Source organism: Rhinoderma darwinii, chromosome 4 (genome assembly GCF_050947455.1).
Source record: "Rhinoderma darwinii isolate aRhiDar2 chromosome 4, aRhiDar2.hap1, whole genome shotgun sequence".
In the NCBI taxonomy this organism is placed as follows: Eukaryota; Metazoa; Chordata; class Amphibia; order Anura; family Rhinodermatidae; genus Rhinoderma; species Rhinoderma darwinii.
Window position 1 is genome coordinate 140,653,752 of NC_134690.1, and position 72,089 is coordinate 140,725,840.

The 72,089-nt window shown below is 43.2% G+C and overlaps 1 long non-coding RNA gene across 3 annotated transcripts; it reads right to left on the reverse strand.

The window, feature by feature from the left end:
- Positions 1 to 25,141: 25,141 nt before the first annotated feature.
- LOC142760873 (uncharacterized) lies at positions 25,142 to 40,378 on the reverse strand. Of its 3 annotated transcripts, none has more exons than XR_012883437.1 (4): positions 40,272 to 40,378; positions 38,104 to 38,175; positions 34,264 to 34,343; positions 25,142 to 25,537 (listed from the first exon to the last, which is right to left on the reverse strand). It is a non-coding gene; the product is annotated as an uncharacterized LOC142760873 (long non-coding RNA). The 3 variants fall into 3 exon arrangements; XR_012883435.1 differs by having other exon boundaries at positions 34,264 to 34,364; XR_012883436.1 differs by lacking the exon at positions 25,142 to 25,537 and adding an exon at positions 30,897 to 31,014 and having other exon boundaries at positions 34,264 to 34,364.
- Between the last annotated feature and the right edge of the window lie 31,711 nt (positions 40,379 to 72,089).

The window sequence follows — 72,089 nt, forward strand, 5'->3', positions numbered from 1 at the left end:
CACAGGGTAATATCAACATAAAGGCCCTAGACCAAGTACCAACCCGTGTTATGCATGTTGTGCCCAAACAAAGAGTCACCACACTAAGAGCCCCGACTCGCATTTTACCGTCTGCTTTTTCAAGGGGTCACGTACCCCTTGAAAAAACTGACGGCGAAACGTGAGTTGGGGCTCTTAGTGTGGTGACTGTTTGTGCACAACATGCAGCATACCGGTTGGTACTTGGTCTTGGGCCTTTATGGTGGTTATTACCCTGTGTTTATGAAATTGTACTCTTGTTTCATAATTGACTATATAGGCATGTAATCTGTCTTTCCGTGTAGTCTACTTTTGCTGTATCACGTCTTATTCTGTTTGCATGACTATTGTATGTCATTGCTGTGGTCCCTACTTACCACCACACTATTGTATTTTAATTGTATGTTCATTTTAGGCCTAGATCTCCAACTTGTTTTTATGATAATTCCAATAAAGTATTTGAATTTTGCATGGTACACATTCTTTCTTTGTATTATTATTTTTCTTGGATATTGATACTGTATGTCCACACATATACTTATAGATATTGATTTTCTATATTTTGATATGTGCGTATGTTTATTGAGACATTTGTCTGTGGTCTAGATCATTATAGGTATTGATACCGCCACACTATTTTATTTTACTTGTATGTTCATTTTAGGTCTTGATGGCCAACTTGTATTTATGATAATTCCAATAAAGTATTTGAATTTTGCATGGTACACATTTTGTACTTTGTATTATTATTTTTCTTGGATACTGATATGTCCACATATATACTTATATTGATTTTGTATGTTTTGATAGGTGTATACGTTTATTGAGACGTTTGTCTGTGGTCTAGATCATTATAGGTATTGATCCTTCAGTGTTTGTCCCTGAAGAGCCAATGCGGGAGGACAGACTGTCAGACAAGGAGCTGCAGCACAGACGTTCAGCAGGATTATGTTTGTACTATGGCCATACGGGTAATTTTGTGAGTTAATGCCCCGAGAGGTCGGGAAACTCCAGCACCTAGGGTTAATAGGAGAGACTGCACTAGGTGGATCGATGCCTGCTGCAAAATTCTCTCCCAAATTATCGATTCCTGTGACAATCTCCTCTGGCGAAAAACCGCACTCGGCTTCTTACTTATAGGTATTGAAATATTGAAGGATGTAGCAGAGGTCTCTGGAACCTAGGCGCCAGTCTGTAGGATCTTTTTTCCCTACGAACTTCCTGGGCACGTTCTGAACCTCATGTCGATCCATGTAGCCAGAAGAATTAGGGCATCCAAGGAAGATGGAAGATCTCTGGCCGCCAGCTCATCTTTTATTTGAGGAGCTAATCCATGCCAGAAGTTTGCCACCAAGGCCTCATTATTTCAGACGAGCTCTGCTGCCAAAGTACGGAACTGGATAGCGTGCTCTCCAATCGTCGACGCCCCTTGGCGGAGAGTTAGAAGTGAAGGAGCTGCAGAAGATGTTCGGCCCGGTTCTTCAAACACTATGCGAAAATTTTCCAGGAATAGCTGTAAATTGGAAGTTTCCGGCCGTGCGAGCAACTGGAAGTGGATCTTGCACAGGTTGAGAAAGCCCCTACAGGTTGCTACATCTTCATTGTAACGAGGTGGAAGTGGCAACAAAATTCTGAACCCAGAACTGAGTGGAGTGCTGGCGGGCAGTGGAGTAGGTGGGACAGCAACTGAAGCGAGATCCAAGCATGTGGCAATGGCATTGACTGCTAGCAGAAGCTGATCCTGCCATGCTCGAGATCTAACATATCTGCTTGCATTGCTTGGAATGGAATCTTGGATTGACCAGCGGGGTCTATGACCTGAGCAAACTGTCACGACTGTGGGGAATGTGGACCCACTGTGCCACTCTGCCGTCAACAGAGCACCAGCTGGTCAAGCAAAATGTCAATGACAGTCACTAGGGTGAGAGTACCTGGGTAGCTGGCTTGTGACGGACTATCGGTAGCAGGAGTGTGCCGGACTATCGGAAGCAGGCTTGTGCCGTACTATTGGAAGTTGGCTTGCACCAAACTATCGGAAGCAGGCTTGTGCTGGAGAACCGAACTTGAACACTGAAGTTGTCTCAGACACTTTTCTTGACACTTTTCCAACTGAAATCTTACTCTTTGCTGTAGGTTTGGAACAACCTATGTCCCTTCAAAACCTTTTCCTGCCCACTCCTAAGTTTATTGAATGCATGTAAACTCAGTTTGACATATTATATCATGTTATTTATAATTTTTTAACTTTTATATTCCTATTATTTCTACGCACTTATGTTATGGTACAATATTATTTGCACTTGTTTCTAAGCAATTATATTAAAGGGACTCTGGGCAGAGCAGCGATCACAAGTGCCACGGAGATTTTTCTGTCTTCTTGTTCAATCCATTCCTACATGCCAATACAGTCAGAAAAGTGTGCTGATGTGCTTCTATGTCTAGTCTGTCAACCAGTAGATGAAGTCAGCAACCATGGAAATCCTAATGAAGAAGACAGAATTCCCAAATTAACACATCTATTTTGTTTCACAAGCTGGATGTCTTGCTTTGTTAAAGGGAAGGTGTCACGAAAAAAATATTTTTATATATAATATTGCTTTTAGTATGATATTAAAATAGATTTTATTTATTTGTGTTCTTGTGTTGTACTTTTTACTTTTTTCTTACTTTTACTTCTCTATGGGGGCTGCTATTTTTTTTTCATCTCTGTATGACGCAGAGATGGAATATGGCACATACATCCCCATAGAGAATGCGAACGGGAGCCGTTCCATTTGCTATAGCGTACGCCGCCTGTGTGGGAACGGCGTATGCGCCGCTCCCACACAGACCAAAAGGAAAGTCTTTGGCAGAGCGAAATCCGGCACCATTTTCATGTGGACCGGAAGCCGCGGCCGGACAGTAAGATGACGACTTCTGGTCGCCGCATCCGGCCATATGTTCAAGGCAGCGAAGACGAAAGGTATAGGAGCGGAGGCGGCAGCAGCGGCACGAGCAGGTAAGTTATGTTTGTGTATGTGATGTGTGTATTATGTTCGTGTTATACTGTCTGATTACCACTGTATCTAAACCTCCAACACTGTGCATTCGCTCAGAAAATGGCAGCACACAGTGTAGGAAGTTTGAATATTCAACCCCCTCCTTCTCCTGGCACTAGCCAGAATAAGGGAGGGGGGATTGTGTGAGGACACTAGAGCGAGTGTGTCTACCCCAAATTTGCAGCATAAAGCAATGAGGTTGCTTTACCACATTGCCAATGCTGCAATTTTGGGAATTGCTCCCTCTAGTGACCAGCACATGGAAATGTTATAAATTAGAATGTAATTTAAAATATTTCCTGACTTGTGAAAAAATTTAAAAAATTAAAACAATGTGTAATCACTTATATACTAACTGTTTAACTGAAAAAAAAATTGCTAGTGACACATTCCCTTTAAAGAGCAGTCCCTCTTGGTATTGCCCTTTAATTCTGCATAATCTGGACCATTAGTGGGTAAACATAATACCGTATTCAACCTTACAGACACAACCGTATTGTCCTACAGTGTTAAAATAATATAACTATATAGTTCTCAAATTATACTACTATACAGTTCCCAGATAAATATTGCCATACAGTGCCCATAGACTGCTATACAGTGCCCAGTTTGTTATATACGGAACCAAGATACATATTGCCATACAGTGCCCAGATCCTTCTGAAAAATGTATCAATTTATCCGCAAAGTAGTCCACTGTACGTAAGTTTTAGAGAACCGTTGGATAATACCTGGACCATCACTGTGTTAAGCAATAAACATCCTCAAAGTGGAGCAAAACACATGGTCAGATGTAAAACATTATGCACTAGCAAATAAAAACAAGCAAACAGTTTATGGGATAAGTGCATATGTGCACCAGGGGTATACTAGGTGGTTAACCAAATCATTGCTGGCCAGAGGACATTAGGCTGATAGCCATACCACATACATAGGGGCTCACAGAGTGGTAAGGAGTTTACATCTCAATGATAGCTAAATGGTCAGTTAAAACAATTACAAGTTGAGGACAATTACAAGGTGCTGATAACAGAAGTCATGCCCTCATGAGCTTTGACAATTATCATCTTTTCACCTGCTGTTTTGTGCATATTATCAAGAATTTCAGACTAGAAATAAATCTCTTCTGGATTTTTCACACATGCCTCTTCAGCTAAATTGGCATTGTCTGACAACGTTTATTGGTGTGAGTACTGGTTCAATACAGACAAACACAGAGACTTTTTGGGAACCCCCACACCTACAGCCTAGATACTGAGTCAGAATATCTGCACGAGTTAAAACTTGGCATGAGCATATACAATCATTTTTATCTCCTGAATAAACATTGTGCTCCAACTGAACAGAAACATCTTGCTAATATTTACTCTACTTTCTTGTTCCATTGTTACCTTTAATGAACCAAGGGCAATATGTTTTGCTTTAATACTTGGACTATTGCAAATAATAGATACATCATATTTATGGCATATTATTTATGTCCTCTGTGGCCGCATTTTTGGAAACATTGCAAATGGTAGTGGAATAATATAATGCTATCCAGTTTGATAGAAGCTTACAGTTTGTGACTTCCCTTACAATGGCATATTAACCACTGAGTAAATATATGTATTATTCTCACAAAATTAACAACAACCATTTGCTTTCTTTGGCTGTTTATCTAACGTTGTTTCTCTGATTCTCTTCTCAGGAATAAAAATTCCAATTCTAAAAGGATAACACTATTTTTTAATTGTTAGCGTAGCCAGTTTTAATGTAGTATTTTCTACTTTGTTATGGGCATCAAATAATATTCACTATGTCACAGCAGTGTACTAGTGGCAAGGTGACCAATGTATGTATGAATAATTGAATGCACTTTTCCAGTCTATGTTCCCTGTTTGTGAGTTTACATGTAATAAAAAAGTTACATCCATTTTAAAAGTTTAGTTGAGAGTCTTTTGCAAACTGTCACATTCAAACAGATCCTAGTCTCAGCAGACGTCCAACCAGCTGGGATTGCTACTTGTGCTTAGATTTTTATATGGAGGAAGCTAAATGACAACTCTCTTAGGAGCCACAAAAAGGGGTAAATAAGGGTTGTCCCTTTTTATCCTTAAAGAGGCTCTGTCACCAGATTTTGCAACCCCTATCTGCTATTGCAGCAGATAGGCGCTGCAATGTAGATTACAGTAACGTTTTTATTTTTAAAAAACGAGCATTTTTGGCCAAGTTATGACCATTTTTGTAGTTATGCAAATGAGGCTTGCAAAAGTCCAAGTGGGTGTGTTTAAAAGTAAAAGTCCAAGTGGGTGTGTATTATGTGCGTACATCGGGGCGTTTTTAATACTTTCACTAGCTGGGCGCTCTGAAGAGAAGTAACATCCTCTTCTCTTCAGAACGCCCAGCTTCTGACAGTGCAGATCTGTGACGTCACTCACAGGTCCTGCATCGTGACGGCCACATCGGCACCAGAGGCTACAGTTGATTCTGCAGCAGCATCAGCGTTTGCAGGTAAGATCGACTTACCTGCAAACGCTGATGCTGCTGCAGAATCAACTGTAGCCTCTGGTGCCGATGTGGCCGTCACGATGCAGGACCTGTGAGTGACGTCACAGATCTGCACTGTCAGAAGCTGGGCGTTCTGAAGAGAAGAGGATGTTACTTCTCTTCAGAGCGCCCAGCTAGTGAAAGTATTAAAAACGCCCCGATGTACGCACATAATACACACCCACTTGGACTTTTACTTTTAAACACACCCACTTGGACTTTTGCAAGCCTCATTTGCATAACTACAAAAATGGTCATAACTTGGCCAAAAATGCTCGTTTTTTTAAAAATAAAAACGTTACTGTAATCTACATTGCAGCGCCTATCTGCTGCAATAGCAGATAGGGGTTGCAAAATCTGGTGACAGAGCCTCTTTAAGGTAAGGGACAGAGTCTTCCGATGCAAATAAAATTATCTGGGCATTATACGCGAGGTGTTTATTATAGAGCACTTCCCCCATAGCTCTCCAGAAAATTACTCTCCCTAAGGCCTCATGCACACGACCGTATTTTTTCCCACCCGTAAATACTGGCGTAAATACGGGTCCGGTGTCACACGTATTCGACCCGTTTTGCACCAGTATTTACGTACCCGTGCCCGTAAATATGGGTCCGGTGTCACCCGTATTCCACCCGTATTTACGGGCACGTTTTTGGCGGCAAAATAGCACTGCACTAATCGGCAGCCCCTTCTCTCTATCAGTGCAGGATAGAGAGAAGGGACAGCCCTTTCTGTAATAAAAGTTAAAGAAATTCATACTTACCCGGCCGTTGTCTTGGTGACGCGTCCCTCTCTTCACATCCAGCCCGACATCCCTGGATGACGCGGCAGTCCATGTGACCGCTGCAGCCTGTGATTGACCTGTGATTGGCTGCAGCGGTCACATGGCCTGAAACGTCATCCAGGACGTCGGGCCGGATGTCGAGAGGGACGCGTCACCAAGGCAACGGGCGGGAGACCGGACTGGAGGAAGCAGGAAGTTCTCGGTAAGTATGAACGTCTTTTATTTTTATTTTTTACAGGTTTATTCTGATCGGTAGTCACTGTCCAGGGTGCTGAAAGAGTTACTGCCGATCAGTTAACTCTTTCAGCTCCCTGGACAGTGACTATTTACTGACGTCGCTTAGCAACGCTGCCGTAATGACGGGTGCACACATGTAGCCACCCGTCATTACGAGAGCTCCATAGACTTCTATGGACTGTCCGTGCCGTTATTACGGCCTGAAATAGGACATGTTCTATCTTTTTCAACGGCACGGGCACCTTCCCGTGAGAAAACGGGAAGGCTCCCGTCGCCAATAGAAGTCTATGAGCCCGTTATTACGGGTCGTAATTACGACCCGTAATAACGGGAGTTTTTACGGTCGTGTGCATGAGGCCTAAGGACTCATGCACATGGCCAAACTATGTGTATGGGGCCTGTTAGGCAGAGCACAGAGGTCATATTGTTGCATAGTACAAAGCTGCATGGCATCCGTATACTGCTGCACAGGGTCTGCCGGGGGTCGTAAGAACTGAGAAATTCTCTGTAGTGGCATCAGATGGAGCATGCCACAATTTTTGCTTTGATCAGCTTTGTATGGAATCCAAAATAAAGTGGCATTGTATGGATCCAATTGAAATTGAAGGCATAAAAAAAAAAATATATATATTGTATTGAGCCGTAATACGGCCGTGTATATGGGGCCTAAGTGTGAGCCATTGGCGTCATAAGTGAAGTAAATTTAAGAGTGGTAGTGAGTTCTCTTACCTACAGGGCTGTGCATATGATAATATGATATATGTCTGACCCTGCTATGAGATCCAAGGGAAACCCATGCTATAGTAAATAACTGAACTAGGCAAGAATAGCACTAAACAAATAGCATATTTTAGATGTACAAACTATGCCGTGTTAAAGTGTAAGTATGCAGGGCAAGTTTAGACTTTTAGAATATGCTGGGTCAGCCTATAAACCTAAAAGAAATTTAGAGCATCTACAGTAAAACATACCTTTTATGAAATTTTCATGTGGAACAATCATGTATAACAGAAGCAATTGACTAATTTCACTTCATATTCTTCAAGTGACTATGAAAACCTTCAGGAAGCTGACAAAATCAAAAAGCTAACTTTAGGAGCATTGTAATATTTATAATAGTGTATTATCTCTCTGTGTAAAGACCAATCATGCAAAACAAAACGTCTTTTAGATATTCTTTAGAGCCAGTAAAAGCTGACTCATTTGCTTGTTGTGATGCTAAACTATTTAGTTAGCAGAGGACTTGAAATACTTCTTACAGCGCATTTAGGGTATGTTCACACAGCAAGGATGTACACTAGACAAGTCTTCTGGGGATTTTGGAGTTATTCCGGGGCAAAAATCTGCAGATGAAACTCAGATATATGTCGCGTATTGGCATGCAGATCTGCACGTGGGTTAGCTCTAGTGCTAGTACTGGCAGGGCAAGGAACATTAGTCATTGCGCCACTTACGTCGTTCAGCTGCAGCAGACCTGTTCAGAAGAGACCGGGCCTCCGTTGCTAGATGAAGGCGTGAGAACAGGATAAGGTGAGTATGTAAAGTTTTCTTTTTTTACAGTGAGTGGCTCTATCTACAGTGGACTCGATAGAGCCAGTATCTACAGGAGGCTCTATGAGGGGCCCAATGTTGGGGGCTACTATATACAGGGGGCTGTTTGTGGAGTAACATCTACAGGTGGCTATATGTGGGGCAATAACTACAGGGGGGAATTTATGGGGGCCACTATGTACAGGGAGATCTATGCTTTTTTACTTATTAGTGTTACTAATGTGTTGTTGTTTTTTGTGTTTTTTTACAGATTTGGTCATTGGACTATGTCGGATTTGAGGACTACTTTGTTTACAGCGTTTTTATTTTCAATAAAATGATTAACGAGGGTTGTGTGGGGGGGGGCTTTTATAGCAATAAAATATTTTTTCTGGGTTGGGTGTTTTTTTTTTAACTTCATTACTACTGCCTTAGTAATGGTGGCAGTCTGTTAGGCCGTGTCCATTACTAAGGTGGGGCTTAGTGTTAGCCGTTGAAGAGACTAACACTAACCCCCATTATTAGCACGGTACCCACCGCCACAGGGGTTCCGGGAAGAGCCGGGTAACGTCCATGGCCGCGGGCCGTCGGGTTTACTCACCCCCCGACGCCCGCAGCCATGGATCCGTGAGCGCTGGTCCCTGTCTCCTTCCCTGGAGACGCCAGCGCTCACTTCCGCTCCGTCCTGCTGTGTCCCGTAGGGTGCGCGCAATCGCTCACGCATGGCCTTAAAGGGCCAGCGCGCGCCCAAATTATTCGTCATCATCAACTGCCCTGATTTCCTGGTCTATAAGAAGGCCCCAGGCCTTCTGATCCTTGCCTGAGCGTTTTTAGTCTATCCCAGTCTGTCTCGTAAATGGTCCCTTAGGGTTTCCCGTTCCAGCTGTTACCCGTGCCCTGTTACCCGTTCCTGTATTCCGTATTGTTCTAGTTCCTCTGCCTACCTGCGTTGGAGTAGTGTCTTCTGCCACGTCCAGTGTCGTCTGCCACGTCCAGTGTCTTCTGCCACATCCAGTGTCTTCTGCCACATCCAATGTCTTCTGCCACGTCCAGTGTCTTCTGCCACGTCCAGTGTCTTCTGCTTCATCTGATACTGCACGCCACGTCTGGCGCGACCTGCCGCACCAGCCTCCATCCGTGCTGAAGCCGCAGCCACCGTCCGGACTATTTCAGGTACCCAAGCGTTACTGTCTGCCATTGACTTTCGTATAGACTGTGACCTGGTCAGCTGCCTCCCCGCTACGGCGGAGCATCCTAGTGGGTCCAAATACCCTGTGTCCGTGACACTAGGTCAGCTGCAGGCTAGTAGTATTAGCCTGGGAAAGGCCAAAAAAGTGCCTCTTCCCACCCTGATAATGCTAGCCTGCTGCTGTGTTGTATCTGGCTGGTTATGAAAAATGAGGGGACCCCATGTTGTTTTTTTCAATTATTTATTTAAAAAAACAACGTGGCGTCCCCCCCATTTTTTATAACCAGCCAGATACAATAAAGGAGTAGCAGCCTAGCAGATACAATAAAGGAGCAGCAGCCTTGCATTACCAGGGTGTGAATTCCCATTGTTTTTGGGCTTTCCCAGCCTAATAATACCAGCCTGCAGCCGCCCCAGTACCCGGCCATCGCTTCAGATGGTCGGGTACTGAATCGTACCCGGCTCTTCCTGGCACCCTTGATAGGGTTGGTGGGTTCTGGGGTAATAATGGAGGGGTTAGTGTTAGCCTCTTCACTGGCACCAGACAGGCACCATTGCTAAGGCAGTAGTAATGAAGTTAAAAAAACAAACTGATTTTGACTACACTAAATTTGAAATTAATTTATATAGATCAGTACGTAAAATGAATTTGCATCATATTTTTTCTAATCAGATTCAGGATCGAGGGCCCTCAATAGGTGAGGAAAGAGTTAGAGTTGGGAAGCTGGGTTTTAGTCTCAGTGAGAACTTCACTCAGGATGACATTAATATGTTGCATACACTTATGGATAACCCTCTGGATAATTCATGTTGTGAAAAAACAGCTTGTAATAGTGAAAGTTTCACGGGTGGAGCTCCATCCACCTTTAACCCTCCCTTGCCTGCCGGTTCTCCTCTGAACATGTTCTTTAAAGGGGTTATTAGAGAAGTGAAGGAATATCCCACTGTCACTTCTAACTTGTCGATTGATGAACGAAAAGAGCTCAAGTGGCTAAGTTCTACCAAGAGCATTGTCCTGAAGCCGGCAGACAAGGGAGGTAATATTGTACTTTTGTCTAAAGATTATTATATAGAGGAGAACCACCGCCAATTGAATGATCGTACACTTTACGAATTATTAAACGAGGATCCAACCATGACATACATGGGAACATTACGATTATTATTAAGAATAGGAGTTGAAGGAGGATTTTTCTCTGATCGATTTGCAGAGAAATTAATTATATCCCTCCCTAAAAAACCATACGGGTAAATTATTCCAAAAATACACAAATCTATGATCAGTCCACCAGGTCGCCCTATTGTGGCAGTAATAGGTTCTGTTACTGAGCGTCTTTCCCGCTACTTAGATTGGTTGTTACATCTTCTACTGATGAATAGAGATGAGCGAACTTATGAAAAGTTCGGTTCGGCTGGTTCGCCGAATTTCATGAAAAAGTTTGATTCGGACCGAACTAGTTCTGACTGAACCTGTAATACAAGAAAGCCCCTAAAAATCGTGTATAACACTGTTTAACCCCTTAATGACCGGGCCTGAAAAGACCTTAATGACCAGCTCAATTTTTCTGTTTTTGCCTCTATGCGTTTCAGCAGCCATAACTTTTTTATTTTTTCATTGACGTGGCTGTATGAGGTCTTGTTTTATGCGAGAGAAATAGTATTTTTTTTTCCCCACAGTTTGGGGTTAAAAAAATTATTTTTTCACGCCGTGAATATAGGATAGAGCGATTCTCGGAATAGTTTTTTTTTGTTTATTTTTATCCCGTTCACGTTTCACGCTAAATAACCCATTCGATTAATTCTTCAGGTTATTACGGTCGTGTAGATAGCTAATATGTGTAGGTTTTTTGTTTTTATTTAGTGTAGGGGCAATAAAATGTATTTAATGCAAAATAAAGACTCTTTTTGGGACTTTTTTAAATTTATTTATTTGTTTTGTTACTACTTTTTATTTTAATCCCATCAAGGGATAACTTTATTTTTACCTGTAATGTATTAGCATACTTCTGTACGCTAATACATTACACTGTGTCACTATGACACAGGCTGCTGATCGGGCAGCACATAGTGTGCCCGAATAGCAGGCAAACGGAACAGACAGCCCTGGGGTCCTTTGTAGGTCCCCAGTGCTGACTGCAGAGGGATTCCCCATTGTTTGATCGCATCACTGGAATCCCGGAGATGCGATCAAAGAGAGGAATTCCCTTTGATCATGCCGCGGTCACGGACCGCGGTAATCAAAGGGTTAAACAGCTGGGGTCAGAATGTTTGCCGACCCCAGCTGTGTTCAGGAGGCTGCTCTAAGATCAGGAGCTGTTACAGCTCCTGCTTAGAGGACGAGCGCTCATCAGCCTGATCTACAGCGACGCCAAAAGACTTCTCTGTAGACTAAGCACCTGCACTGCCTGATGTCAAAAGACAGTGGGCGGTCGGGAAGGAGTTAAAAGCCCTAGAAGCCCTGTATAACACTCTTAGGTCACCCATGAGTGTATCCAAGTACTTTTGAGCTGTCTTTTAGGCAAAGTTAGTGTCAAAGTTACGCCAACATGTATGGCTAGAGGAAAACGGATGGGACACGGTAATAACTAACAGAAACCACTGCACTTGTGCATGTTGTATGCTTAATGCATTGTTAAAAAAGGTACAAAAATTAACCATTTTTGGCGGCAGATGCCTGCCAGGGTTCAGACATATAAGGTGGTAAAAGAAGAAGCAATGGCTTTTGACAAGCCCTCCAAAAATGTACCCTTTTTATTGGCAGATGCCTGCCGGGGTTCATGCATGTATGGATGTAAAAGCAACAAGCAATGGCTTTTCACAAGCCCTCCAAAAATTTACCCTTTTTATTGGCAGATGCCTGCCAGGGTTCATCCATACATGGATGTAAAAGCAACAAGCAATGGCTTTTCACAAGCCCTCCAGGCCTGCTTGTAGCAGACGGCAGTGGAGGTGTATTGGTGGTAGTAGAGGTAGCCAACGGACAGCAAGGGTGGTGGTAGTAGTAGTAGCAGCACATTAAAAGACACTGGACAGTCACAGGACAAAGCCCTGTGGTGGGGCAAGCCTCAGGCCTGCTTGTAGCAGACGGCAGTGGAGGTGTATTGGTGGTAGTAGAGGTAGCCAACGGACAGAAAGGGTGGTGGTAGTAGTAGTAGTAGTAGTAGCAGCACATTAAAAGACACTGGACAGTCACAGGACAAAGCCCTGTGGTGGGGCAGGCCTCAGGCCTGCTTGTAGCAGACGGCAGTGGAGGTGTATTGGTGGTAGTAGAGGTAGCCAACAGACAGCAAGGGTGGTAGTAGTAGCAGCACATTAAAAGACACTGGACAGTCACAGGACAAAGCCCTGTGGTGGGGCAAGCCTCAGGCCTGCTTGTAGCAGACGGCAGTAGAGGTGTATTGGTGGTAGTAGAGGTAGCCAACAGACAGCAAGGGTGGTAGTAGTAGCAGCACATTAAAAGACACTGGACAGTCACAGGACAAAGCCCTGTGGTGGGGCAAGCCTCAGGCCTGCTTGTAGCAGACGGCAGTGGAGGTGTATTGGTGGTAGTAGAGGTAGCCAACACAGACAGAAAGGGTGGTAGTAGTAGTAGTAGCAGTACATTAAAAGACACTGTACAGTCACAGGACAAAGCCCTGTGGTGGGGCAAGCCTCAGGCCTGCTTGTAGCAGACGGCAGTGGAGGTGTATTGGTGGTAGTGGAGGTAGCCAACGGACAGCAAGGGTGGTGGTAGTAGTAGTAGTAGTAGTAGCAGCATATTAAAAGAGACTGGACAGTCACAGGACAAAGCCCTGTGGTGGGGCAGGCCTCAGGCCTGCTTGTAGCAGACGGCAGTGGAGGTGTATTGGTGGTAGTAGAGGTAAAAGTGAAAAAGATTATACCATAAGTTTTGCTCACCTCATAACCAAGTTGCGTTTTTCCAATGCGTTTTGTGTAAAGCTTGATTGATACCTAAATAGGCATAAAAATCCAAGAAGCTGTGGGTGCTCGTAGATCCTCCTGAGCTTAGTCCTGTGTCGACAGCAGGTTGTAGTAACAAAAATAGTGTGTAGGAAAGGCAGATCCAGCACTCAAATGATAAAAAATTCAATTTTATTAGGTCAGCACATTAAAAGAGACTGGACAGTCACAGGACAAAGCCCTGTGGTGGGGCAGGCCTCAGGCCTGCTTGTAGCAGACGGCAGTGGAGGTGTATTGGTGGTAGTAGAGGTAGCCAACAGACAGCAAGGGTGGTAGTAGTAGTAGTAGCAGCACATTAAAAGAGACTGGACAGTCACAGAACAAAGCCCTGTGGTGGGGCAGGCCTGCTTGAAGCAGACGGCACTGGGGGTGGATTGGTGGTAAAAGTAGTAGCAGCACCAACAGCGGCACATTAAAAAAAGAGTGGACAGGACAGAATCCCGTAGTAGCAGGCGGCAGTAGCAGGCGGCAGCAGCAGCAGCAGAAGCAATGTCAGATCTAATCAGTGGCATCAGGCACAGGGGTTTTAAAATCCTCACCGATCCACGCTTGATTCATTTTCAGAAACGTGAGATTTTCCAAGCTGTTGGCGGACAATCTTGTTCGCTTAGGGGTGACGAAGCCCCCTGCCGCGCTGAATACCCTCTCTGACGCTACACTGGAGGGTGGACAAGACAGTACACCCATGGCAAACTGGGCCAGTTCTTGCCAATGATCCAATCTGCTGACCCAGAAGTCCATGGGGTCTGGGATCAGCATTTCTGACGGAGAAAGGGCACAGTCCAGGTAGGAGTGAACCTGGTTGTTTAGGTGCTGCACCTGGTGATGGTGAACATCCCTTTGATGACTACGATGTGTGTCAGGTCGGGGTATTGGATGTAAAAATGTTGTCATCATATTTTCCAAACTGAATTGGCTGCTGCTGCTGCTGCCGCCTATTGCAGAGGTAGCTCTGCCAGAGGCGGTGGAACAATGAGACAGTGGGGAGCGGAGAGTGGCCCCCCGGTCAGACATGCTTGCAGCAGGTGTTTGCCGTTTGAAAGCCGTAACAAGCTGGCTGCATAGCTTCTCTCGATAATAAGCCAATTTTGCCTCCCTCTCGGAAGGCGCAAAAAACTCCCCCATTCTGGCTTTATACAGAGGGTCTAAAAGTGTGGCTATCCAGTACTCATCTCTTTGCTTCATGCTAACAATACGACAATTCTGCGCGCAAGTAACGAAGCATACAGCTCGCCATCCTGGCCAGCGTTTCAGAGGGCCCGGTTGGTTCCATCTCCGCCCCATACTGCCATGGTTGTCCATCATCAAGGTCGTCATCAGACTCGTCATCACCATCACTGTCATGTTGTGCGGCTGCCTCGTCCCCTATCCCTTCCTGTGATTCCATCTCCAAATCCAGCTCCTCTTCAGGTCCTGATTCCTCATCCTCATCCTCCTCCTCCTCCTCAACATCCATAGCCAGATGTGATCCTTCCTCCATCCTTTGCTGAATCATCGCTGTGAGCGTTTGCTCCATAATGAATATCAGCGGCATAACATCGTTCATTCCGCTAGCGTCACGGCTCACAAATCGTGTGACCTCTTCAAAGGGCCTCAAAACGCGACATGCGTCTCTAACCAGCTGCCAGTACCTGAGCTCGAAATTAAACTGGCTCCAAACGCTGCCCGTCTGCTGCATCAGGAAATCATTCACGGCTTTCCGCTGTTCGTACAGACGGTCCAACATGTGCAGGGTGGAATTCCAGCGTGTTAGAACGTCGCAAATCAGGCTGATTTTGGGAGATTGTTTTGACGCTGCAAGTCCAGGAGGTCGTGATTAAATGCATACGAACGTCTAAAGCGAACGCAAACCCTCCTGGACATGGCCAGCACACCCTTCAAACCAACATATGACTTTAAGAAGCGTGTTATGACCAGATTGATCACATGTGCCATGCAAGGAGCGTGTGTCAGGTGACCTAGACGCAGTGCAGCCACAACGTTCTTCCCGTTATCAGAGACAACATTGCCCAGTGTGAGTTTCAGAGGAGACAGCCAGCGTGCGATTTCCTCCTTGATGCACAGCAGCAGCTCCTGCCCTGTGTGGCTTTTGTCGCCCAGGCTCAGCAGGTGTAAGACAGCGTTCTGGCGCTTCACCTTGCACCTATGAAAAGAGGAGGAGTGGAAGATACGCTGTGTCCTGTCGGGGATGGGAAGACCTCCATTGAGAAGGGCAAGGAGGAGGAGTAGGAGGAGGAGGATGGTAGGCGCCTGGTGTCCGGAGTTGAACCAGAAAGATACAAGCGTGGAGGTGGTAATTCCTGGCATTGCTGCGGTGGTGCATCGGACTGCAAAATATTGACCCAGTGGGCCGTGAAAGACATGTATTGTCCCTGCCCATAGTTGCTGCTCCACGTGTCGACGGTGGCATGTACCCTGCTGCACACGGATAATTGCAAGGACTGGCAAACCTTTTTTTCCATGTGCTTGTGCAAGGCAGGGACAGCTGTTTTGGAGAAGTAATGTCGGCTAGGTATTCACCACCTAGGCTGAGCGCACGCCATCAATTGCTTGAAGCCGGCGGAGTCGACCAGGTGGTACGGCAGCGACTGCACCACCAACAACTTAGCCAGGTGTGAATTAAGCCGCATGACAAGTGGATGACTGGGTATATATTGTTGCTTATTGGACAACGATTCCGTAATGGATAGCTGATGGGACGTAGGAGGAGCACTAGATGACAGTGATGATAATGATGATGACAACGACATGGTGGATAAGGCCTGGCTACTACTTAGATGACAGGGACTCGGAGCAGCGGCAGAGGGGTCTTCATTAGATGTACATGATGATGGTGGGGCATGTCGCTTGTCCCACATGGCCTTGTGATGCCGCTCCATGTGTTTACGTAGAGCGGTAGTTCCTACATTGCTGCCCTGCCCACGCCTTACTTTCTGCTTGCAGATACGGCACTGTGCCATGTTTTCATCCTCCGGGAAGGTACATAAAAATTGCCACACGGCAGAGTACCGTAAAGAGGTAGTACCACGTCCACCACCACCACCCGATCTTGCCCCTTGTCTGGCAGGCTTTTTTCAAGAGCCTACACCAGCACCAGTGTCGCCGTCACCGGCTCCTGAGCTGATCCTACCGCTGCAACGTTTTGCAGATTGACTTCTGCCCCTACCTCGGCTTGGCTGTTTATCACTGCCAGTGCCGCCACTACTACCCTCCTCCTCTGACGCCGTCATCAACTCGTCACCTGGTTCCCACGTCCTGTCTAAAACAACATCATCATCATCATAGCCCTCCTCATCATCCCCGCCACTTCTGTCACTGTGTTGTGAATGTGATGTGACATCATGGCGGGCTCCATGCCCCCCCTCATTACTGCGTCTGCCACCACGGCTACCACCACTAACACCCCCACTACCACAGCTATGCGTCTTGGACACCGCTTCCACCTCCACCACCGCTGCAACACACTCCATTGGCTGTCTCGCGGAAAACAAATCATCATCACTATGTTGTTCAGTATCTTCCTTCGCACCCGAGGAGATGTCTCTTAGGACTCTCAGGAAAGATGGCTTCCCGCTAGGAAGGGGGAGTGAAGACATAGATGATGGAATGGAAACGCTAGAAATACCCATATTACTACTGTCACTGTGCCAAGGAACTGTAGAGGATCTGGAATCCAACGAAACCTGGATTGAAGCCAGATCGTCAGAGTCTTCCTGCTGAGATGACCGCGAGACAGCCAACCAGTCCACAATGGCCGTATTGTCTAAAGTAACCCGCCCATCGAAGGAGATGGACAAGTCTGGCTTGCTCATACTGCTACTACTACCAGCAGGCACATGGCTGCTGCTACTAGTGGTACTGGGAACATGTCTTGTGCCACAAATGCTGGTACTGGGTCTGGCACCAACAGATCCAACATTTGGACTGGAAGAGGACACGGCATGGGTGTTTCTTCCTCTACCCCGTCCTTTCACAACCTTTTTTTTACCAGACATTTCACTGCTGGAGTGCAGCAAGTTGAATCAAAACCCGGTGGATGAGCCCCTTCTAAAAGCATATTCACACACTGGCTTGGCAAATGGCAATGAATGAGAATTTCTATCAGCCACGCCGCGGTGCACTCAGGGAATGCTGGGCGTTGTAGTACTACTACAAAGGCTGCCTGTATTGCAAGTTGGATTGTTATTTCGTTATGTTAATGGCCGTGGATGAGCCCCTTCTAAAAGCGTATTCACACACTGGCTTGGCAAATGGTAATGAATGAGAATTTCTATCAGGCACGCTGCGGTGCACTCAGGGAATGCTGGGCGTTGTAGTACTACTACTACTACTACTACTACTACTACAAAGGCTGACTGTATTGCAAGTTGGATTGTTATTTCGTTATGTTAACGGCCGGGGATGAGCCCCTTCTAAAAGCGTATTCACAAACTGGCTTGGCAAATGGCAATGAATGAGAATTTCTATCAGCCACGCCACGGTGCACTCAGGGAATGCTGGGCGTTGTAGTACTACTACTACTACAAAGGCTGCCTGTATTGCAAGTTGGATTGTTATTTCGTTATGTTAACGGCCGGGGATGAGCCCCTTCTAAAAGCGTATTCACACACTGGCTTGGCAAATGGCAATGAATGAGAATTTCTATCAGCCATGCCGTGGTGCACTCAGGGAATGCTGGGCGTTGTAGTACTACTACAAAGGCTGCCTGTATTGCAAGTTGGATGCAACGGGGATGAGCCCCTTATAAAAGCGTATTCACACACTGGCTGAGTAGTGAGTAGTGGATAAGCCCCTTCGATTGCTGGATTCCTGGCTTTTAGATTCCTAAAGCTTTCCCTTACTGCACAGAGATGCTATCCCTACAGCTCCTGTCTGTAAAATGGCCGCTGAGCTCCGTGCATAGACTTTTATTGCAGGCTTGAGCCCGCCCCTATGCTGCCTCCTAATTGGCTGGGAGAGCCGTTTGCAAGGCATTATGGGGTAGCCTGATGTCAGGTCATATTGTGAAATCCTCCATTTTACATCTAACATGTGGCAGGCGCCAAAATGTAGCCGGGTTCGGTCAAAACGGGTTCGGCCGAACCCGGTGAAGTTCGGATTCGCTGCGAACCGAACTTTTCCAGATGTTCGGACCGAAACCGGGTTCGGTTGTCCCGGTTCGCTCATCTCTACTGATGAACATACTATCATATTTACAGGACACCAAAGACTTTTTCTCCATTATAATGTATTTTGGTTGGCAACCACATTTCAAGTTGGCTACCATTGATGTAGAAAGCCTGTACATGCGCATCCCACAGGATGCGGGTGTGCAGGCTTTTGGTCGTCAGTTGGAGCATACGAAGGAAGACACCCTCTTCTCTAAGTACATTTGTGAGGCACTACAATTTGTTCTCAATCATAACTCTTTCCAGTTTGATGGACAATAGTATCGCCACATAGCCGGTATGGCTATGGGGACCCCGGTGGCCCCCACTTTTACTAACCTAATCCTTGCTGAATTGGAATGGGTGGTCATTTATAATAAATCTAACCCCTTTCGTCAAATATTTACAAATGTTCTTGCGCTATATAGACAATATATTTATAGTGTGGTATGGAACTCATGAAGAGTTCTTACGATTTATCGAGTATCTTAATAAAAACAACATGAACATGGACTTCACTCATAAATTTGGAAACCAGGAGATTGAGTTCTTAGATGTGCATGTAAGTGTAAATGAGGGACATTTGCAAACAAGGGGGTATCGGAAAACAACTGCAACGAATACACTACTAAGGTTTGACAGTTATCTCCCCTGTCACATTATGCGGTCCCTCCCATACGCTCAATTTCTGAGATTGAGAAGAATAAACAACCATGATGACATGTTCTTTAAACAATCTGAAGAACTTAGTCAAAGACTACTTAGACGAGATTACCCATCGCACCTCGTTGCAAGAGCATTTGCAAGAGTAAATAGCAAGAGTTAACAGTCTTAATTAAAATCAAAACGTAAAAATCAAAACATTAATAAGGATTGCAATCGATTTGTGCTATCTTTCAGTTTTAGTGATGCCATACGTTCCAGTATCCATAATAATTGGCATCTGGTTGAGAACGATCCTTTGCTTGCGGAGGTCGCAACCAGATGTCCAATTATTTCTTTCCGTAGGTGTCAGAACCTGAGGGTCATACTAGTTGAGGGGAGCTTCACATCAAGCACTGAGACAGGAGACTGGCTATTAACAGCAATGCCGAACGGCAACCATAAATGTGGTCAGTGCAGATTTAGCAATTTACTTCTACGTACAAGGTACCTTAAGATAGGGGGCTGTACGTTTTGTATAGATGATATTTTAACTTGCAAAACACAATATGTAGTCTATGTAATTTTTTGCCCATGTCAGAAATTTTATATAGGTAAAACCATCCGCCAAATGCAAAAACGATTTGGTGAACATGTTCGTTCTCTAGACACAGGTAAGAGCTGTCCGAGACTAATGCAACATATGAACGAGTGCCACGGCAATGATTTGCAGGTATTGTTCAGATTAAACCAGCCTCATCGGGGGGGGGGGGGATAGACATTGTACCTTATTACAAAAGGAGGCTGAGATTATTTTAAAAACTGAGGCACTGGGACCGCTGGGCCTTAATGACCGCAACGATCTCAGTTCCTTTTTAATATAAATGTTGTTACATTTTCTTATATTTAACGTGCAGAGTATGTTTCTGTAACATTGTATAACTCTACTGCTAATTGTTGTGTACTTTTTGCTACCTTTTCGGACAAAAGTATTATGTAAGCTCATGAAGAGCATGATATAAAAGGAGCAAAGAGGAAGTGACACAAGGGCCTTGAAAAAGCGCTTGTAGCGCGAAACGGTCATAGGCTTTTGCACACCAAACAGACCGAGATCATTCTCAATAAATCCCTTTATTGCCACAAATGGTGAGTGCCTCGTGTTTCTACCTTCTACCCGCGAGCCGCCCGCAAAACGCAGGCCATGCACATGGCCACGTCCATTATTTCCTATGAGCCTGGACCGCAGAACACGGCCGTAATAAGACATGTCCGTTCTTTCTGCGGTTCAGGCTCCTGGGCTATGCACGGACCGTGGAAACCACGGTCGTGTGCATGGGCCCATAGATATGAATGGGGCCGCAAATCTCCCATGGATTTTCGGGGGAATTGCGGCCGCAAAAGCATGTTCGTGTGCATGGGGCCTTACTCTTAAACAGATACTCTGGGCAAAACTGATGCAATCCTCAAAAACTATTCAGAACAAAAACTGGCCTTGTTGCCCATACAAACCAATCAGAAAAATGGAAAAATTAAAGATGTGCTGCGATTGGTTGCTGTAGAAAACAAGGCCAGTTTTTCTCTCAGATGGTTTTGATAAATAAGGCCAACTAGTGTTTTACCTAGTACAGGGTTGAGGAGGTGCATGACACAATCCCTGTACTAGGTGTAACCTTGTATCAGTTATTGTATATCTGGAGAGTTCTTCTAATGGAGGAATGGTGAAGATGCAGAAGACTCCATATTTATTTGGCTGCCATGTGCCAGAGTGATAATACTTCCCTATTGGTCAGACAGTGTCTTATAAGGCGATTTCTTTTTTGTTTTATATGGCAAAAATACCATCTCTTTATAATTCAAGCGTGCGTTATATCTACCCCTACTTCTCCTTATTATCACTGGTGAGCTGACAACTATACAATTTTCATTAGGAGACATCCCTGTTATTTATGAAGATACTATGATCTTGAGTACCTTTTTTACGACTTACTGATTTATTCTATTGACTTCAATCAAAAATATTGCTATGGGTTTTGTTAACATTCTATAACAATATTTGCACAACGTTGGTCATTGATATGTATAAACGCTTGTCACTCAATCTATTATTTCATTGATTTCAAGAATTATATCCCGGCAATGTTCCTCTCAGTTCTTTTGTCGTGAAATTTTTAAATGTAAATTATGTAATTGAGTAGTGAAGGTTTGATGGCTGGATGCATCCTGATGGAGTTTTCAAGCTCTGATTTTTGAAAGAATTCCCTTTTTTAACATTTAGTGAAAATTTTAGATAGTGGGAACAATGGATGTTTTATGACAGATAAAGAAGAAATGGAATGGTAAAGTTACTTAGTGGGCAAACGGGTGTCAGGCAAAGGATCCGATGGAGGATAAAAATAGAACAATAACAGATATATTAGTTAAAAAGGAGTCAACGTGGTAAATGCAAGAATTTAGGTAATGAGTAATGCCGATATGATATATCCGAGGATTAGTTAGGATTTGCTAGTGAGAATATCAAAGTTAAAATCGTCTATTGACATTTAGCATTATAATATGCCTTTTGTGTTTATACTGATCATGTGAGATGAGTGTGCCAAACCTTTATGAACTTGTGTTTGGAAGGCTGATAAACCAGAGCAACACTAAATATTATGGAAGAGGGAATTAAGAAAAAGGGTTTACTCTGTAGAAATGGTCTGCATGACCTAAGCCAATCAATCCAAGGTCCACTTTCGGCTGAGCTTTAACCCTCTGACAGATAGATTCAAATTATTCTCAAGCTATCTTTAGTACTATGAAGAATTCATAGAGGATTATATGAGAGTGAGCTGCCCAAACCCTGATGCAGCAAAGCAGTCCCCATTAGGTCCTTTGATTACCCAGAGACTTCTTTCAGCATCTTGTGTTCTGCTCTCGAGCTGGACTTTGCAGGATGGTCTGGCCTGGGTAAGTTGGCATATTTTTTTTTAAATGTTTTCCATTTATAGATGACTTACGACATAGTGAAATGGTTGATATCCAATTGTTTGGCAATGTTTTTAAACCCCTTTGCAGACGTTTATACCTTCTTCCAGAAGGCCTCAGGCTGCTCTTTGGATATAGGCATGGTGATACCATACATTTCTACAACAAAGAACAAACCAATGCAAATATCTGAGGTACATATAAGACAGGTTCCTCCAAGATCCTCTCTAACTATGTTTTAATCATCTGCAACTGATATGATTCTAATGTTAGGTTTTTAAGGTACAGTAATGATAAATGTAATTACTTTTTCCACAGAAGAAAATGGCATATCTGTGAATTTTTTATTTAACTTGTTGCCGATGCTGTGTCCCCATCTTGATGATCACACAATGACAAGCATTTAATACACAGTCACAGCCCCGCTTAATCAGAGAAACATCTGATCGCCATTTGTATGCTGAGATCAAGGGAATTCCGTGATGCAATCTGAGCCCAAATCTTGTATTCGCAGACAGCCCCATGTCTATTGAATGAACCAAGGGCTTTCTGGCCATTTCTATTGTTAGGGCACACTTAAGTACACTTACCATGTCTATTTTTTAGCTCCCTCTCTTCTTTACTTATCAAATTTATCTGGTCCCGCAAACCATCTCGCATTGCTCGCACGACTCTGACCCGCCCAAGGTTTGATGGAGGTTTTGGCTTGTCTGATATTCATCGGTACTACCAGGTGGCACATTTGGTTCGCATTGTGGGCTGGTGCAGACATGGCATTCTGAAGCCTTGGGTCGAGTAGGAACAATTTTTTCTATCACAGCCTCTGTTTGCGACCCCATGGATGCTAGACCAAATCCCGACACCTGTAAGATCCCATCCACTCATTGGATCCACACTTCGGGTAGCATCGCTAGTATTTAAACATTACCCCATCTCATGCTCCCCATCACCACTATACCCCATACTGGACAATCCCACCTTCAGCCGGGATGCGAGCCAGGTCCCTTTAGCCAACTACGCATCGCCCACGAGACCCAAGCCCGCCAATACATCATAAACGACAGTTGGAAGACGTTACCTAAACTTACTGACAGTTCAGACCCGGGGCACCTTCTGTTCTGGCAGGCCTTCCAACTACGTCACTTTCTATTATCCCTCCCCCGTCTCCCCATTTTTCAACCTGTAACAGCTTTCGAAACCATATACACTACGTCGGGACTTCTTTACCACACCCTTTCTTTAACATATAAACTGTTGAAATTTCCAATGGAAGACTCTGATCCGACTTACTTGGTCAAATGGGCGACAGACCTCAACTTAACTTTCACAGCAGACCTTCGTAACCGGCTGTAAAACATGACTCATCAATCTTCTATATCAAGTAGAATACAGGAAGCGGGCTTTAAGATAATGACGAGATGGTACAGGGTTCCCTCCAAAAGTGAAACGTATGGAAGAGCTCACAATATTCATACGGGACTCTCACGATAAATTCATGCGCTCTTGGTCTACCTGGGTAAGCTTTGAGAACTCTTCGGAGTATATCTCCTTGCTGTCTTAACATCATACTCAATCTGAGATGGACGTTTATTGGTTAGATGCTAACGATCCCCCCCTTATTCACCCCCTCTTTTTCTACCTTTCTTCTCGCTCTCCTCCTCCTCTCCATATTCTTCCCCATCTTTTTTATCCCTCTATCCTCTCCTTCTGGAGATCTATGATAAATTCTGTGCAGTTGGACTTTTAGGTTGATTGGTGTTGCCTCCCATCCTGTTTCTATTGTTTTATGTGTTCACTTGTCAAAATTGTATAACATCAAGTTATGAATCTGTATATGCCTCTACTACCTACTTGTGATAAATAAAACAGAATTTATAAAAAAAATAAAACAATCTGCAAGACACTCAGGAGTAAACCCATTATCCATCCAACAATACCCTTAAATCAGTTAGAGGGTTCTAGCCATGACAAACAATCTGGCCACTCCAGTTTCCAATCATCTTTAGAATTGGCTTTCCTGAACTCTGCCTTTATTTTCTTAGCTTGATCTGTGTTAAGTTAGACATGCACAATGCCAAAAGGGTCTATATAATGGCAACATGCTGGTTCAATTATTTGGCACCTGCCCCCTTTGGAGGCTGTAAAATAATCTAGTACTATTGTATGTTGGTTAGTTACTAATATTAATTGTCTAGTAAATGCAGAGGTTCTATTCAAACCATCAAACACATAATATGTAACATTGTCAATAATTTCAGCTAATTTTTCTATACTATGCACATTCTTTACTGATAAGCCTACTAATGTTAGCGAAAACCCAAACTTGTCCTGCCATGGCAAATGTATTAAGGGCTTTGCTTTTTCTGGCTTAGATTCTCTTTTAAACAAAATGTGCTTTGAAAGGTTACCATATGGGAAGTCTTTATCTTCCCATACCCAAGTGGCAGACTCAAGTCTGGCCAGCGTGCACGTTCTCTCAGCTCCCTGAGGGAACCACCGATATGCACAATTCCCACATACTATGTATATGCCGTTAGGTAACTAATACTGTACACCATTAGTTAAACCATTATCCATATGCATTCAAAGAGTAGAATCAAGAAACACCAAGAGTCATTTGTATTGTGATCCATGGGGCTATGATAGTGGAATGGTCCACAATTTTCTTCCTCCTCACTTACTTACTCACTCCACATATAAGTTCCTATGGATTCACAATTGGTTTCATTACCTGACAAAAATTTAGATATCTAAGACCACATGGGATTCTGGATATGTCACAATGTACAAGATCCATAACCACATTCCCTAGTGCCCAGTGCATTTCTACCTTGAGCAGAAAAACTTATTTTTAGTCCACCTGTTGTCACCCTTCCAACTTGCATTGAGCTTATGGGTATAAAAACCCATTTCCCATTTACTTCTTTGAGATCAAACCAATTCCCAACCCTTTTTTTCAAGTTAACCTGCTATCATAGGTCTTGTAGCCATCCTGCTACTGGCAGTGCCACTGAAGTTTTACCATAGTTTTCCTTCAAATGCAATTTGCTCATGTCCCAACACCAAGATGTAAAAAGTTCTTCTTCTGAAACAGAGACTTTAATGTAAGGCATAGATTTGGCAGATGTAGGGAATTAAGTACAGATCCAGCAATCAGTTAAGTTGGTAAGTTCATGATGCTTAATGAATTTATTGTCCCAATGTTCCTACAGAACGTCATTTATTGTCTCCGCCAGGGGCAACATCAGACCATTTCTTGTCTCCGCCAGGGGCAACATCAGTAGTAGGCAGCTCAGCAGAAGCTTGGCCTCAGGATTCAGAACATTCTTGCAGTGACTGTCGTGTATCCATGTGGGTTTCCCCTCTAGTCTGATAGAAGATATTAACTGGATTTGGTATGGACCGCCAAACCTGGGTTGCAGGCCTTTGCTCAGATGCCTCTTTAGGACCAACCAATCTTCTAGGGGCAGTGGGTGAGTTCCATCCCTGGAATTAGGATCTGGAATTCAAGAGAACACATGATTATGAGTCTCGGTTAAACACTTACTCACTTACTTATTTCTGGGTGAGCTAGGCGACCAGACTGCTATGTTGGGCTTGCAATTGTTGTGGAAAATAACAACCTGTCTTGGGGGAGGGGGGCTACAAAACAGCATTTCATAAGGGGATAAGCCTGTCTTCCTGTTAGGGGTAACTCTCACAGAGTAGAATGCTTTGGGAAGACATTCTGTCCACAGCTTGCCTGTCTCCTCCATAGCTTTTTGGGTTTTCAACTTCAGTGTGCCATTCAGCCTTTCCACCCTCCCACTACTCTGTGGATGATACAGTGTGTGAAATGCCTGTTTGATTCCTAGGCTAGCCATTACTTCCCGCATCAATTCCCTTGTAAATGTGTACCACTGTCTGACTCTATCACCTCAGGTACCCGATACATGGAGACGACCTCATTCATCAGTTTCTTGGCAGTACTTTTGGTATTAGCTGTCTTTACCAGCCGGGCTTCCAGCCATCCAGAAAAAAGGTCAACAATCACACAAGTACGTATTCATATACGCCTACCTTTAGTAGCTCAATGTAGTCAATCTGCAGTTGCTGAAATGGGTAGTCTGGCATAGGGGAGCATTTACCTGGTACCTTGGTCGCCTTACCTGTGTTATGCCGGGCAAATACCATGCAACCCTGAACAAACCGTGAGGCCATTTTATTGAATCTGGGTGCCACCCATACAGTGTTTACTAAAGCGCATATAGCATCCTTGGTATGCGTGAGTAGGCCCGTGGGCCAATTGGACCTTCTTGGGATATAGACTTATGGGCAAGCACCATTTGTTCCCTACTGACCAAATGCCTCCTTCTCCTAGTGTGGCTCCCTTCTGCATCCATACGTTTTTCTCTGTGAGAGGGGCCTGGGTCTGGACGTTTCTCAGCAGTTCGGGGCTGACCGTGCTCACCACTGGTTGGCATACCGTAGTCAATCCAAGCTCTCGTAGAGCTGCAGCCTTAGCTGCTTGGTCCGCAAGTTTTGCCTGATCTCCATCTCATAACAAAACTCCTCCACGCACTGGTCTGGTCTTTGCTGCATAGCCATCCATGAATCAACAATCTTGTCTTGTTGTTGTCCTGCCCATACTTGTGAAAGTACAAAGTATTCCTGCCCACTCGCCACAGTCTGTCTTTCTTGAGAGGTTGTATTCTGTTCCCTAATCTGCATTTTTAGTGGTCCCCCCACCCTTAACAACAACTAGTACTTCTAGCTCATCCCATGTTCAATGGTATGTACGTTGGATACCTGCAAGTCCTCTGGAAAGCATCACTGGCTGTTTCCTTGGGTCGGGGGACTGTTACTCATTGACAACTGATCACTAGGTGACCACAGCATGTACTGGTCAGAATTGTGTTGTACTATCACTTGCTGTCCCTCTTTATTGGGGTCAGGTCTCTGGAAAGCTTGGGTCCTAGTCTGTATGGAAAATATCCCTACTCGTTTTAGTACCTTGCCTGGTCTTGGGCTCCCACAGCTGATGCAATATTCAGCTGCGGGTGGGTTTTGTTGTCCACAATTGGGACAAGTCCAGCTCACCGATCCCCCACCCCCCTGGGGACCACCTCTTGTCGGGTAGGCGAGGTTCGCTGGCAATCATCCCACTCACGTTACAGACTTCCTTTGGTCCATCATTATTACATTGATACATATAATGTCCATTCCGTTCAACTTCCCTACATCCACCAGAAATCACTTCCTGTCTTCTTTTTCAGTTAACTCATGGTCGCTCAACCAGCCTTTATTAATTTTTTATGAGATCTTTCCACTTTTCCACATCCAAACAACCATCTTTCAACATGCCTGCCTTTCCATTTTCTCACAGTTCGCTATAGCGTCCTTGCCCGCCCTGTCTGTCACAATTTCTTTGGCTGTATACCACGGGGTTCCCCCTGTCGCTCTGCCCTCTGAGTTTCCCATTATCAGGACTTAACTACAGAAGTCCTGGTGGTACTACCGGATATTACCTCTGAATATCCAACTTCTCTGTCCTCTACTCTATGTCACCGAAGGACAGTCTGTCGCTCTGGACAGTTGTCTGCCCCTGATTCTCTGTCATCGATGGACAGTCTGTTAGCTCTGGACAGTTGTGTCACCCACGGACACCTGTGTCACCCCACGGACACCTGTGTCACCCCCACGGACACCTGTAGTACCTCTCACCGAGTTAGTCCCTGACACTTGGCCCCTGAACCGGACTTAAAATGTAGCTAAACGTTTGACAAACTTCTGACATGTCATAGAGACATGTCAGAAGTTTGGATTGGTGGGGGTCTGAGCACTGAGATCCCCACCAATCGCTAGAATGAAGCAGCTGAAGCGCTCGTGTGAGCGCCCAGCTGCTTAGTGTCTGTTCGGCTTTTTCCGGAAAGCCAATGTATCGAGTATGGGCTCATAGACTTTCTATTGAGTCCGTACACCGATACATTTATTTCCGGAAATAGCCGAACAGGCATGGAGCGGCTGAGCGCTCAGACCCCCACCAATCCAAACTTCTGACATGTCACTATGACATGTCAGAAGTTTGTCAAACGTTTAGCTACACTAACATACTTTAACATACATACATATACATACACTTTAACTCAGCTCTCTCTCTCTCTCAGACAAAGCGAGCAACGGGGTAACCTTTCCTTTGATCCTTAACGATTTTACACAACGGCCAAATAATAAATGAAATAAACAACAACAGACCTATAATGATACAACAAAAATCCAATAGCCACCAATTAATTGCAGGTTTATTCTACATAGCCTTCATCTTCTTCACCTTCCAACACAGCTTGAGGCACCACACTCAATGGACACACTACCGGATCTCTGAAATTAGGTCTCTTTATCAGTACAATTTTTTCCAACTGCCCAATCTGCAATCCTCGAATAACTTCAAAAACCTTTATATGTATGTTAAAACACCTTTCAATTGTCTGCTCAGTACGATAGAACTGTAGCCTAGGGGTCTGACAAACCTTATTCACTGACACAATCTTATATTTCTCTTCACTCTTACATCTAACTTTAGTAGAACATTTGCACTGTCGACAATATCCTCTCATGCTATTCATACCATTAACTCACTCATGCCCTTCCTACATTAACCCAAGACAAATTTACACAGCTTAAATCATTCATTACACAACAGTTTTCAACATATATCTGGACAAGTTACTGTGTGCGGGAGATTGTCTTGTCACAACAGCTAATACAATGTCTCAGCATTACATTAGTGAAATGGTTTTTGTAAGAATAAGTTTCCTACTTATCGGCCAGCTATCACACGTTTAATCTCCCGAGTTTCGGTACCAAAGACTTTTGATGCAATCCTGTGCAAAATATTATAGACTGAAGGTTTACATGGGTATGTCAACAGACACCCTTCAGTTACTTGGTCAGATCCAAATCCATTAGTTATATTGATATAACAGAAAGAAGTAAGACACACAGATACATGCTTTGTATGCCCAAAGATCCTTTTCTGGTTTATTGTTGGTACACAGTTACAATTGTATCCCAAAAGAGGGGAGTTGGCTTGAACTGAGCCAATGACGAGCAAGAAAGGTTTCTTATGAGAACTCACAAGTAAGAAAAAAGCTTCCCACAAGAATCCTACAACTGCAAAATCAACACGTCTACATGACAAGGTAAGCACATGATAACATGTCCACATTCTCATAGGGAACTTAGATGAGGAAAGGCAAACACATGAGTTATCAGACAGTCCCACCATGACTTTGATTTTACAAAGAACAGATACTTCAAATTAAAAGATGGATTCTTCATACAAACTGGAGTCACATAAACACACTTTACTCACTTTCACAAACATATTTGATATCCTCACGAGCATATCAACCTGTACAATAAATTCATGACATCATTTATGAAAATCAGTGTATGGCATGAAAAAAATAATATAAACTACAGGGGAATTGCTTTTCTTGACATTTTTTCCAAAATAAAAATTAATAAAAATGAAATGCTAATGTATATGTATTAAAAAACAGCAAGCAAATATAATAAAAAATTTTCAGCATTAAAAAAATCGACACAAGTCTCATACAGCTATGTCAAACAAAAAATAAAAAAGTTACCACCATTAGAATGCAAAGAGGCAAAATAAGAAAAATTTTCATATCCTCAGGGCCAAAATTGGATGGTCCTGTAGGGGCTAATAAATTCAAGTCAAATTGTTAGGGACTTAATTCCATCATCTTTACATACTGTTTGAATGAAGATGAAATATTAATATGTATAAATATGTTACATATTTTACATGACTGTATCTACTGCTGCACACGGATGGAGCAAATTCATTACTCAAAAATAAAAACTATATCACAAAGAAAGTAATTAACTTGGACTAATGTACTTATAAAATCAATTGCCTAAAATAAATTAGTGAATGCAGTTTAACTATATAATTAAACATTAATGCTGGCCATTCATATAGAAAGATGAAAAAGATTTATAGGATTAAAGATTACTTTTGCTGTTGTATTGATTGGCAGAGATAATTTGCAAAGACTACTTTAATGTAGTTATAATCAATAATGATACATTTATTGAATTAGGATAGATAGTAATATGGACACATATTTAGCACATTATCTTTATAAATCACTGACTGAGATTCAATAAGGTAGAAAAGGAAGATGGTGTGGCATAAACGTTGTATCAGTGGAAGTACTGCATGAAAAATCTTAACTTATATTAATAAATAATTAAAGGAAAAATGTACTCAATAAGAGTAATGCAAAGAAAACATGTCTGTCTAGTAATGAACAGTGTAGTAGTAGTAGTAGTAGTAGTAGTAGTAGTAGTAGTAGTAGTAGTAGTAGTAGTAGTAGTAGTAGTAGTAGTAGTAGAAGTAGTAGTAGTAGTAGTAGAGTGTGTAGGGATAGGATACAAATATTTTGGGGCAAGCTGTGGAGGTATAGGGTTAACAATAATACTGTATCACCCTCAATGATATAACCTACATGATGCCTGACAAATATTAGTGAGAAGTCAAAATGGCAGTGGCCGCACATTTTGTTTATAAATGTAAGATATTGTATTTTAATTGTAAGAGAATTCCTATCTTTACAACCTTGGCTTATCCAGTCAAACACACAACTTTCTTGATAAAAACCAACAGACATAATAAAAAAAAGAAGAGCATGGCCCCTCAGGAATGTGACTATAAAAACTTTCATTCTCTTAAGACCAGATATTCTTATCATTAATAATTGAGAATAGTTTAGGTACTCTAGCCTTAATTTTTACTTACTTTAAAGATAGTCAAGGGAAATATCCTTGCACAATCAACTTACCATGCTAAGGAATCAAAACAATTAAAAGTGGCTACAGTGAAAATCTTGATACAAAGCTCCAGGTTGAATTTCACAAATTCTTTTAACATATGCTTCACCACAATCCTGGAGCACAACATGGCACCTGAGGCAGATCGTGAAGTTTATGAATTATTTAGAACGTCCGAGCATTTACAGTCACTTGATTGCTTGCCAGATTCAGTTCCAAGGCATTAAACTATTCTGATTCTAGAACATATTGTACCATATTTCCAAACTAGTTGTGCTTTCTTGTGTTTACCTACTTTGCTGTGTATGAAATGAATATAAACTCACCAGTCCAGTGAGGATATACTGTTACAAAATATTTACTGTGAGAAACTGCTGGTTATTTGTTCGGGGGCAAGTTTTTTTAATTTTTAGTTTATTTAGTCAGTTTGTTTTATTATATACTTTGTTTTTTTAATTGTTCCTGGGAATGTATTATAGTTCATGTTCTTTTTAATAGTGCATTTTTAGGTTTGTTAGCAGATTTGTATAAAATTTTCCACCTCATAAAATAGTCAATTTTACCTTAGTATGATTGCAGAATTTCCTAAGACTCTGATCACATGTGCATTCCCGCCTCATCGTTAGGAGTTTTGGTAAAAATAGTTAATTCTGCAGCGATATTCTTGCTTTAAGAAATACTGGAGCCCGGCAGAAACCTGACAGACCCCATATTTCTATGGGTTCCATCAGGATTCAATGAGTTAAAAAAAACTAATCCAACAGAGCAATCATGGATTCATTATAAATGGAAGCCATGGGGCTAGTGTGAACAGTACCATACATCTACAGATTCCCCAACCTCTGAAAAGCAAAGCTTGATGTAACAAGATCCAGAAGCAATATGATGATCTGCTGAATAAAGCACAGATTCGAAAATAATTTCCCTTTGTTTACACCTCAATATTTATTATTAATTTCCTATTAGGTATCTAAAACCTTCATACTCCATCACAATTATTTTTTATTTGACAAAGATATATATCTGCAATGTATGGGAAGCGCTATGGGTAGCAAAATGTCACCAAAATATGCTAACATGTTCATGGCCAAACTAGAGGAAGAGTTTTTATCAACCTGCGCAACTAAACCTCTAGCATATTTCCGGTACATTGATGACCTGCTGATAATCTGGACAGGCTCTGAACATGAACAGCTTTCTTTCCATAAAAATTTCAACAAGTTCCATCCTACCATCAAACTCACTCTCAACTACTCAAAATCTCAAATATATTTCCTGGACATGACCATATACATGAGAGACAATACCATACAAACCACAATCTACCATAAATCTACAGGCCATCCAGCATTTCTGAGATGGAACAGCTTCCATCCGAGACACATAAAGAAATCCATCATCTACAGCCAGGCTCTGCGCTACATACGGATCTGTTCAGACAGTGAAGACAGAAAACAACACCTGCTATCACTGAGGAATACATTCTTACATCAGGGATACCATCCACGAATTGTAGATGATCAGATCTACAGAGCAACAGGAATTCCAAGGAGCAATCTTCTGGAGTACAAAAAGGAAGGAAGAGAAGGAAGAAAACAGCAGGGTGCCCCTAGTGGTCATATACAACCCACAAATGAACATCTTGAGGAAAATTGCTGCTGATCTCCAACCTATATTTAATAAAGACAATGAACTGAAGGAAATATTCCCGGATTTACCTCTCCTTGCCTACAAACAGCCACCAAACCTAAGGAATCTCCTGGTCAGAAGTGCCCTCTCATCACCATCAGAGACTGGCCCCTTTCCTTGCAACAGTAGAAAATGCAAGTCCTGCACCAACATCTTGTCATCAAACACCATCCACATACCAAACACGCAGCAGGACTATAAAATCACTGGCACGTTCTCCTGTACATCCTCCAATGTAGTGTACAAGGTGCATCAATAAAGGAATCTACATTGGGGAAACCATACAAAAACTACAAACCAGGATGAATCTTCACAGACATACAATAAAGCAGGAGGTGGATACACCCGTGGGAAAACATTTCTCTGGACCTGATCACAGTTTGGCAGATTTAAAGGTACTCATTCTGAAGGGTCATTTGAAAAACAACAGAGAGAGAAAAATTTGGGAATTCAAGATGATGATAAAATTCCAGTCATTGACACAAGGCCTCAATCTAACACCTGGATTTATGAGTCACTACATGGACACACGTCACATCCCCCATGATCCTTTAACTCCTATAGTCACCCCTATAACCTCCGTTTTATTGCCCTGGCTTATCTTAATGATGTATCACCTCATGTACTAATTGTCTTTGTGTAACATCTTAAATGTTGTGTTTTTTTTCTCAGTCATTCATTTGTAAATTGCCTGACTAAAGGGCCTCTGTGCTCTGAAAGCCGCAGAACTTTTTTGGTTAGCCAATAAAGGTATCATACCTACTATACTTTTGTCTTTTTTGACACAAAAGTATTTGACATTGCCTATTAGGTATCTAAAATAGTGACTGCCATATAAAAAGCTTGTCTGTTGACATTACAATTTCTTCTAATTTATTAAACATTTGATATTTTTTTATGTTTGCTGATTTTATTATACACTGTTTTTTATGTATGATTGATTGTTGTAGAACAATTATTAGAAACAACAAAGTTCAGTAATATCTAGAAACTATAAATTTCCTGTATATGGAAATAGAAAAACAATTTAAAATTAAATAAAATGTTCTACTAGAATTAATATGCAATGTATATGTTAAGCATAGTAAATGTATTCATAACAAAATTAACATCAAACAAATTACTTTGGCATGTTAGAGTTGGTATCCCCATGGACATGTTGCAACTTGCAAGCCATGTTCATATAGAACATTACTTTTTTTGTGAAAATACTTCTAAAATTCCTTTGCATGGCTGAGTTTACCTTCATTAGTAATGACTTTCCACACCATAGTGACATAGTGCTAGCTATCTAATCTCTGATGGCCCAGTGGACAATTAGAGACAATGCTTACGATAACAATGATCATGGTGAACAGATTGGGGTAGATCTGAGCATTATGGCTATTTACACATAACAATTATCTCTATAATTCAACATTTGTCTCCGTTGTGCAAGGGTTCTGTCGTTTTGATGGCAGCAATGCCGTAGACGACGGAACCCTTGCACAACGGAGGCAAACGGAAACCATTTGCACCGTATCCGTCAACATTGAAATCAATGGTGATGCAAACGGAAACCTATGGTTTCCGTTTGTTTCAGTCAGGGTTCCGTTCTGACGGAAAGCTCAGATGGAACGCCAGCCCGGAGCCCTGACGCAGATGTGAACGAAGCCTAACTTGTAGAAAAAATTGCCATAGGCAAATCTAGCTTACTTTCACTCCTTATTACATCATCAGGATCGCTGTAGGAGATGTTGGAGGTAATGGCCTTGTGATTTTGTCAGGTGAACCAGCTGTGTACAAGAAGTTCAGTTCTTTAATGTGAGGAGGAGGCAAAGGCAAATAGGCAATCAAGATGGGAAATAGTAAGACTTGCAAATTAAAAATTGTGAGGTCAAATACCCCTGCATATCTGATTGATTTATCTTTATTGTTGTACTTTATACACATTGGGCTTTCTAATCTACAGTATAAAAAGTAGTGCAGATAAGATCTGGAGATATTGTCCATATAAACCAATCTAATCAGTGCTTTAATTTTCCTGATTGATTGCTATGGACAACACCTCAAGTTCTTGTGTGCTTGCATTTTCATACATGAGGCCCCGTTTGTTTATCCAGGGATCAGACCTTTCATACAAGTTCAGATTACTCATAAGGGGAGAGAAGAAAACCTGGCCCGCACATCCACTTGCTATACTTCATCTATTGCAGCTCAGCAAAATTAAAAAATGTATGAACATGAGGTTTTTAGTTTACATTTCGATCAAACTGTATAAGCCCACTTGACACTTCACTGCGACCTCTTTTAAGTGGTTCCCTACTCTATCAAATGCAGTATCGCATGGCAACCAGTGCCGCTGCAAAACAGTACCCGTAGAGAGAGAAATTCAGGAGTCTAGCAGCACCTATGCTGCCAGTCTAAGACACCTTGGCTCTGGGCTATGTCCCCTTCCAATAGCAGGAGACTGCATAAGGGTCAGTTCACACGTTGCATAAATACTGAGGATTTTATGAGGAAAATCCAGAGCAAATACAGTAGCATCAAAGTGGATGAGATAAAACAAATCTCTTCCACAAGCTGCGTAAATACTGAGCAGAAAAAAACATTCAGAAATTGACCTGCAGTGCGTCATTTTATTCCGCAGCATGTCACTTGTATTTGCGCAAATGCTGCTTATTTGTTGCTGGTTTTCCCCAAATAGCAGTTGTTGCGTTTTGTTTTTTTTTGCGGTGGGTTCACAGCGATTCCCGGCAAAAAATGCAATTCAGAAAAAAAAAATCTCATACTTACCCAGAAGTCTGTGTTCCTCTCTCCAGGGCGGCCTCCTGGGATGACATTTCATCCCATGTGACCACCGCAGCGAATCACAGGCTGTATCGTCGGTCACATGGGATGAAACATCATCCCAGGAGTCCGGCCTGTATGACGTCAGAGGGCTGGTCTCCTGGAAGGATGCTTCATCCCATTGTGACCACCGTTGCAGCCAGTCACAGGTATCCCAGGAGGCCGGTAAGTGCTGCAGTTGTCCGCAGCGGACATTCTGGGCGAAAAACTGCTCCACAGTCCGGCGCGCAGGATGGATAAGCTGCGTGTTTTTTTAAGTAGCGTATTCATCCCATGTGAACTCATCCTAAAGGTACGTGCACACACAAAATCAAAAACGTCTGAAAATACGGAGCCGTTTTCAAGGGAAAACAGCTCCTGATTTTCAGGCGTTTTTTATTCAAAGTATTTTTCTCTGCATTTTAACGGCCATTTTTGGAGCTGTTTTTCTATAGAGTCTATGAAAAACGGCTCCAAAAACAGCTCAAGAAGTGACATGCAGTTCATTTTCGCGGGTGTTTTTTAGGTGGCTGTTTTGAAAAACGGCCGCGTAAAAAACGCCCCGTCGGGACAGAATGCTGTTTTTCCTATTTAAATCAATGGGCAGATGTTTGGAGGCATTCTGCTTCCAATTTTTCAAAACACTCCGCGTGAACATACCCTGAGGGTTTCTACCTATATGATCTCAAATTGGCTACAGAGACTACAAAGAAAGGTGAGCTTTTTCCATCTGTTCACTTTTTTGTGGTGTTTCTTGCTGTAGTGCTGTATCTGTGGGGGGACGTGGCCCAGAGCCAGGGTGGCTGAGGTTATGTTCACACGCAGTGTTTTCAGACGTAATTCAGGCGTTTTACGCCTCGAATTACGCCTGAAAACACGCCCCTAATACGCCTACAAACATCTGCCCATTGCTTTCATAGGGAATTATGATGTTCTGTTCCCATTTCGCTGTCAAAATACGGTGCGTAAAATGACGGCTCGTCAAAAGGAGTGCAGGACACTTCTTGGGACTTTTTGGAGGTGTTTTTCATTGACTCCATTGAGAAACAGCTCCAAAAACGGCCGTAAAAAACACGGCGAAAAACGCAAGTTGTTAAAAAAACTTCTGAAAATCAGGAGCTGTTTTCGCCTGAAAACAGCTCTGTATTTTCAGATGTTTTTGGTCACTACATGCGAACATACCCTTAGACTTGCAGCATGGGTGCTGTTAGTCTGAGTCGCAATAGATCAGGTATAGCAAGTAGATGTGCGGTCCAAGTTTTCTTCTCTCCCCTTAGGGTATGTTCACACAGAGTGTTTTTAGGCGTATTTGGGGCGTTTACGCCTCGAAGAACGCCTGAAAAAAATGGAAGCAGAATGCCTACAAACATCTGTACATTGATTTCAATGGGAAATACGGCATTCTGTTCCGACGGGGCATTTTTTTACGCCTCGTTTTCCAAAAACGGCACGTAAAAATACGCCCGCGAAAAAGAAGTGCATGTCACTTTTTGGGACGTTTTTGGAGCCGTTTTTCATTGACTCCATTGAAAAAAAGCTCAAAAAACCGTGAAATACGCCGCGAAAAACGAGAGTTGCTACAAAAACACCTGAAAATCAGGAGCTGTTTTAGAATGGTACTTGTATGACTAAAAGAAGAAAACTGCAAGGCTGAAGAGGTTACCCAGTATCTCCATTTAATATCTAGTCTAAGGGTATGTTCACACGCAGTGTTTTCAGACATAATTCGGGCGTTTTACACCTCGAATTACGCCTAAAAAAAGTCTCCATTACGCCGACAAACATCTGCCCATTTCTTGCAATGGGTTTCACGATGTTCTTTTCCCACAAGGTTTTTATTTTACGCGTCGCTGTCAAAATACGCCCGCGAAAAAGAAGTGCATGTCACTTCTTGGGACGTTTTTGGAGCCATTTTTCATTGACTCCATTGAAAAACAGCTCCAATAACGTCTGTAAAATACGCAGCGAAAAACGCGAGTTGCTACAAAAATGTCTGAAAGTGCATGCTGCGGAGGGAAAATTCTGCACCGCAGCCTATGGTCTGCAGCGGAGTTTTCCCGCAACGTCTGAACTTACTTGCCTAAAAATGTATTGAAACAAATCTAAAAAACGGCCGCTTGAGAATTCCACTGCAATTCCGCCAATTCTGAATGTGCCTTATACTTTCTTCCATCTGTCCTCTACTTTATGCTAACTTACATTTGGTAGGTTAGAAAGATTCTGGGGACAGATTGAAGAGAGTATGGCTGCAGGATCAGACTTCACATGGTTTTCTATCTGTTATAATGGAAATTAATTAATTTGCATGGAAGCTGTAGGAAAAAATCCAGGTAATTTTTAATCAAGACCTATTACAAAGTTACTTCATTTTCGTTTAATTTAAATGCATTGGGACAATAAAAAGTGTACTTGTCCTTTAAGTTCCGAATTAAGACAGTAACTAATATGCTTGGAAAATAGAATAATAATTTTGAATTCTTTTTTTTTAGCACTGGAATATAACCGAACAAGGGGAAATGTAATATGGCTGCATTTTAAAAGCATTTTGCTTTGCCTCCATTGCCTAGACCCCAAAAGGACAGAGCTCTGCAGTTAACCAATTCCTCTCATCTCACAGATAACCTTTTCACAGAAAATGGACATTTAAAAGAAAGAACGCAAATCATAGTGGCAAGAGCAACAAAAAGCATTCAAGCAAGTTGGCTTTGCAATGTAAAGGTCACATACCTCTCTTTGATCGCTCATTTAGTTTTTCTTTTTAGGCCAGAGATGTAGTTGTGCCCATTTGTTGATGGCTGTCTGAGTATTAAAACATTTTAGTGAGAGGAATGCTAGGGATGAAAAACCTACTGTTATTCACTGAAGTAAATTATATGTTAGCGGTACACGGCCTGACAGGTTAACTGAGCGCCATTTTGCAAAGATAGTTACTTTGCACAGGGAATGTAATACATACATATAAGACACACTAGAGATCTTATTTCCCAAAACTGTTTTTTTAATTTTCCTACAGGAAAGTAACTTCTTAAGGACGCAGCCAACTTTAATTTTTTCATTTTTCCTGCGTCGCATTCTAAAAGCCATAATTTTTTTTATTTTTCCATCAACATTGCCTTATCAGGGCTTGATTTTTGCGGGACACGTTTTTAATAGTGCTATTTAATGTACCATAAAATGTACTGAGAAACTGTTAAAAATGATTTCTGCCATCATTTTAGGGGTTTAGTTATTAAGGCGTTCACTGTGCGGTAAAAATGACATGTTAAGACTTCGTTCACATCTGCATTGGAGGCTCCATTAGGGGCCTCTTACAGATCCAGTCAAAAATGGCGGACAAAGTAGAGCAGCATGCTGCACTATTTTGTTCGGTAAAATGACGGACACCATGGCGGAAAGCCGATGGGACCCCTTAATAGTCAATAGGTTCCGTTGGGTGCCGATGGTGTCCGTCATGCAATGGATCTGGTGCTTCCAATATTTTTATTGTTCTTCTATGATGGAGCAGGGCAACGGAAGTATTGAAAGCAGATGTGAACACAGCCTTACTTTATTATTTTTGTCAATATGATTAAAGCTATATCACACTTATATGCTTTGCCTATTTTACTACTTTTACAAAATAAAAACAATTTGTTTAAACAAAAATTTGTATTGTGTTGCCATTTGCTGAGACCCATAACTTTTTTCTTTTTTTGTTGATGGAGCTGCGTGAGGCCTTGTTTTTTGCAGGGCAAGCTGTCGGTTTTCTTGGTACCAATTTGGAGTGGAAACAACTTTTTAATCACTTTTTATAACATTTTGTGTATCAAACACTTCTATGGCATTGTGATTTTTTTCCCCTACTGCGCCAACACTACAAGTTAAAGAACGTGATATTTTTATAGTTTGGACTTTTTTTTTACGGACACAGCAATATTAATTATATTAATTTTTTTATTGTTTACATTTTTAAAGTGGTTTTCCCATAATTAATATTTACCACCTTTCCACAGGATAGGTGATAAATATTTGATCGGTGGGGGTTCGACCGCGGGGAGCCCACAAAGTACGGGCTAACCTTGCTGTTCCTGTGAGCCCCATATGTATGGAGCAGTACCGCGCATGTTCAGCCTCCGCTCCATTAATTTAATGGGGCTACCGAAGATAGCGCTCGACAGCCCCAGACAGCGGTGGCTGAGCGTGTGCAGTACCGCACTTTTTAAATGGGGCTCACAGGAACGGCAAGGTAAGCCCATTCTCGTTATCTGTGGGGTCCCAGCGGTCGGCCCCTCAACAATTAGATATTTATCACCTATCCCGTAGATTAGTGATAAATATTGATTAAGGGAAAACCCCTTTAAAGGCTTGTTTACACGAACGTGTATTATGTCCGTGCAACGCGTGTGATTTTCATGCGTGTCGTACGGACCTATGTTAGTCTATGGGGCAGTGCAGAGAGTCCGTGATTTTTGTGCAGCGTGAGTCCGCTGCGAAAAACTCACGACATGTCCTATATTTGTACGTTGTTCGCGGATCACGCACCCATTGAAGTCAATGGGTGCGTGAAAGTCACGCATGCCTCACGGTAGCACCTCCGTGGGACGAGCGTTATTCGCGCAACAGCTGTCAAACTATGAATGAAAACAGAAAAGCACCACGTGCTTTTCTGTTTACAAACACCCAAACGGAGTGTCATAATGATACAGGGCTGACACACAGCTGTTAAGTGCCTTTTGCGCACGCAAAACGCTGCATTTTTTGCGTGCGCGAAACGCACACGCTCGTGTGAACCCGGCCTTATAGTAGGACACAGGTGGCATTTCTGAAAGCCTCCACTAGGCCACCGGCTGCCATGGCAACCAAACTGCACAGCACAATTTCGTTGGACAGGAGGGAGCCCCCTTGCTCTATCTTACCTCTCAGAAACCGTGGTTGCTATTGACCATAGCATCTGAAGGGTTATACGAACAGGATATGAGTTATCTCTGATCCCAGCCGTTGCAGGCGGATGTCAGCTGTATAAAACAGCCGGCGCCAGTTGAGTATGGTGCGGTCTCAGCTCCTCGGCCTGTGCAATATAGACAGATCGCATGTCTGCTATACATGTATGGTGGATGTCACTAAGGGGTTAAATATATATTTGTAGCATTAATATTATATAAAAATGGTATATTATATAGATATTCTATTTATGGTGTGTCCTTCAGAGATTTCAGAAGATGCGATTGATGAAGGCCTTTGAAGCCTGTGAAATCTATGGTTGTTGGTGAAGAACTTTAAAGAGGCTCTGTCACCAGATTTTGCAGCCCCTATCTGCTATTGCAGCAGATAGGCGCTGCAATGTAGATTACAGTAACGTTTTTATTTTTAAAAAACGAGCATTTTTGGCCAAGTTATGACCATTTTCGTATTTATGCAAATGAGGCTTGCAAAAGTACAACTGGGCGTGTTGAAAAGTAAAAGTACAACTGGGCGTGTATTATGTACGTACATCGGGGCGTGTTTACTACTATTACTAGCTGGGCGTTGTGTATAGAAGTATCATCCACTTCTCTTCAGAACGCCCAGCTTCTGGCAGTGCAGCACTGTGACGTCACTCACAGGTCCTGCATCGTGTCGGCACCAGAGGCTACAGATGATTCTGCAGCAGCATCAGCGTTTGCAGGTAAGTCGATGTAGCTACTTACCTGCAAATGCTGATGCTGCTGCAGAATCAAGTGTAGCCTCTGGTGCCGACACGATGCAGGACCTGTGAGTGACGTCACAGTGCTGCACTGCCAGAAGCTGGGCGTTGTGAAGAGAAGTGGATGACACTTCTATACACAACGCCCAGCTAGTAATAGTAGTAAACACGCCCCCGATGTACGCGGATTTTGGCTGCTAGCAAGGGGGCTTTTGGCTGTTAGCATGGGGGGATTTTGGCTATTAGCAAGTGGGATTTGACTGTTAGCATGGGGGGTTGACTGTAAGCAAGGGGGGGATTTTTACTGTTAGAAAGGGGGGATTTTGGCTACAAGGGGGGATTTTGGCTGTTTGCAAGGGGGTTCTAAGCATCTCACTGACTGCAAAGAGCTCTATGGGGGATTATCTGCAAGGTGGTGTCTGACCATCTATGACTGCTCAGTGCTCATAGCCCTCAGCAGTCAGACCCCCACACTTTCAGTATACATCTTCCCCATAGAGCCCTCAGCAGTCAGTCAAATGCTTAGACCCAGGGCTGGTATCAGCACCCACTGCCCTTTGGAGGGTTCAGTCGGCTGCTGGGTACTTCCTTATGCTGCCATCATAGCTTCTCCAGGAGCGGAATCCCCGGCCAGAACATTGCCGATGTCCTTTCAGGGGATTCCGCTGCTGGAGGAGCCCCTGACATCACTGTCCATATATGGACTGTGACATCAAGTGCTCCTCTGGGACCGAAATCCCCGGCCATAGCGTTCCGCAACGCTCTGGCCGGGGATTCCACTGTTAGAGGGAGCCCTAAATGGCACTATCTACAGGGAAGGGTGTGTGTGGCACTATTTACAAGGAGGTGTGTGACTTTATCTACAAGGGGCAGTGTGTGGTAATATCTACAGGGTGTGGTAATATCTACAGGGAGCAGTGACTGGCATTATCTACAGGGAGCAATGTGTGGTAATGTCTACAGGGAGCAGTGTGTGGTAATATCTACAGGGAGCAGTGTGTGGTAATATCTACAGGGTGCAGTGTGTGGTAATATCTACAGAGAGCAGTGTGTGGCACTATCTACAGGCTGCTGTGTGTGGCATTATCTACAAGGAGCAGTGTGTGGTAATATCTACAGGGAGCAGTGTGTTGCAATATCTACAGGGAGTAGTGTGTGGCATTATCTACAGGGAGCAGTGTGTGGTAATATCTACAGGAAGCAGAGTGGTAATATCTACAGGGAGCAGTGTATAGTAATATCTACAGGGAACAGTGTGTGGCATTATCTACAGGGGGCAGTGTGTGGCATTACCTACAGGGGGCTGTGTGTGGCATTGTCTACAGGGTGCTGTGTGTGGCATTATCTACAGCGGGCTGTGTGTGGCATTATCTACAGGGGGCTGTGTGTGCCATTATTTACAGGGGGCTGTGTGGCATTATCTACAGAGGGCTGTGCGGCATTATCTACAGGGGGCTGTGTGTAGTAATATCTACAGGGAGCAGTGTGTTGCAATATCTACAGGGAGCAGTGTGTGGCATTATCTACAGGGAGCAGTGTGTGGTAATATCTACAGGAAGCAGAGTGTGGTAATATCTACAGGGAGCAGTGTATGGTAATATCTACTGGGAGCAGTGTGTGGCATTATCTACAGGGGGCAGTGTGTGGCATTAGCTACAGGGGATGTGTGTGTGTGGCATTAGCTACAGTGGGCTGTGTGGCATTATCTACAGGGGGCTGTGTGTGGCATTATCTACAGGGGGGGTGTGTGGAATTATCTACAGGGGGCTGTGTGTGCAATTATTTACAGTTGGCTGTGCGGCATTATCTACAGGGGGCAGTGTGTGGCATTATCTACAGGGGATGTGTGTGCGGCATTAGCTACAGGGGATGTGTGTGTGACATTAGCTACAGTGGGCTGTGTGGCATTATCTACAAGGGGCTGTGTGTGGCATTATTTACAGGGGGGTGTGTGGCATTATCTACAGGTAGGGTGTGGAATTATCTACAGGGGTCTGTGTGTGGTTTGTGTTTGGCATTATCTAAAGGGGCTGCATGTAGCATTATCTACAGGGGATGTGTGTGGCATTATCTACAGGGGGCTGAGTGGCATTATCTACAGGGGCTGTGTGGCATTATCTAGGGGGTGTGGCATTATCTACAGGAGGCTGTGTGGCATTATATACAGAGGGCACTGAATATATGTGGGCATGAACTGGGGGCCTAACCTCTTTGTGGGGGCATAAACAAGGCCTAACTTTTATATGGGGCACAACCTGGAGGCCTAACTTCTATATGGGGCACAAACTGCCATTTTACTGCAGCCTTTAGTGAGTTCCCCACAAAGGGGCCCACTAAGTCTGTGTTGCCCAAGGGCCCACATAAACCTGGAGCCGGCCCTGCTATGGAACCACCCCCGATCGCCAGTGCTTAACTGATTCCCTCAGCCTCAGATACTTTGAGTGAAGTAGCACTGCATATGCCTGCGGCTGAGGGAAACAGAGGACCAGGGTACTCTATTCTGGCAATCAGTGAGGGTCTCAGAAGTCGAACCCCCACCAATCTAGCATTTATCACCTATTCAGTGGATAGGTAAAAAATGCTGAAGGCTGGAAAACCCCTTTAACCCCTTCCCGCTCCTTGACGTACTATTACGTCATGGCAGCTGTATCGTTCGCGCTCCATGCCGTAATAGTACGTCTCGGGAGTAACGGCCGTTTCGGCCGTCCTCCCGACACATACAGGAGCTGTGACACTGCTGTCTTGTTCAGCAGCTGTCACAGCTCCTACAGCGGGGACCGATCGCTGTGTCCCCGCTGATTAACCCCTTAAAAGCCGCGTTCTATAGAGATCGCGGCTTTTTAGGGGTTAAGCTGCCATCGCCGGCCTGCTACGCGATAGCGGCCGGCGATGGTGACTATGGCAACCGGACACCAAACAATGGCGTCCGGCTATGCCATAGACGGAAGCCTAGTGGGTCCTGACAACGTCAGGACCCACTATGCTTGCTGTCAGTGAGTAGCTGACAGTTCTAATACACTGCACTACGCATGTAGTGCAGTGTATTAGAATAGCGATCAGAGCCTCCTGCCCTCATGTCCCCTAGTGGGACAAAGTAATAAAGTAAAAAAAAAGTTAAAAAAAGATGTGTAAAAATAAGAAAATAAAAGTTTTAAAAGTAATAAAAGTAAAAGTCCCCCTTTTTCCCTTATCAGTCCTTTATTATTAATAAAAATATATAAACAAACAAATAAACTATACATAATTGGTATCGCCGCGTCCGTAACGGCGTGAGCTACAAAATTATTTTGTTATTTATCCCGCACGGTGAACGCCGTAAAAAAAAATATTAATAAACCGTACCACAATCACAATTGTTTGGTCACTTCACCTCCCAAAAAATGGAATAAAAAGAGATCAAAAAGTCGCATGTACCTAAAAATGGTACTGATCGAAACTACAGTTCGTTACGCAAAAAATAAGTCCTCGCACGCCTTTATTGATTGAAAAATAAAAACGTTCTGGCTCTTAGAATAAGGTAACACAAAAAGTGAATGATTGTTTACAAAACGTATTTTATTGTGCAAACGCCATAAGACATAAAAAAAAACTATAAACATCTGGTATCGCCGTGATCGTATCGCCCCGCAGAATAAAGTGAATATGTCATTTATAGCGCACGGTGAACGCTGTAAAAAAAAAAGTATACAAAAACAATAGTAGAATTGCTGTTTATTAGTCACCACGCCACCTAAAAATGGAATAAAAACTGATCAAAAAGCCGCATGCACCCCAAGAAAAATACAATGGATTCCTCAAGGGGTCTAGTTTCCAAATTGGGGTCACTTTTGGGGGGTTTCCAATGTTTTGGCACCACAAGACCTCTTCAAACCGGACATGGTGCCTAATAAAAAAGAGGGCTCAAAATCCACTAGGTGCTCCTTTGCTTCGGAGGCCGGTGCTTCAGTCCATTACCGCCCGAGGGCCACATGTGGGATATTTCTCTAAACTGCAGAATCTGGGCAATAAGTATTGAGTTGCGTTTCTCTGATAAATCCTTTTGTGTTATAAAAAAAATGGTATAAAAAGAGTAAATTTCACCTCTACTTTGCTCTAAATTTCTGTGAAACACCTAAAGGGTTCATAAACTTTCTAAATGCTGTTGTGAATACTTTGAGGGGTCTAGTTTCTAAAATGGGGTGTTTGATAGGGGTTTCTAATATATGGGCCCCTCAAAGCAACTTCAGAAATGAACTGGAACCTAAAAAAATAAATAAATGAGGCAATACTTCGCTTCTTACATTATACTGATAATGAGCCGTGCCCACTCCGAGATGACCCCAGTTTTGACCGTTTGTATAAACGGAGACCCCTATTAGACCGTTCCAGTGCCCGGTTTTCCCAAGCATACACCCCCGAGAAGTGTTTTTCTATTGATGAGTCCCTGGTACATTTTAAAGGGAGGGTTCAATTCCGCCAGTACCTGCCAGGTAAGAGGGCAAGGTATGGCGTGAAGATGTATAAGCTGTGCGAGAGTGCATCAGGGTATACCTACAGGTTTAGGATATATGAAGGAAAGGCCACCCCCAAACTAGACTGCATCCTGGACTACAATAGGTACATGGGAGGGATGGACTTGTCAAATCAAGTCCTGAAGCCCTACAGCGCCATGCGGTGTGGTATAAGAAGCTGGCCGGGCACATCATACAGATGGCTTTGTACAATGCGTATGTGCTACGTCGATGTGCAGGCCAGAGGGGAACTTTCCTGGAATTTCAAGATCTAATCTTTAGGGACCAGGAAGGGGGGGCACCCAGTACTTCTGGAAGCGAGGCCACACGCATCGTACCAGGGCAACACTTTCCAGGAGAAGGTCCCCAAACCGGTGGAAAGGGAAAGAGTCAAAAGAGGTGCAGAGTCTGCTATAAGAGGGGGATAAGGAAGAACACAATATACCAATGTGACACGTGTCCCGAAAAACCAGGGCTCTGTATAAAAGATTGTTTTAAAATGTATCATACATCCCTTGATTTTTAATTTACCCTGATGCACTCCGCACAGCTTACCCCCCTCATCTTTCCCTTCTGAGCCCTGCCATATGCCCAGGCAGCTGATAACAGCCACATGTAGGGTATTGTCGTGCCCAGGAGAACCCACATTACAATTTAAGGGGTGTATATCTCCACATTACAATGAGTCGTCACTCACTTCCTGCCCCAGGTCCTGCATCGTGTCGGACGAGCAAGGACACATCGGCACCAGAGGCTACAGTTGATTCTGCAGCAGCATCGGCGTTTGCAGGTAAGTCGATGTAGCTACTTACCTGCAAACGCTGATGCTGCTGCAGAATCAACTGTAGCCTCTGGTGCCGATGTGGCCGACACGATGCAGGACCTGGGGCAGGAAGTTAGTGACGTCACAGCGTGATCTCTCGAGAACACGCTGTGTGTGTGCACTGCCAGAAGCTGGGCGTTCTGAAGAGAAGTGGATGATACTTCTCGTCAGAACGCCCAGCTAGTAAAAGAAGTAAAAACGCCCCGATGTACGCACATAATACACGCCCAGTTGGACTTTTACTGTAAACACGCCCAGTTGTACTTTTGCAAGCCTCATTTGCATAAATACAAAAATGGTCATAACTTGGCCAAAAATGCTCGTTTTTTAAAAATAAAAACGTTACTATAATCTCCATTGCAGCGCCGATCTGCTGCAATAGCAGATAGGGGTTGCAAAATCTGGTGACAGAGCCTCTTTAAGTTATATAAAATATGTACCTGTAATAAATTTGAGGCTGATCTGTATGACAAGATGGTGGCATTTGCGAAAGCTCAAAATTCTTAAAGGACATCTCCTTGTGAATAGTCCCTCAAGTGGATTTAAAACTGCTGCTTGGCTGCTTTCTAGCATCTGTCAACATTGCTGTCAGAGAGACTGTAAGTGTATAAACAATATTCAGGGCAACTGTATGGAGATCAATGGAATTCCCACAAATATTAGTTATATATATCACAGTATACCTGTCTGTATTTTTGACAGCTACTAGAAAGCAGACACTGCAGTTTTACAGATGTAGTCATCTTTATCTTGACTTTTAACGCATTAAATACAGTGTCAAGAAACTTTAACTTGACTTTTTTTTTAATGGCTTTTCAATGGCTTTTGTTGTGTGATATTTATCTTGCTGCAGCTTGAGAGTCAAGATAAAGATGGCTACATCCGTAGATCCATGTGTATATATCCTTTAAAGCTGAGAAGACAAATATGAATGATCCCCAAAGTCTCCACTTTGGTGTGACAAAGCAATTTTTAATTTGTTGTACTAAATATATATAAAAAAAATTCAGGTGATGGAACCAAAATGTTTTTTCTTGGCTTTTGTGTATTGGAGTAAACAAAAAAATTGTTGGTGACGAGGATTGGACCTTTGCACTTATCTAATTTTACCCTACAGGAACCATCTATGTAGAAGAATGCATTTCTGGGCATGTGGCACTGTATTCTCTCCTAAAAACAGTAATTTGAGAGACTACCTATGTAATGTTTGCCTGAAAAAATGGCGTGTTGGTGGCGTTTTTCTTTTAGTGTCATTTTGTGCATGCTTTATTTCTGGCAGTTTTAAAGTCCTATAGAGAAGCCTCAGTAAAACGCTGTGTGTGAATCCAGCCTAATACAGCATGTACTGTAATAGAATATGCCACAAAACTCTGTGTGCCTCTTTATGAAATGAATACCAAAGGATGTACAGTATGGGTCCATAAATGTATACAGGCGTCATATTACAGATGTGTACAACATTCCATGTGCATGACGCCTAATGGTTATGATATCTATAAGGAAGAAATAATATGGAGATCTTCTTTTCTCACACTACGCATCATCTGAATGTACAATCCTGATTTGTAAATTTTGTTACATTTTCATTACATTTCATACAACCCCTTAAGGATGCAGCCACTTTTGGACCATATGACACAGCCTCATTTTTTAAATCTGACGTGTGTTACTATATGTGGTAATAACTTGGAAATGCTTTTACCTATCCAAGCGATTCTGAGATTGTTTTCTCGTATTGTACTTTAAGTTAGAGAAAAAATTTGGTCGATATATTCAATATTTTTGTGTAAAAAACACCAAAATTTAGAGAAAATTTGCAAAAAATTAGCATTTTCGAGATAGTTACTAGCTAACATTTCCCATATGTCTACTTTAGATTGGCATCGTTTTTTGAACATCCTTTTATTTTTCTAGGACGTTACAAGGCTTATCAGCAATTTCCCAAATTTTCAAGAAAATTTAAAAAAACAATTTTTTTAGGGACCAGTTCAGTTCTGAAGTGGCTTTGAGGGCCTTATATATTAGGAACCCCCACAAATAACCCCATTTTAAAAACTGCACCACTTAAAGTATTCAAAACAGCATTTAGAAAGTATCTTAACCCTTTATGCGTTTCACCGGTATTAAAGCAATGTGGAAGGGAAATTTGCACATTTTTTTTTTTTTTTTACAGAAATTCCATTTTAATCCATTTTTACAGTAATACTGAAGGTTTTTACCAGAGAAACACAACTGAATATTTATTGCCCTGATTCTGAAGTTTTTTGAAATATCCCACATGTGGCCCTAGTGCGCTACTGGACTGAAACAAAAGCCCCAGAAGCAAAGGAGTACCTAGTGGATTTTTGGGCCTTCCTTTTCTTAAATTATATTTTAGGCACCATGTCAGGTTAGAAGAGGTCTTGTGGTGCAAAAATAAAGGAAACACCCCAAAAAAGACCCCATTTTGGAAACTACACCACTTGAGGAATTCATCTAGGGGTGTAGTGAGCATTTTGACCTCACAGGTGTTTCATAGATTTCATTAGAATTGGGCAGTGAAAATGAAAAATTACATTATTTTCCAATAAGATGTAGCTTTAACTCAAAATTTTTAATTTTTTCAACAAATAAATGAGGAAAAGCACCCCAACATTTGTAAAGCAACTTCTCCAGAGTACGGAAATACCAAACATGTGGTCATAAACTGCTATTTGGGCAAGCAGCAGGACTCGGAAGGGAAGGCACGCCATTTAGCTTTTGGAACGCTGATTTTGCTGGATTTATTTCTCTGCACCATGTCGCATTTGTAAAGCTCCTAAGGTACCAGTACAGTGGAAACCCCCCAAAAGTGACTACATTTAGGAAACTACATCTCTTGAGGAATTTATCTAGGGTTGTAGTGAGCATTTTGACCCCACAGGTGTTTCATAGATTTCATTAGCATTGGGCAGTGAAAATGAAAAATTACATTATTTTCCAATAAGATGTAGATTTACCTCAAAATTTTTATTTTTTTCAACAAATAAATGAGGAAAAGCACCCCAACATTTGTAAAGCAACTTCTCTAGAGTACGGAAATACCAAACATGTGGTCATAAACTGATGTTTGGGCAATCGGCGGGACTCAGAAAGGAAAGCACGCCATTTAGCTTTTGGAGTGCTGGATTGATTTCTCTGCACCATGTCGCATTTGTAAAGGTACTAGTGCAGTGGAAACCCCCCAAAAGTGACTCAGTTTGGGAAACTACACCCCTAAAGGAATTTTTCAAGTGGTATAGTGAGCAGTTTGACCCCACAGGTGTTTCATACACTGGGCAGTAAAATAATAAAATGTAGATTTTTTTCAAAGAAAATGTTGCTTTAGCCCCAAATTCATAATTTTCACAAGGGGTTAAAGGAGAAAAAGCACCCACAGTTTGTTACGCAATTTCTCCTGAATACGGAAAAACCCAAGTTCTGGAGATAAACTGCTGTTTGAGCACGTGGTGGGGCTCAGAAGGTAAAGAGCACTATGCTACATCTGAGGCCTACTACAATGGCATTTACTGCCCTGTGTCATGAAAACAGAGGCTCTGGGGTGTCAAAACATTAGAAACCCAGAAAAGTGACCCCATTTAGCAAACTAAACCCCTCAAAGAATTCATGTAGTGGTATTGTGAGAAGATTTAGATTGTAATGAAACACCTTTCAAGGTATTCATCTAGGGGTATAGTGAGAATTTTTAATTTGTGAAGTGACAACCCTCTAGGTATTCATCTAGGGGTATAGTGAGAATTATTAAATTGTGAAGTGACAACCCTCTAGGTATTCATCTAGGGGTATAATAAGAAATACTTTAATTTTAGTAAATAAGGAGGACAACCTGGAAAACCCGCTATGGAGGGAGAGGGAATGGCAGGTCCCACTACCATCCTACCTACCATTCCATAAAATCCAGCCCAAAAAATAAATCAAAGGTCTCAGCAAAAAAAGATTTGCTGAGACAACCAATCGTATCTGGATTTATTCCTCTCACCCAGATTTGTAACCTGGATGAGACAGACACTCCCTCGGGTCCTTGGTATAGTGAGAATTTTTAGTTTTGTTTTAGGTGGTTTTTTACACATTTTAAATGATCAAATTTTAAATGGGGCTGATCAGTAAAAAAATGAATAATTGGTCATGGCCAATATGGGAGACAGAAAAGGTGAATGAAGAATAAATTAATAAAAAATTCAAGGAGGTATGATATATTTTTAAACATTGTTACATGCACAGGCCGGGATTTGTGGGACACGTCTCACATTGGTATGTGGTGTCCTTACGAATGCCTCGCTTGGCGCACACACTGCATTTTTTGGGGGCTTCTGTTTTTTTTCAGTGGGGGGGGGGATTTCTGTGGGGAAATGCTGACCGGGAATTATACTGCTGACGGAAGAACTGCCCTCCCCTTCCTGGTCACCAAATATCAGGGACTTGATGACCTTTTCCTGAAATTGTGGGAACGTATCCCCACTGCCAGCGTATCTGTAGAGGACAAAGGCGTTGTATAAAGCCATCTGTGTAAGATGCACAGACAGCTTTTTATACCATACCTTTGTCTTGCGCATGGCGCTGTATGCTTTTATAACCTAGTCAGACAGGTGAACGCCACCCATATATTTGTTGTACTCCTGTACACAATATGGTTTGGGAACTTGGGTGGTGGATCCGCGTACAGGGACAAGGCTGCCTCTGCTGTCGTGAATGCTGGTCAGTATAAGGACGTCCCTTTTATCCTTATATTTCAGGAGGAGCAGATCGTCGCTGCAGACCCCTCTGCTCTCTCCTAATTTTAGGATCTGACCCAGCAAAGTTTTGGGGAGGCCCTTCTGATTTTTGCGGACTGTTCCGCACGCCAAGGTGGATCTGGACGAGAGAACTTTTAACAATGGGACACTATTGTAAAAGTTGTCCAGATAAAGATGATATCCTTTGCCAAGTAAAGGATGGATAAGATCCAATACGATCTTTCCACTAATTCCTAGGAAGGCGGGGGGCATTCTGGGGGATCTATATGGGAGTCTTTTCCCTCATAGACCCTAAGAGAGTAGGTGTAACCAGTGGCACTTTCACATAGCTTGTTGAGTTTTATGCCATACCGGGCTCTTTTATTGGTTAGATACTACCTGAAGTGCAGTCTACCCTTGAAGCTCACTAGTAATTCATCCACCAAAATATTTTGTTGGGGGGTATAAACTTGGGAAAAAATTTGGGAGTAGTGGGCAATTAATGGTCTTATTTTATATAGCCTATCAAAATTTGGGTCCTGTGGGGGTGGGCACTGACTATTGTCATTGTAATGCAGGAACTTTAGGATGGTTTCGAATCGCTTCCTTGTCATTACTGTGCGGTAAAGGGGGGTATTATATAAAATATCAGGGGACCAATAGTCTCTAATACTGGGCTTTTTTATGAGACCAGAACGTAAAAATAAGCCCCAAAACTTCCGCAATTCCACTGGGTTTGTGGGGGTCCAATTTTGGCCTCTTCCATAAAATGAGTCAGGATTCTGGGCAATAAATTGTTCCGCATAAATGTTGGTCTGTTGGACAATTAATTTTAAAAGGGCGTCTGAAAAAAAAAGTTTAAAATAATCAATGGGGCTGAAACCCGTAATTTCAATTTGAATGCCTGAGGGGGCTGTAAATTCAGGCACCTGGGGGGTATAATTGTCCGCAGCTTCCCAGGTCAGCTCAGGTAGAGGGGGGTGCAGACTCAGAGTGGGGTGCAGACTCAGAGTCACTGGATGCAGATGATGAAAGCACGAACTGTGCTTCCCCTTCACTCGCGCTGTCCGTATCGGAACACAGCATTTCATATGCTTCCTTGGCTGAGAAGACTCTTTTGGCCATACTAACTAATTCTTGCTACCTAACGAACGAACGAACACATGTTTTTTGTACCTTTTTTTTTTAAAACTTTTTTTATCAAAAAATAAACTGCTACTCTCAACTTTGGAATGAGAACAGATCAGCAACCCTTCTGTATTCAATTAGTAAGGGTACCCTACCTACCAGTGGAATAACTAAATGAGACGTGGCATTGCTACCTAACAGGGAACTCGGGCAGTGGGCAATCTAGGGAAACAGCAGGGTGATGGCGACCGCGTACTGCGACAGGTGATAGATGGGCACAGATCACAGCACGGCAGAAGGACACTGTGTGGGACTGAAATGATATAATATATATATATTTATTTATTTTTTATTAACCAGTGGGCACCAAAGGGGGTGATCACTGGTTAGTGGGCAGAAAAGGGGCAGATCACTGGGTTTTTGTGGTCTTTTTTAATAATCTTCACAGTATTCTCACTGGCTTCCGACTCTCACAAGCTCTCTGACAGGAATGACAAGCTCTCTGATTGGTCCTGTGCCGCGAGTCCTGCTCGGCAACTGTCTATGACAGTTGCGATCGGGACGCTGTCACCATGTCTGTTGACATGGTGACAGTTTGAAGCTTGGGCGTAACTGTACGCCTGAATGCGGGAAATCACTTTGATTCCGGACGTACAGTCACCCCCAATCGCGGGAAGGGGTTAAAGAGTTCTATAATTTCAGTAAAGTAGACTGACTGAGCAGAGCATGTGTAATTGTTTTGTAACATAGTGTATTCTAAGGCCCAGTTCACACAAAGTTTTATTACGCTGATTTTGAGGCGGAAACTGCTTTGGAATCAGCGCCAAAAAACGGCCATACTGCCTCCCATTGATCTCAGAGGACGGAGGCATTTTTTTTCCCGCCGTGGTTGCGTCTCTGACCTCCCATTAAAATCAATGGGAGGCAGAAAAAGCGTTTTTCGCAGCGTTTTTTTTCCTGCGGCGCTTAGCTGCTGCGGTCGAAAAACGCATTGGAAACCGAGGCAAGAAAGTGCAGGCAGGTCAAAATCTGCCTCAAATGACTCCTGAAGGAATTTTGAGGCAGATTTTTTTCTGAACAGGGCCTAAAGCAGTCAAAGGATTTCAGACACCACAGCTTGTTCATTAATTTCACTGTAACTTGCTCATGTATGGCATTCATTTTGGAAGCAGCAATGCTTCCACAAGGGCTACTATGGGCAGCATATTGTATTGCAGCCGGTGCCTTATATTTCTTATACTTTTGTTAGTATGGAATTGACACTTAAAGGCTATGTACACCTGTGAATAAGTTTTGCTTTTTTCTAATAAAAACGTCTATCAGTGTTTTTGGTGCCACTTTCTAAATTACTTTTTATGAAAAATATTAACTTTTTCAGATACAGCTACTTTGTATCCTGTATACAGAGCAGCTATATCTTGCACTGAGATTTGAATCCGTCAGGTCAGCGGGACTGACGGGTTCAGTGACAGCGGGTCCTGCGTGTCTCTGACACGAAGGATCGAGCTGTTACCGATCACATCTAAGTTCGTAATTTAGATGTGATCGATGACAGGTGGATCCTGCGCGTCAGAGACACGCTGGACCCTCTGACACTGAACCCGTCAGGCTGGGTTCACACAACCTATTTTCAGGCGTAAATGAGGCGTATTATGCCTCATTTTACGTCTGAAAATAGGGCTACAATACGTCGGCAAACATCTGCCCATTCATTTGAATGGGTTTGCCGACGTACTGTGCAGACGACCTGTAATTTACGCGTCGTCGTTTGACAGCTGTCAAACGACGACGCGTAAATTGACTGCCTCGGCAAAGAAGTGCAGGGCACTTCTTTGCAACGTAATTTGAGCCGTTCTTCATTGAACTCAATGAAGAGCAGCTCAAGATTTACGAGCGTCATAGACGCCTCGCATAATACGAGGAGGAGCTTTTACGGCTGAAACGAGGCAGCTGTTTTCTCCTGAAAACAGTCTGTCATTTCAGCCGTAAAAGCCTCTCATCGTGTGCACATACCCTCAGTCCTGTGGACCTGACGGATTCAAGTCCCAGTGCAAGATGCAGCTGCTCTGTAAACAGGATACAAAGCAGCTGGTCTCAAAAAAATATATATATTTTTGATAAAAAGTCATTAGAAAGTTGTTTTCAAAAGTTGTACATAGCCTTGAAGTTCAAATCTAATACTACTGTATATTAAACATTTTTCCTCTGCTTCAAATTAACAGAAGGAGAACTGTGTTGTCAATAAGACCACAATAAAAAGGAGAATTTACTACCTTATCAAATCCTTTAAAGGCCATCAAATCATACAAAAAGTGGAAAAATTAAGATGCAATCGTGCCATCGCTTGATGTTTTGTGTGCACTAGAGGAAAGTAGGTGACAGATACCTTTGCCTCAGGTACCAAACCACCTTGCACTGACAGCGGTTACTTGCATCCATCTGCGGTGTGCTGTTTTGTAGTGACTTCAGTTCTTTCTTAATGATGAAAAGAACAATATTTCATTGTTTATTTCTTTTGTTCCATTCTCTACATTATAATATAATATTTACCATTTTTTAGGAAAAGTACATGAAATGTTATATTTAAGGCCTAGTCTGTTCTAAAAATAGCACACGTCTTTACTATACTAGTTTATTGATCAGTCTTTTTACAAGCGTTCTAGCCCTGGTCATAATCTGTTGAATGCACTACAAAGCAGCACACCAAGGAAGAAATCCCATGACAGTGTATCCTTCAGATGATAAACATTAAATCAGATTAACAGTTTGCATTCAAGATAATGCAGTACAAGAAAATATAGCTCTAAACAAGCAGTATTAGCCTCAAGCACAGGAAGGTATAAGGCAAAAAAAAAGAATGAAAATAACCTATTTATTAATATATCCATTAAATGGACCTTTTACACGTGTGACATAGTTATGGCTGAGGAGCTCACTTTATGGCTTCTGTAAAACAATTAGAAGACACTTTTTTATTTACTGTATTTTATAGCTACTGTAGGTTTTACAAGTTGTATAAATTCCATGCTTATTGGTAACAATGGAACACAGAAGGAGACTGTCTCTTATTGGTGACGCTAATGATGTGGAACTGTACATGGAAAAAAATATAAATTCAAAATATAATATCATATAAGAGATTTGTAAATACATTATTAGATAGACAATAAGCGATTAAAATATGTAATATCATAACTTCAATTCATTCTTCATATTGTTCTATCAACAGGGTTCACAAGGCTTATAATAAAAATTGTATATCTACCTTTGGAACCATTAGAATAAATTATGTATTGTGCATGTTAAGTTCTGTGCATGCTTAGGGCCTGTTCACATCAGCATCAGCGTCACCCTTCCGTTCATGGGTTCCGCTAGACCTTTCCGTTGGAGGAGCCCATGAACAGAAAGGCAAACTGAAGCCATAGCTTCCGTTTGCATTACCAGCACACCTCCGAGTATGACGGGCTAGATTTGGCAATTTGTGAAATAGTTAGATACCATCTCAATAATAATTTTTGGGAAGCTTCCCAATGTTGAGCCCCCATAGAAACCTTTCTAGTCCAAGAAAAGTCATGTCCCCAATCCTCCAATACGAATACAGAGTGAAATAATTTTTCCCAATTTGTGCAATAAGGAGGCTTGCTGAGGGAGAGGCGGGAGCCCAGGTCATTATAGAAAACCGAAATACCTTTAATCTTACAAGTGGGGTCAAATAAGAATCTGTGGGCAAAGGAGGGGAACATGGGCTTTACAGTATCAATGGAGGTAAGTAGGTGGCAAATACACAAATACTTATAAAAGTCTTTATTGGGGAAAGAGTATTGACTAGCAAGCTCCGAGAATGACTTTAAGGAATGATCCTTAAATAGCATATGGATGTGGGAGATCCTCCCAGATATCCAACTATCAGGAGAAATATCAGGAAATTCAGATAGCAAATATTGTAAGGGCAGCTTCCCCAATGGAATTAGCGCGGATGTAGGAAGTTGGGAGACATACATTTTCCAGATCCGTATAGAGGCTTTCACATTAAGGGACATTGTAGATGAGATTGTAATTAAATTATGCGGGACCACACTAAATAGGGACATCAATGGACGGTCAATCATGACCTACTAAATTTGAATCTATCTTTTCGAGTTTGAGGAAACACTCCAAGACCTCATTTTGTCCAATACAGTTGCCCAATAATATTTTTGAATGTCCGGCACACCCATGCCCACAATCCTCCAATGTCTGAATAATGTGTGCATCTGAACCCTTGTTTTTTTCCGCATCCATATAAAATTGTTAACAATTCTTTGTAGACTTTTCAAAAATTATCTGGGGAGGGGAATTACAACTGTATGAAAGAGATATAATATAGTGGGCAGTATCATCATTTTGATTATGGCAATTATGCCGGCCCATGATATACAGGCGTGGGAATATAATTTTAAGGTTTGAGGTATACTTTGCAGGAGGGGGGTATAATTATGCTTAAAAAGGAGATGGGAGGAGTTAGTGAGAGAAATACCCAAATACTAAATTTTATGAGGGATTTGGGCGACCTATAGTAGATTGAACACCTGGGGGGAGACCCACATCCAACAAATTTAGATGAGTTTTAGAACAGTTAACTTTATAATAGGACATTTTCTCGAATAGATCTAGAACAGATTGCACTTCTGGGAGGGAGGACATTGGATCTGATAAGGAAAGTATCACATCATTCGCGTATACTGTAGACCAATTTTATGGCGGGAATTCCATACTTGAATACCATGTATTAAGGCATTTTGTTGTATAGACACCGCCAATTGGTCCATAACTATGGCGAAAATGAGGGGTGATAGTGGGCAACCTTGGTGGGTGCCATTAGTAATCGGGAATGAGTTTGATAAGAAGCCAGAGGCCATTATCTTTGCAGATTGGGAAGAGTATAATGCCGTCATTGCAGATTTAATAAAACCTATAAAACCGAACTTAGTGAGGAACGCATCCAAATAGCCTCAATGGACCCAATCGAATGCCTTCTCCGCATACATTGTAAGGGGCATGGAAGGCACTCTATGGGTCCTTGCCCAATGTACAAGGTTAGTGAAACGTCTAGTACCATTTGAGGCTTGTCTGCCAAAGACAAAACCCACTTGGTCATCATGTATCAGATCTGGGAGCAAGGCAACCAACCTATTAGATATTATCTTGGCATACAATTTAATATCCGTGTTTAGCAGGGAGATAGGCCGGAAGTTGGCAGGATAGTCAGGGGACTTACCCGGCTTAGGGAGCGTGATTACTGTAGCCGACAACATCTCAACAGGGAAAGACCCGCTGCTGCTGCCTTGTTGAAAACGTCAACTAATTTGGGGGATAACATCTCGGAATATTTTTTTTAAGTAAAAGGCAGGGAAGCCGTCAGGGGCTTTCCCCATTTTTTGCCCCGAAATAGCCTTAGACATCTGTGATATTAAAGGGAGTTGCAAGGATCAACTGTTTCTCCTCCGAAAGGGAGGGGAGACCCGGGCCGCCCAAGAATTTGTTAATTTCTAACAAACAAGGCTAATGTATCATGTTATCCTCTTTAACATTATATAGTTTATGATAATAGTTGCAAAATTGTTCGCTGATATCTCGAGGATGCATTATACTAAAATATACGCGGTTCTTTGCTTTGCAGAATTTTTTTTGATCATTCTAGCCAGCAGAGCCCCAGATTTATTGTCCTGGAGATAAAAAACAAACTGCATTTTTTTTAAATAATGTCATGTGTCTAGACATGAGAACGTTTTGAAACTGATCCCTAAGTGCCTTAATCTGCAGTGAGACAGAATCGGTTACTTGCATTTTGTTAAGGGATTCCAAAGCTTGTAGTTGAGCCATGATGTCATTAGTGGCTTTCTCTCTTTCTTTTTTCAACCCAGAAGCAGCCTGAATTCCCACCCCCCTCAAATACGCTTTATGAGCATTCAATAAGGAGAAACAGTTCATAGAAAATGGGGAATTCAGATCAAAATAAGTTTGAAAATGGGTATCCATAAAGTCTTTAGTGTGGGGATGGTGCAGCACCAATTCATTCAACTTCCATAGTGAGAAGGGAGGCGAAGGGAACTGGTCCATTATTACCAGAGATATAGGGCCATGGTCGAACCATGTGATGGTTCCGATAGATGAGGTAGAAACATAACCAAGGCCAAGCCTGCTAATCAGAAACATGTCAATCCTGGAATATACTTTATGTGGAGCAGAGAAGAATGTAAATTCCCACTCGCTATGTTGACATCGCCAAACGTCATATAGTTCCTCCATGTGAGCTGTTGGGTACAGACTAGATCGGGGCCTATGGGTGTTCCTGCTCTTGCTTGTGCTCTCAGTTAGCCACTGGGGGCGCATGGCAAGGTGAGCGCATTAGATCTGTTCACATGTTGTGGTGCTGTATGGTGGTGTCTGTTGCTGTAGTGCTGCACTTGTGGGGGGACGTGGCCCAGAGCCAAGGAGGCTTGGCACGGTCTGAAGGCATGGGTGCTTTTGGGCCCCTGGGTTGCTCCCTCTGCAGGAGCGGTGCTGCGGTGGCGGTAGCCGCCATGCGGTGCTGCAACCGCTAGAGTAGGGACCCACTTTAAAGAGGTCGCCGTGAAGTGGCAAGTGGGCTTATACAGTTTGATCAAAATGTTTACAAAGAACCTCATGTTCATGTTTCTAAATTATGCCTAGCGGCTCAGATCAACGTATATACTGTGGATTGTGCGGTCCATGTCTAGTTTCTCACAATGCTGGCCTATGGATGTTAGATGAGTCAATTGATGGATGCATGACATCATTAAAATACCCCCCCATCACCAATCCACCTTTTGCTACCTTCCGTGGTTTGCAGAAGATGATGAGAGTTAGGGAGATACAGTTTGATCAAAGAGTATGTGATGTTATTGATGTCGTACATCAAGATGAGGAATCTGCCCAGAGTATCAGAGATTACCTCTTGCTTACTAAAAACAACAGAGTCCCTAATTGCTATTAGAACACCCTTAGATTTGTGGGGGCCAGATGCAAAGAACACATGGGAGAATCTAGGGTGGTTAAATTTTGGGGATTTGTGTGCCGAAAAATGTATCTCTTGTGCAAAGAAACATCACTATGAAGGGCAGTAGCCTCCTTTCACATCAAGTGATGCTTGTATGGGCTGTTAAGCACTTTAAAATTTAAGGAGGATAGTGTAACAGACTGGGACGTTCAGGAAGCAGCCCCATTTTTCAAATCTGACATATGTCACTTTATGTGGTAATAACTTCGGAATTCTTTTACCTATCCAAGCAATTCTGAGACCGTTTTCTCGTGACATATTATACTTTAAGTTAGTGGTAAAATTTTGTCGATACATTCAGTATTTTATTGTGAAAAACACCAAAGTTTAGCGAAAAACTGCAAAAATTTGCATTTATATGGGTAACAGAGTACCAAAAATAAATTTTTCAACTTTAGCGAACAAATTATTCTCCCTGAGAATGTGGAGCACAGTCCTGACATGTTTGATGTGCAAGTCCCAGTCTTTGGAAAATACCGAAATGTCATCCAAGTATACCACCAAGAAGAGCCCCAGATAGTCTCTAAAAATATAATTTCTGAAAGTCTGGAACACAGCTGGCGCATTACATAGACCGAAGGGCATCAGCAGGTACTCAAAGTGCCCTTCAGGGCTGTTAAAGGCAGTATTCCGCTCATCCCCCCTACGAACTCTAATCAGGTTATAGGCCCCCCGCAGGTGAAACCTAGAGAACCATTGGGCCCCCTGAACCTGATTAAAGAGATCGGGGATGAGCGGAAGTGAGTGTTGGTTCTTTATGGTGATATTGTTAAGCTGACGGTAGTCGATACAGGGTCGGAGGACCCCGTCTTTCTTCCCCACAAAGAAGAAACCAGCACCTACAGGTGATGAGGAGGGGTGAATGGACTCCTTGGCCAGGCTCTCCTGGATATACTCGCTCATCACTTCACGCTGAGCGCAAGATAGATTAAAGCTTCTACCTTTGGGGAGTTTGGCAACAGGTACCAGGTCGATTGCGCAATCGTGTACTCGATGAGGAGTTAACTCTTCAGAGACTTTTTTTAGAAAAGACGTCACTGAAGTCCTGAATAAATTCAGGAAGAGTTTTCCCCTCCTCAACGAGACTGACCCTTAAGGTGGACATACAAGATGACAAATACTTCTTACCCCAAGTAACAAGTTGCCCCGTCACCCAATCAAAGATGGGGTTATGCTTGCGCAACCAGGGGAGACCTAATAAAATATCGGTGGGTAGCCCCTTAAGGACAAAAATAGTAAATTCCTCAGGCTGGGTTCACACAACCTATTTTCAGGCGTAAACGAGGCGTATTATGCCTCGTTTTACGTCTGAAAATAGGGCTGCAATACGTCGGCAAACATCTGCCAATTCATTTGAATGGGTTTGCCGACGTATTGTGCAGACGACCTGTAATTTACGCGTCGTCGTTTGACAGCTGTCAAACGACGACGCGTAAATGGACTGCCTCGGCAAAGAAGTGCAGGGCACTTCTTTGCCACGTAATTTGAGCTGTTCTTCATTGAATTCAATGAAGCACAGCTCAAGATTTACGAGCGTCTCAGACGCCTCGCAAAATGCGAGGAGGAGCATTTACGTGTGAAACGAGGCAGCTGTTTTCTCTTGAAAACAGTCTGTCTTTTCACACGTAAATGACAGCTAGCGTGTGAACATACCCTCACAGTGAATTGAACCAATCTTTAAACAAAACACAAGGGTAGACTGTAAAACGTGCCCGCAAGCTAACGGGGAGGAGTCTACCCCTATTGTCAACGGACCCAGAGTCCACAAACGCAGAACCTATCCCAGTTGTAATGGATTTGCCTGACACAGCTTCTTTGTCGACGCCCGTGGTTAATCAGCCTGCATCTGTGTCTAGATCTGTTAGAGTGACTCGATCTGCTACCGCTCAGACTCAGGCTGGGAGGCTGAGGAATGGGAGAACCTATCACAGCCTGGCCAGACGGAGCTAGCTCCCGCCCTCTGTCTATTTATACCCTAATTTCCTGATCCTCCTTTGCCTGTGATTCTGTCTGTTTCCTGGCTCTGCTGCTCCTGCTTGTACTATTGTCCTCTGCTTCAAATTGACCCAGGCTTTACTGACTACTCTTCTGCTCTGCGTTTGGTACCTCGTACACTCCTGGTTTGACTCGGCTCGTTCACTACTCTTGTTGCTCACGGTGTTGCCGTGGCCAACTGCCCCATTTCCCTTAGCTTCTGTGTACCCTTGTCTGTTGGTCTGTCGTGCACTTATTGAGCGTAGGGACCATCGCCCAGTTGTACGCCATTGCCTAGGACGGGCCGTGCAAGTAGGCAGGGACTGAGTGGCGGGTAGATTAGGGCTCACCTGTCTGTCTCCCTACCCCGTCATTACACCAGTCTTGCCCAAAAATGACACCTGGGCTGGCAACAGGACCTTATTAAAATGAATGGGAAATACCTGTGCGCTTAAGTGACCTCCCCAATGACCACTTAGGCGCGGAAGTTTTCCGGAGTCTTCTTTTTTGCATTTGGGACAGGCACTGAGTAGATGCTCCGCGTCTCCACAGTAGAAGCATAATGCATTTTTGCGGCGGAACGTCCAGCAAATTTTCGGATCTCCTGTGATCCCTATCTCCATCTGTTCCTCCTGGAAGTCAGCTGAAGAAGATGGCACTGGCACAGCTCGAGACCTAGGAGGAGCGACTGGAGTAGGAGGACAGGACCGTGCCTGCCGACGCTCCCGGATGAGTCGGTCGAGATGGACAGCCAGATTTATGAGCTGATCTAGGGAGTCGGGGGGAGGGTAACCTACTAGCAGGTCTTTCACAGTGTCAGTCAGTCCTAGCCTGAAGTGGTACTTCAGGGCTGAGTCACCCCAGGTAGATTCCACTGACCACTTCCTAAACTCAGAGCAGTACTCCTCTACCAGCCTCTTACCCTGACGAAGTCCCCCTAACTGAGTTTCAGCGTATGCTGTCCTGACGGGTTCGTCATAGAGATGTCCCAGGGCGGAAAATAAATCGTCGACAGAGGAGCGTTGGGGACTAGTGGGAGATAAGGAAAATGCCCAATCCTTGGGGTCCCCCAGCAGATGGGATATGATGATCCCTACACGTTTGGACTCAGAGCCAGAAGAATGGGGCCGTAACTGAAAATAAAGCATGCAGCTCTCATGAAAAGATGCAAAAAAAATTTGATCTCCAGAGAAACGATTGGGTAACTGGATTTGGGGTTCCAGCACAGGTGCTGGAGGGTAGGCTGCCACGGGTAACACAGGGGTATACTCCTGCTGGTAGACTCTCTGCGCCAGATCCTGCACCAATTGGGTGAGACCCTGCTTTTGCTCTGTTAACACTACCCAGGGGTCCATGGCAAACAAAAGCCAGACAACAGGGAAGAGCAGGTAAAGGGCCTGTAATTCTGTCATGAACAAATACACAGGTAAAAGTGAGGTCCCTGTTCTTACCAAACCTCTGTCCCTACCTACTTGTACGACCCGACCTAAACGACAGCGCACAACTGGGCGTCGTTCCCTATACTCGTACAAGTGCAACTGACTAACAGATAACAGAGACAGTACGAAACAACATAGGTTCACCTGGGAAGTACACGGAGGGAGAGGCAGGGCAATTGCGCAACGGACAAGTCCGGGTGCAAAAGGCGGAGTCAGGCAGACAGGGTCAAACCGGGAGAGTGCGGCAAAACAAAAGTCAGAAGGCAAAGAATAGTCAGGAGAGTCGCGTACAGGGGTAATAAAGGAGTAAAATGCAAGTCGCTCAGGGGAGTCGGTAACTAGGGAAAGCACAAGGCTAGGAAACACTAATAACAGGCAAAGGCCTACTGCCCCAGGCTGTACTAAATAAGGAAAGGGCGGGAGCTCAGGAACATCAGCCAGGCCTTGATTGGCCTGACGCTCCTGAGCTCCTATTGGCTGCAGGCTGCCTCAGTCTGCCAGGCCGGGTGACGCCTGAGCGAGTAACCCTCAATGTCCTGGAGACCGAGGGAACTGCAGTAAGGGAGAACGTGACAATCTGCTTGTAAGACAGATTGTAATACCACACAAAATAAATGCTAATTAACATTTCACACATGTCTACTTTAGATTGGCATAATTTTTTGTACATCCATTTATTTTTCTAGGACGTTACAAGGCTTAGAACTTTAGCAGAAATTTCTCACATTTTCAAGAAAATTTCAAAAGGCTATTTTTACAGGGACGAGTTCAGTTGTGAAGTGGTTTTTAGGGGCCCATACAATGCAAACCCGCAAAAATCACCCCATTTTAAAAACGGAACTCCTCAAAGTATTCAAAACAGCATTAAGAAAGTTTATTAATCCTTTACGCGTTTCACAAGAATTACAGCAAAGTAGTGATGAAATGTACAAATTTCATTTTTTGGGCAGAAATTCATTTTACATTTTTTTTTTTTCTGTAACACAGAAGGTTTTACCAGAAAAACGCAACTCAATATTTATTGCCCGGATTCTGTAGTTTTTAGAAATATCCCACATGTGGCCCTAGTGTGCTAATTCACTGAAACATAGACCTCCGAATCAAAGGAGCACCTAGAGGATTTTGGGGCCTCCTTTTTATTAAAATATATTTTAGGCACCATGTCAGGTTTGAAGAGGTTTTGTGATGCTAAAACAGTGGAATCACCCCAAAAAAGACACCATTTGGCAAACTACAACCCTCAAGGAATTTATCAAGGGGTATAGTGGGCATTTTGACCCCACGTATTTTTTCTGAATTTAGTGGAATGAAGCCGTGAAAATGAAAATCTACATTGTCGCATTAGCAAAGCCCCTGAGGGACCAAATCAGTGGAAACCCCCTAAAAGTGACCCCATTTGGGATACTATACCCCTCAAGGAATTTGTTGAGGGGTATAGTGAGCATTTTGACTCACAGTTTTTTTGCTGACTTTAGTGGAATTAGGCCGTGAAAATGAAAATCTACATTTTTTTCTAATAAAATGTTGAAATTTAAAATTTTTACAAGGCATAAAGGAAAAAAAGCAGCCCAACATTTGAAAAGCAATTTCTCCCAATTACAGAAATACCCCATATGTGGTAATAAACTGCTGTTTGGAAACACGGCAGAGCTCAGAAATGAAGGAGAACCATTTGGCTTTTTGAGCTCAAGTTTTGCGGCAAGGATTTTCGGGTGCCATGTCGCATTAGCAAAGCCCCTGAGGTACCAAATCAGTGGAAACCCCCCAAAAGTGACCCCATTTGGGAAACTACACCCCTCAAGGAATTTATCGAGGGGTATAGTGAGCATTTTGACCAAACAGGTTTTTTGCTGACTTTAGTGGAATTAGGCCGTGAAAATGAAAAACTACATTTTATCTAATAAAAAGTTGAAATTTTAATTTTTACAAGGGATAAAGGAGAAAAAGCAACCTGACATTTGAAAAGCAATTTTTTACGATTACGGCAATACCCCATAATTGGTCATAAACTGCTGCTTGGACACACGGCAGTGGTCAAAAGGGAAGGATCACCATTTGGAGCTCAAATTTAGCTGGAATGGTTTTCGGGTGCCATGACACACTTGCAAAGTGCCTGCGGGACCAAAACAGTAGGAACCCCCCAAAAGTGACCCTATTTTGGAAACTACACCCCTTAAGGAATCTATCTGGGGGTATAGTAAGCATTTAGACCCCACTAGTCTTTTGCAAAATTTATTGGAATTAGGCCATAAAAATGAATATCAGCATTTTTTCCATTAAAAAGTTGAATTTTTTCATTTTCACAAAGGGATAAAGAGAAAAAAGCACCCCAACATTTGTAAAGCAATTTCTCCAGAGTACGGCAATACCCCATAAGTGGTCATAACCTGCTGTTTGGACACACGGCATGGCTCAGAAAGCCAGGAGCGCTATTTGGCATGCAGGTTTTGCTGGATTGGTTTTTGGGTGCCATTTCGCATTTGCAAAACCTTTAGGTACCAGAGTACAGTGGAATCCCCCAAGAAGTGACTCCATTTTGGAAACAACACCCCTCTAGGCATTTAATATTTGCCTGGACATATGACAGAGCTGAGAAGTGAAGAGCAACATGCGCATTTTAGGTCCATTTTGGTGATTTTCACAGCATTGGTCCACAAATGCAGGGCTCTGAGATCAAATAGCAAAACAAACCCCCAAGTAGTGACCTCTATTTTGGAAATGACACACCTTAAGGCATTTTAAGGGGTGTAGTGAGCATTTTGCCCCCACAGGTGTTTTTCCATTAGTAATTAATGCCCAGCGGATAGTGCAAAGTAAAAATTGCAACTTTCTGCTGATATGCCATTTTAGTGCGCAAGATGTTGTGCCCTGTTTGTGCCACTGAAGACACACATCTCGTAAACTGCTAAGCTGGTTCCCCTGGGTATGGCGATGCCCTATATGTGGATGTAAACTGCTGTTTGGGCACACTGTAGGGCTCAGAAGGGAGGGAGCGCCATTTGGCTTTTTGAGCGCAGATTTTGCTTGGTTGCCGTTTTGTTTGGGGTTTTGCTGGTATTTCAGTTTATAATGTGGGAGAAGCGTAATCTGTGCGGAGTACATCAGGGCATAATAAGAGGGTATAATAATGGGATAAATAAATAATATTTCGGAGATATGTGGCCAGTGTCGCACTGATAAATGGTGACTCGATCTTATCTGCTTTTGGACACTCTTTACATTTTGTGTCGTCATATTCTGAGAGCCAGAACTTTATTTTTCAGTCAAAAAAGCTGTGTAAGGGCTTGTTTTTTGTGGGACGGTTTGTATTTATTATTGGTACTATTTTGGGGTACATGCGACTTTATAATCACTTTTTATTCCATGTTTTGTGAGGGGTGTGGATAAAAAAAATTGTGATTCTGGCATAATTGTAATTTTACATTTTTTTGTGGTGTTCACCGTGCGGGAAAAATAATATTATAGTTTAATAGTTTGGGTCGTTACGGACGCGGCGATACCAAATATGTGTACTTTTTTTACATTTTCATTTTTTTCCAATAATAAAAGGCTTACTATAGGAAAAAAGGCAGTTTGTTTTTATTAATTTGAAACTTTTATTTTTACACTGAGGCTGGGTTCACACGACCTATTTTCAGACGTAAACGAGGCGTATTATGCCTAGTTTTACGTCTGAAAATAAGGCTACAATACGTCGGCAAACATCTGCCCATTCATTTGAATGGGTTTGCCGACGTACTGTGCAGACGACGTGTCATTTACGTGTCGTCGTTTGACAGCTGTCAAACGACGACGCGTAAAAATACAGCCTCGTCAAAAGAAGTGCAGGACACTTCTTTGGACGTTTTTGGAGCTGTTTTCTCATAGACTCCAATGAAAACAGCTCCAAAAACGGACGTAAAAAATGCCGCGAAAAATGCAGCGAAAAACGCGAGTTGCTCAAAAAACGTCTGAAAAGCAGGGGCTGTTTTCCCTTGAAAACAGCTCTGTATTTTCAGACGTTTTTGGTCACTACGTGTGCACTTACCTTTATAGTCAACTTTTTTAAACTTTTTTTTTGTCCCACTAGGGGACTTGAGGTCCTACATCTCTGATCTTTACTCTAATGCATTGCACTACCCACGTAGTGCAATGCATTAGAGCTTTCAGTCATTTACTGACAGCAAGCCTATTAGGTCACGTCTGTGGGCGGGGCTTAATAGGCTATCATACGTGGCAGACCAGGAGGCCATTATAAGGGTATGTTCACACGTAGTCAACAAAAACGTCGGAAAATCCAGAGCTGTTTTCAAGGGAAAACAGACCCTGCTTTTCAGACGTTTTTTTACCAACTCGCATTTTTCGCGGCGTTTTTCGCGCCGTTTTCGCTGCGTTTTTTACGTCCGTTTTTGGAGCTGTTTTCATTGGAGTCTATGAGAAAACAGCTCCAAAAACGTCCAAAGAAGTGTCCTGCACTTCTTTTGACGAGGCTGTATTTTTACGCGTCGTCGTTTGACAGCTGTCAAACGACGACGCGTAAATAACAGGTCGTCTGCACAGTACGTCGGCAAACCCATTCAAATGAATTTTCAGACGTAAAACGAGGCATAATACGCCTCGTATACGTCTGAAATTTGGCCGTGTGAACATACCCTTAGGCCTCTGGTTGCCATAGCAGCGATCGGATTAGTCACGATAACATTGTGTCGATGCCGATCGCTACAAATCTAGCTCCGTTCTCTGCCGTTACAGCACGGTGTCAGCTGTAACATACAGCTGACACCAACGGCTGATCTCGCAGGCTCAGCTTCTGAGCCTGCGCCATCTTGAAACTGCGGCCGGACGCCTTTTAAGCCCCGCCTCTGGGCGGCACCTAGCAGGCTTCCGTTCTAGGCAGACAGGAGGCCATTGTAAGGCTTCCGGTCTGCCGGAGCAGTCATCGGAACCCTGAAATTTTATTGCAGGGTTTCCGTACTGCTTGTGAACACCATAGATGCAGCGCTCGGTTTTGAGGTCTGCATCTAGAGGGTTAATCGGCCGGATCGGAGGCTAGCTCCGGTCCTGGCCTTAAAGCAGTGATAGCTTAACGCTATCACTGCTTTAAAACTGTGTCTGCAGATGCGTCTGCCGACACAGTACCCTGTTAATGCTGTGACGTAATAGTCCGTCAGTTTGCGTTAACAGGACAACTCCTGTGACGGACTATTACATCATATAGCGGGAAGTGGTTAACAATGACGGTGGAGTTCAATCAAATGGAGATGCCTCCGGCCTTGCCATACAGTGCATACAGCAATATGATATAGTCTGGGTAGACAGAACATTGAAGTCATACATATTAAAACTAGAAACAACAACAAAAAATTGAAAAAAACATGGTGCCTGCTCTGCATCGCACAGGCCTGCATGGGGAAGAAGAAAAAGGTTTAGTGGAAAAATATGTAGCAAAACGTGTAGCTTTAGACAGTTAAGAATATACTCAAGTGTTAGGCTGGGTTCACACGACCTATTTTCAGGCGTAAGGCTGGGTTCACACTACCTATTTTCAGGCGTAAGGCTGGGTTCACACGACCTATTTTCAGACGTATACGAGGCGTTTTTTGCCTCATTTTACGTCTGAAAATACGTCTCAAATACGTTGTCAAACATCTGCCCATTACTTTCTATGGGTATAACGCTGTATTGTTCCCACGACGCGTAATTTTACGTGTCGTACGGCAATTACGACGCGTAAAATTACGCCTCGTAAAAAGAAGTGCAGGACACTTCTTTGGACGTTTTTGGAGCTGTTTTCTCATAGACTCCAATGAAAACAGCTCCAAAAACGGACATAAAAAACGCCGCGAAAACGGCGCGAAAAACGCCGCTAAAAAAGCGAAGTTGGTCTAAAAACGTCTGAAAAGCAGGGTCTGTTTTCCCTTGAAAACAGCTCTGGATTTTCAGACGTTTTTGGTCACTACGTGTGCACATACCCTAAGGGTATGTGCACACGTAGTGACCAAAAACGTCTGAAAATTACAGAGCTGTTTTCAAGGGAAAACAGCACCTGATTTTCAGACGTTTTTTGAGCAACTCACGTTTTTCGCGGCGTTTTTCGGGCCGTTTTCGCGCCGTTTTCGCGCCGTTTTTTCGGCCGTTTTTGGAGCTGTTTTCAATAGAGTCTATGAGAAAAAGGCTCCAAAAACGTCCCAAGAAGTGTCCTGCACTTCTTTTGACGAGGCTGTAATTTTACGCATCGTCTTTTGACAGCTGTAAGGGTATGTTCACACATAGTCAACCAAAACGTCTGAAAATCCAGAGCTGTTTTCAAGGGAAAACAGACCCTGCTTTTCAGATGTTTTTTTACCAACCCGCATTTTTCGCGGCGTTTTTCGCGCCGTTTTCGCGGCGTTTTTTACCTAAGGGTATGTTCACACGACCTATTTTCAGACGTAAACGAGGCGTATTATGCCTTGTTTTACGTCTGAAAATAGGGCTACAATACGTCGGCAAACATCTGCCCATTCATTTGAATGGGTTTGCCGACGTACTGTGCAGACGACCTGTTATTTACGCGTCGTCGTTTGACAGCTGTCAAACGACGACGCGTAAAAATACAGCCTCTTCAAAAGAAGTGCAGGACACTTCTTTGGACGTTTTTGGAGCTGTTTTCTCATAGACTCCAATGAAAACAGCTCCAAAAACGGACGTAAAAAACGCCGCGAAAACGGCGCGAAAACGCCGCGAAAAAGGCGAGTTGGTAAAAAAACGTCTGAAAAGCAGGGTCTGTTTTCCCTTGAAAACAGCTCTGGATTTTCAGACGTTTTTGTTGACTACGTGTGAACATACCCTCAAACGACGACGCGTAAGTTACAGGTCGTCGGCACAGTACGTCGGCAAACCCATTCAAATGAATGGGCAGATGTTTGCCGACGTATTGGAGCCGTATTTTCAGGCGTAAATTGAGGCATAATACGCCTCGTTTACGCCTGAAAATAGGTCGTGTGAACCCAGCCTAATGGAGGCGTTTTACGCCTCGAATTACGCCTGAAAACACATCTCCAATATGTCGGCAAACATCTGCCCATTAATTTCAATGGGTTTGCCGATGTACTGTGCCGACGACCTGTAATTTTACGTGTCGCTGTCAAGAGACGGCGCGTAAAATAACAGCCTCGTCAAAGAAGTGCAGGACACTTCTTGGGATGTAATTGGAGCCGTTTTTCATTGAATCCAATGAAGAACAGCTCCAAATTACGTCCGTAAAAGAAGCCTCGCAAAACGCCAGTACATGCAATTACGTCTGAAATTACGGAGCTGTTTTCTCCTGAAAACAGCTCCGTAATTTCAGACGTAAATGCAGTTATCGTGTGCACATACCCTTAGATTGTCCTTGCTCCATTTCCCATTCAGGGTGAAGGCGTCTTGGAAATTTGCTTGCAGAGAAGTCTTCCTTATTAAACACCGGGATGTTCCATTGTCGCAGTAAGGCAAGTCTTTCAGGAGTGGAGGTGATTACTGTATGTATGAAGACCCATTTTTGGAGACGATGATCTTTACTGGGAAGCCCCATTTATATTTAACATTATGCTCTCTAAATGCAAGAGTAATCTGTTGGAATTGTCTGCGTAGCATCAGGCTAGAGGCAGACAAATCCGGGTATATTGAAATGTGAGCGTAGAGATCCGGCAGTTATCCTAATTTCCTTGTTTCTTGTAAAATCCAATCCTTGGCTTGATAAAAGTGCACTCTGGTCAGCACTTCCCTAGGAGCGTTATCAGGAGCTGAACGGGGTTTTGGAAACCTGTGGGACCTATCAATGGTCAAATCCAGAAGAGCGAATACAGGAACCAGGGCCTTGAACAAAACTTGAAGCTAATTGGAGAGTTCGGAAGGCGCTATGTCCTCAGGAATACCCCGTATTTTGAGGTTATTCCGTCTTGACCTATCTTCCTGGTCCATAAGTTTATCTTTGAGCCAATTGACCTCCTCTTTAAGCACATTTTGACTGTCTATAAGCTCGTTGTGAGCTGTAGCATGGTCACAAATCCTGCATTCTACCTGGTTCGTACAGTATCCCAAATCGTCCACTGACAATTGTATCTGCGTGACCACCTTATTCAGGACTCCTGAAATAGTGCACTGCAAAGTACAGTATACATCATCCCATTCATGATGGCTGTGGTTAACAGAGCATCGTCAGGGATATCAGAGATACCAGGCAAGTTGGGGATGAGAGGTGATCCACTTGTGAGGTCTTGGTGGGGAGATGGGCCTTCTTTTGCACCGGGATTTTGCTATTAGGAGATGAGGGTAGGGAGCGATCTTCCCAGATGTGTGCACATCATCAGGCCATCCGTGCATGGCAATCTCCCCAGTCCCTGACGGACCTGCCTCAGTTGATGATATCCGCGGGACACGAGAATGCAGAGCAACCGTCTCAGCATGTGAGCTGGTGCCATCTTGGAAGTGGACCGTCCTGGGGAAATAATCAGAGAGCTTTTTCGGCTCTGTTTTCTGCTGGCGTCTCCTTGTCATGATCGCCGGTGTAACTGAGCAGGTTCCTACACTTGATTCTCTCAAATGGAGTACTGCGAAAGTGCAACTGTCGCTGTGAGCCGCTGTTAAGTTACACTTTGAGTGGGAGAGATCTCAAAACGTCGTCCGCTCAATCCGTGGCAAGCTCCGCCCCTGATAGTTTTTTTTAATCAATTAACAAAATACAAACTGAATAACCGGAAAATTTATCTAAATCAAGTCAATATTTGGTGTGACCACCCTTTGCTTTCTAAACAGCAGCAATTCTTCTAAGTACACGTGCACAAAGTCATGGATTTTGTAGCATTACAATGAGGTATGATTAACTAATTATACCAAAATTATCATAATGAAAATTTTCATATGTAGGTTGAGACACATTCATTAATTGTAACCAAAATAGCTGTGTAGGTGTAGCGTCCATGGCCGCGGGCAGTCGGGTCTACTGTACCCACCTCCTAACGCCCGCAGCCATGGATCTGTGAGCGCTGGTCCCCATCTCCTTCCCAGGAGACGCCAGCGCTCACTTCTGCTCCGGTCCGCTGTGTCCCGTAGGGTGCGCGAGCACTCTCGTGCCCGCTCTTAAAGGTATCAGCGTGCACATGAGGGAAATAATCATCATCAACACACATGATTTCCTGGACTATAAGATGGCCCCCGGCCTTCTGATCCTTGCCTGAGCGTTGTTAGTATATCCCAAGTCTGTCTTGCAAATGGCCCCTTAGCGTTTCCTGTTCCAGTTGTTACCCGTGCCCTGTTACCTGTTCCTGTGTCCCGTGCTGTGTTCTTGTTCCCGTGCCTACTAGTTGGAGTCGTGTCTACTGCACCTGCTGTTGCTTGCCACGTCCTGTGTCATCTGCCATGTCCAGAGGGATTCGCAACGTCTGGCACAACCTGCGGCACCCGCTGTC